This window comes from Hyalella azteca, unplaced genomic scaffold (assembly GCF_000764305.2).
Source record: "Hyalella azteca isolate HAZT.00-mixed unplaced genomic scaffold, Hazt_2.0.2 contig14929, whole genome shotgun sequence".
Taxonomy (NCBI): Eukaryota; Metazoa; Arthropoda; class Malacostraca; order Amphipoda; family Hyalellidae; genus Hyalella; species Hyalella azteca.
The window spans coordinates 9,856-81,944 of NW_025944795.1; the positions used below are offsets into that span (position 1 = coordinate 9,856).

At 37.5% G+C, this 72,089-nt stretch overlaps 4 protein-coding genes and 1 long non-coding RNA gene across 5 annotated transcripts; 1 reads left to right on the top strand and 4 right to left on the bottom strand.

Moving 5' to 3' along the window:
• Positions 1 to 1,956: 1,956 nt before the first annotated feature.
• On the bottom strand, positions 1,957 to 3,950 carry LOC108681100. The gene is made up of 3 exons (XR_001931470.2): positions 3,833 to 3,950; positions 2,920 to 3,013; positions 1,957 to 2,088 (listed from the first exon to the last, which is right to left on the bottom strand). It is a non-coding gene; the product is annotated as an uncharacterized LOC108681100 (long non-coding RNA).
• Positions 3,951 to 6,352: 2,402 nt separating this feature from the next.
• On the top strand, positions 6,353 to 13,062 carry LOC108681098 (low-density lipoprotein receptor-related protein 1B-like). The gene is made up of 8 exons (XM_047884231.1): positions 6,353 to 6,358; positions 7,639 to 7,754; positions 8,113 to 8,222; positions 9,557 to 9,667; positions 10,710 to 10,826; positions 11,728 to 11,943; positions 12,664 to 12,774; positions 13,055 to 13,062. The coding sequence occupies exons 1-8, from the start codon at positions 6,353 to 6,355 to the stop codon at positions 13,060 to 13,062; spliced, it is 795 nt and encodes a 264-aa protein (XP_047740187.1).
• Positions 13,063 to 16,761: 3,699 nt separating this feature from the next.
• On the bottom strand, positions 16,762 to 21,717 carry LOC108681097 (tyrosine-protein phosphatase non-receptor type 2-like). Its single transcript, XM_018170083.2, has 10 exons — positions 21,669 to 21,717; positions 20,795 to 20,917; positions 20,267 to 20,408; positions 19,734 to 20,134; positions 19,239 to 19,412; positions 18,503 to 18,631; positions 17,934 to 18,079; positions 17,648 to 17,771; positions 17,365 to 17,446; positions 16,762 to 16,922 (listed from the first exon to the last, which is right to left on the bottom strand). Exons 1-9 carry the CDS (start codon positions 21,696 to 21,698, stop codon positions 17,378 to 17,380), a joined length of 1,338 nt encoding a protein of 445 aa, XP_018025572.1. The 5' UTR covers positions 21,699 to 21,717; the 3' UTR covers positions 16,762 to 16,922; positions 17,365 to 17,377.
• A 5,168-nt stretch (positions 21,718 to 26,885) lies between these two features.
• LOC108681099 (receptor-type tyrosine-protein phosphatase C-like) lies at positions 26,886 to 31,524 on the bottom strand. The gene is made up of 7 exons (XM_047884229.1): positions 31,130 to 31,524; positions 30,727 to 30,900; positions 29,991 to 30,119; positions 29,418 to 29,563; positions 29,120 to 29,255; positions 28,837 to 28,918; positions 26,886 to 28,415 (listed from the first exon to the last, which is right to left on the bottom strand). Exons 1-6 carry the CDS (start codon positions 31,469 to 31,471, stop codon positions 28,850 to 28,852), a joined length of 996 nt encoding a protein of 331 aa, XP_047740185.1. The 5' UTR covers positions 31,472 to 31,524; the 3' UTR covers positions 26,886 to 28,415; positions 28,837 to 28,849.
• Positions 31,525 to 31,614: 90 nt separating this feature from the next.
• LOC125179082 (receptor-type tyrosine-protein phosphatase delta-like) lies at positions 31,615 to 55,339 on the bottom strand. Its single transcript, XM_047884232.1, has 21 exons — positions 55,288 to 55,339; positions 54,324 to 54,462; positions 53,801 to 53,877; positions 52,632 to 52,766; positions 51,895 to 51,959; positions 51,510 to 51,693; positions 45,578 to 45,675; positions 44,051 to 44,237; positions 43,262 to 43,576; positions 42,547 to 42,773; positions 42,089 to 42,164; positions 40,981 to 41,159; positions 40,492 to 40,691; positions 40,043 to 40,217; positions 39,769 to 39,883; positions 39,283 to 39,418; positions 35,610 to 35,692; positions 34,547 to 34,674; positions 32,872 to 32,959; positions 32,625 to 32,716; positions 31,615 to 31,710 (listed from the first exon to the last, which is right to left on the bottom strand). Exons 3-21 carry the CDS (start codon positions 53,817 to 53,819, stop codon positions 31,615 to 31,617), a joined length of 2,598 nt encoding a protein of 865 aa, XP_047740188.1. The 5' UTR covers positions 53,820 to 53,877; positions 54,324 to 54,462; positions 55,288 to 55,339.
• Between the last annotated feature and the right edge of the window lie 16,750 nt (positions 55,340 to 72,089).

The window sequence follows — 72,089 nt, forward strand, 5'->3', positions numbered from 1 at the left end:
ATATCCGTCTCTGGGGCAGTCTGGAAATTCAGAAAGACTGGATTTATTTGATCTGATGATTTGCATCTGATGATTTGATGATTTTTGTACTTGGTACAGAACATTTTGAGAATCTTTCTAATTGGAATAAGTAAGTCAATTCTCTTTGCTAGAAAATCGTTCATATACTAGAAAAATTCCTATCCGAATTTCATACATCTTTAAACCAGGAAACATCAATTCTTGAGGCGTTATCTTAGGAGAATGACCGGCAACCTCTCAGATATTGCATTTTGGCATTAATAACAAATTAGCAACATTGGTTCAAGATGACGCCATAATAAAATAATATATAATAATGTGCCTGATGGCATCACTCACAGTATTGGCAGCGGTCCCCATATGTGCCGGGAGCGCACACGCATTCCCCAGAGCGGGGATGACATTCCCCAGAGTTGAGGCAGTCCGGGCACCACTGGGCACAGGCGATGCCAAAGCGATGCTTCGGGCAACCTCGGAGAAATTTAACAGAATTATTTAATGACGATGAACATCATCAATGTCAAAATTTAATTGCGCATTCGATGAAAATTTATTTATTATCACAATGATTTAACTGAGTAAAGCGGACATAATTGGATGAATTTTGTTATTAAGACAATTTCACGATAGTTTTAGCGATTTTCAAAGGATACCGCATTACAAAACGTTCTACAAATTTCACAGCCAAATTTTTGTATGATTTTATCAAATAAATGTTTGAATTATTATATGTGGTCATTCCCAAATTACTCAATTGCATCTAATCGAATTGACAATTATCGTTTTACGTGTTAACCGTTCAGGGATTAAACTGTCGAAGAATTGGCTCAAAATAACGTGGAATAGAAAACGTCGCCGACTAAAATTTTTGCGCAGACAGCAAAAGAAGTCGTTTCCGGAAAATAATTAATCCACGTATCAAGACATCGTTCATTTATTGTTTTCCGATTAAGAAGACAAAACTCTTCACTCAGAATTACCAGGCCAAGAAAATTAAAATGAAAATAACGAAGAGAATAAGCGTCAAAAGAAATGTTCTATGACGAATATTTTCAAAAGTTCAGGAACTCGGAAGATTTGCCTTCTTACTCATTCAAATTTATCTAGAGCTGAGCGACAGTAATTGATCTCAAACATTAATTGAAAGTATATAATCAATCAGTAATCCCCAATAAATATCGAGCTAAGTCAACAGATAAAACTATATAATCAATCAGTAATTCCTAATAAATATCGGGCTACGTCAACAGTTAAAATTATATAATCAATCAGTAATTCCTAATAAATATCGGACAAAGTCAACAGTTAAAAGTTTATAGTCAATCAGTAATTCCTAATAAATATCGGGCTAAGTCAACAGTTAAAACTATATAATCAATCAATAATTCTTGATAAATATCGAGTTAAGCCAACAGTTACAACTATATGGTCAATCAATAATTCCTAATATATATCGGGCTAGGTCTTCAGCTAAAACTATATAATCAATCACTAATTACTAATAAATATCGAGCTAGTAAGTCAACGGCTAAAACTGTACCTCTCTATAACGATAAACGGTACCTCTATATTCTGAACGATAATTAAACGGAGTAGGAAAGATGAAGTGCTCGGCTTCAGAATAAATTTATTCACTTTTACAAATGCATCAACTTATTAGTAAACTTGTTAAACAGAGAAGAGGTGAGCCACGGCCGATGTATAAAGGAATATTAATTGTGCTTCCTCAGCAAAATGTTGCGATTATTAAAAGATGAGGCCATGCAAACACAGTGGCTGATGAATGCAACTATTAACGGAAGGCATTGTCGACAATCAGAACTACCAGGAAGAACTGAATCAGGTTACAGGTCAACGTAATAAAAGGTAGAGAGCTGTGTGGCGCAGTGGTGAGAGACTCTGTCTCTCGCACCCAGCTCCCGGGTTATCCTTGTATTTCGACACAACGCGATTACGGATTGTGCCCACGAAGCTGTCGGTGGCCGTCGCAGATGTGAAGGCGACCGCCTTGTCCTCCCCGGCCCGCAAGACGCCGGCGTGGAGGGCGGCCAGACACACCGGGGAGCTCTGCCACGTTCAGCTCGGTCAGAGCAGCAGTTACAAAGTTGAATGTCTTACCGTGGGTTCTAACATGAACGAAATTGTCTTTTGCAACTGCATGACAGGCCGACTAAGAAACATTTTAGAGAAACATAATAGTTGTAAATAATAAGTAAATAATAATAATACTGATGTTACATTTTTATTTAAAACCTTATTCGCAGACGTGGAACGCCAATTTTCCAACGACGCTGCGTTCACTTTGAATTTCTGTGATTGCGCTCAGGGATCGATTTTTGCTTGCAAATTCATGAAACAAATAAAGTGCTATAAGGATAAAAATCATGTTCACTATTGGGATAATTGTTTCGATATCGAAAATCACCATCCCAAATCTAACCCTCTGATTGATCAAATAATGGAATTAAAACCTCAATATCCGACCATAATTTTACATCCGAACATGATTGATATTTTAACTTCAAGTATCCCGTGCCTTAGTGACATAAACTCTTTACTTTTCAGTAAATGGGCCAATAAAATTGTCTCTTTTCCAACCTTGGCAAACGCTTTTGTAAAACGCCATCCATAAATTCATATCCCTACTGAACAAAATGAAAATAATAATTGGAAAACAGTGATAAATAAATCGATAAAAGTAATATATAGTAACCACAGACACGAGAAAATAAAATTTGTGCCTATACGTTCAAGATTTTAGTGACCTTTTGAAATATCAAAACCAGACTTCTCCCGAAATTCCGAAAAGCCTTGTATGTGATTGACTGATTGGCTAGGAATTGCATTTTCTTCAGACTGAAAGCATATCATTGCTGCCATGCTGTTAATTTCTCTCACCCCGTCATAAATTAAAGTCCCTGTAACGTCTGATCCCCCGCCGTATGCCTCGGAGTAGGACTGGTTCCGCCATGTCGTGCACGAGCCCGGGCACCTGATGCAAAGTTGGAGAAAATAATTCGGTCAATATTGTGTTCAGTGAATTATATTTCTGAAATTACTCTATTGCATCATGAAATAGTTCGGTCAATATTGTGTTCAGTGAATTATATTTCTGATATTACTCTATTGCTTCATGAAATAGTTCGGTCAATATTGTGTTCAGTGAATTATTTTTCTGATATTACTCTATTACTTCATGAAATAGTTCAGCCAATATTGTGTTCAGTGAATTATATTTCTGAAATTACTCTATTGCTTCATGAAATAGTTCGGTCAATATTGTGTTCAGTGAATTCTATTTCTAAAATTACACTATTGCTTCCTGAAATACACGAACTGTATTGGTCACGTGACTTGGTCACTATTTCAGAAACATCATTGGTAGTTTTGGATATTTTAATTCGGGCTATAAATAATGTTTTACCCAGTTTTATTTCTTAAAGCAATTCGACTAAATGTGGTTAACGTATGAGACTTCATTGAACTTGTTTCCTCTATTTCATGAGTTGTATATGTGGTTTTGGCAGACTGTCAAGTTAGATTGACATTTGGTACCAACATTAAATATCATTGAGATTTTTTTTCTATCAAATACTATACCACTCACTTATTGGTGCCAGCGGCCTCTAATTCAATGTTATTTCAATAATGACCTATTCTTTATGACATGCGTTACCTTGCATGTCACTGTGCCTCGCTCTAATAACTTCTGCTACCAAACAACCAAAGATATTATAACTCCAGCATTCAAATCCTATCTACCTGTTCTTATCAATGCCATTCATAATAGTTATGACTTCATTCCCCTCACCAGTGACTGGTGCCGGCACTGTTCCCAAACGTTGTCGCGCACGCCTGATCAGCAGCAGGCGACTGCGCCGTTGCGGCCGTGAGGCACAGCAGCGCCAGGCACAGCGCCTTCTCAGGCACTCTCATCCCGTCGCTCTGATGACGTCACGCGTGTAACTTGCGGTCTTCACTGATACTTTTATTGAAGAATGGTTATACTCTTAGGACTATTAACATAATTTCAACTCAATTGAAGTATTGATATTAAAATGAAATTTTATGTGTTTTGTGAATAAGCTAAAACAGTATAATAAAAGTATTGATTGAAGATAATCGCGATGGTTAATAACGAATCAGTTCCGCATTATATGATTGGCATTGCAATATGTGAAAGAATCAATAATTTGCAAAAATTCTGCTTTCCAACATTATAAAACAAAACATGAGGAATATCTTGAAATGTATAAGGCCATGAAAACAATATATAGTTCAAGATTCAGTAGTAGAAGTTCAAGGAAGGGAAATAAATCAGAAAAACGAATGGCCTGTTACAAAATTTTGAAATTTTTCATGCAGTTTATATATATCGAAACAGCACCAAACTCAAATTCATGAGAATATATGATTGAAAAATTCTTGTTCTTGTTCACGTGTCCAAAGACCAGAATTCATTCATTTACGCCAAATCAACTTTACTTAAACAAATGATCAACAGATCTCATGGTCAGAAATTATTTCGATTCATATAAAGAATTTTTAGTAACTCCAGAGTCACACCTTTATTTTATTCTTGAGCTCATGTACACGCGTAGGAAAAAATATAAATTTAAATGCGAATACAAATGTACACAAAATTTTGTGTAATTTTCTAAGTTTTAAGTTTCAAGCGAATTTGCTATTTAAGAAATCAAGCGATATTAATATTTGAAAAAATTATAAGCGTAGAATTTAAATTTTCTTTGCTGCATTCGAAATAAATCCCGGAATGAACGTATTTCTAATGCTGCAAACAGTTGAATCAAATTTAATTCCTGATCACTTTTAAGACCCGCGTTCGTATTAACGAAGAGGCGTCAGAATAAGGCCGCCTCTGACGCTTGCTTGGGACAAGACTGCGGGCAAAGCTAAATTTTATCGCGCGCCACCACAGCGAGAGTTTCCGCCCGAACCGAGACCTGATAACCACAAAATTCTCATAACTTAGAGATAACTTAGAGAAAATAGAGATAAGTTTGAACAAAAGTATCGCTGAAAGGACATCAATAATTGCAACTCAGAAACAAAATAGGTTGCTATAAGACAACATCAGACGCGTTTGCAATCGTACAGGAGCACGTAAATTTTTATTCCGTTTGCGATCTCTGGAGAAGCTGTGACGTACTTGCATCCCGAATCAGTTTTGATAAACGACACCAAGACTGTGAACGGATGCTGCTATCTCTATCTCGCTCCGCATGAGCTGCGACGACAGCGAAGTATTGTATTATGATAGAATTAACGTGATGCATGCGTGAAAATACGAACGCTACAAAAAAGGATGAACTTTCTTGAATGTGTGTTTTATGTGGAAATTTCAGCTAACTATTTCAGTTCATAGAAGGTTCTGATGAGTCAATGCAGCAGAGTTTCAAATTGCATACAAATTTTTTACATAATGTATTATTTTAGTTGTCACTCTATTGGAATCACTCGAGCTCACAAATCTCTTCGATAATTTAAATTAAGTCCCATGATCGTGATTCCTGTCACCAGAGCCCAATCATCCCGAATGAAGTGAACATTTGAAAGTCTCTTATAAAAAACAAATATGGCAAAACCCACATTTATCACGGATTTCCTGTTCAAGTCTTGTTTCATAAAATTTAACGTGATCTCATAATTTCTGAATAAAACTTAGACTTAACAAAACAAAAATCATCTCTGGATTTCAGATCGATCTTTTCCTCTTAGTTCCTAATTTAGCAGAATCCATCATTAATAATATCATTCTCATAAAATACTGACATATTAGTACATATCCGGTAAAAGGTTTAAAGCACGCAAACATAGTACTGCAGAAGCGAGATCTAAGATTATTTTTGAGGTTTATCGAAAATCCACGTTCCAAATAATTTCTATTACATTACGATCAGACCGAAGAATCACATGTATGTTAAAAATTTGTATCAAGTTTTAATAATTAAATGTCCATAAATAAATAAGATATAACATTTATACGATTGTAATAGCGTGAACTATTTCTCTTCCTTTTTGAACTCAATGCATTATAGTCTCAATAAAAAGAATTGATCGAACATTTGTGCAAAATAAGACTTTCGTTTTCCTCAATCCATTCAGTAAGAATAAAAGGCATGCTAACTAAAGAAAAACCTGTAAAAACAGGTTAAATAGATTTACGTCGATAGGCTTCAACCACACAAACAAACTTTGACAAATAAATGCCAGATTATTGATGTTCACTACGTAATTTAGAAAATTTTGCAGGTCGCTTTGGCGAAGATCAGTTCTGATGCGAGGATGGCAAACGCTGCGTCTCCAAAGCATGGATGTGCGGCGGTATCAACGATTGCTTTGACTACAGCGATTCTATTAGCATAACAAAATGCATTATATTTGTTAGAAATATAACAATTACTTACCCCAAAATTGTATCAACTTAGTAATGTTATTTAGGTATCGACTTGGTCCGAACGGGAATTTATCCACTAGGATAAGGCGTAATCGAAATGTAACTCTCGAAACATTATTTAAAGAACACCGGAACGGAATCCGACTAAAGTAACTAGGTGTGAATAGTGAATGAATAATAAAACTTTAAATATGATTTTTATTTGAGTTATCTAGATATTTGAGGCTTCACATTATAATTTAGGCTGTAGCTGCAAACGCAGGACCAATGACAAGCTTCCGGTAACGGAGCCATGTAGCTGCCCCAGACAAGCCAGAAGCTCGACCTGGGAGGGTTGAGGTTATAGTTTAGGTTATAGTTCAGGTTATTGTTTAGGTTATAGTAACCTTGTTCTCGGTTTTAGCTCTGCTAATATTATTTGGTTTTGGTTATATTAATAGTATTAGATTTAAGTGAAGGTAGTCGTGGTTTACGTTACTTAGGTTTAGTCACAGTAACACTATAATAGTAATAGGTTTATAGTCACGAGCAAAGAATCTATTCGTAAAACAGTATTCCTAAAGCAGTATTCATGTGGCAGTTGAATTGGAAAATGTGTTCACCAAACATGTAACATCACCAAAAACATCATGTAACATCACTATTCACCAAATTCTCCTAACGTGTAACATCCTGAACAGTTCAAGGAGTTTGCGGTACAAACGTGGACATGTAAACGTCAATGGAGCCAGGGTGTTATACTGTACCAACGTCAATAGGTTGATTTTGAGGTTTTTGCATGCAGAATATGACGGACGCGACCATTTTAATGGTCATCTCGTAACCCTAATGTCTTGGTACGTTGTGCTGCTCAGAAACTATGTTATTATATTCAGATTCATACTTTTTATTTAGTTTTTCAGATTGTGTTAGAGACCACGATTGCCGCCGGTCACAAATCATTGACAGATGTAAACGAATTATAAAAACGTATAAGAAAAAGTTGTATTATTTTGTTATCTCGAATTTCTCACACAGAACACAATCGGTAGATCTATTCTCTATTTCGGTGGGGCATTTAATTGGCGACAGACATGAATCTTGTCTGAATCAAAGAATGTGAGTTAACGAGATACAAATCAATTGGCAATGTTCAGCTTAAACTCTAACCGACAGTTTTGATATGTAATTTGCATACTATAATACCAATGTTCTGGCAGGTAACTGCACCTCGATCGGAACAGACGAAATGCGACAACGAAGTGTGTGTGGATAATAAGAAGCTGTGTGATGGATTCAATGACTGCGGAGACTACAGTGACGAGCGAGGCTGTCTGTAGTTTTGATCATCTCGAAATTAATAGCCATTTTAAGCTGGTTTTACCATAAGTTATTTTTATAGCGACACATTTTTCTTCGATATACTAAATTCTAGAATTTCAGTGAGCAATTGAATTCAAGGTTTGGCCTATTTGTGATTGGAAATCTTATTGTTATTCCGCGAAGCGATTGTCGTGGCGTATAGTTCAACCAAACTTCGAGGGTACGTTAACACTTAAGTTCAACAGTGATAAGAAAATAAAAGAAAAGAAACGAAAAAGGATAAGAACGGCTAGAAATGACGCCTGGTTCAAGAATATTCGCATATTGTTGCATTAATTCATTAATTAATTTACCAAATAATTCATTTTCAGGACATGCAGCACTGACCAGTTCGTGTGCCAGAACAATGGCATGTGCATTCACGAGCGGAGCGTGTGTAACGGCTACAACAACTGCGGCGACTACAGCGATGAGCAGAACTGTGAGAGATTATGGTTTAAAACATTATATAGACAGGACTAAATTAAGGTTGAGTGCAAATGGCTGCGAGAACTGAAATTAATACATTCATGTGAATGAATATGAATGAATGCTAAACCCACTGTTATTCAGTTGAAAGTTTGATAATTCACTATTGAGATTGTAACGCAAAATATCTAAAAAACTGAGGCCTCTGAATTTGTTAAATAAATCAAAGCGCATTATTTAAATTATAGAATTAATTTTGAACAGAATTCATTCAAATGTCGAAAACATTAAATTTACAATGATTTTATTTGTAATCAGAATGATGATCAATTTTCTGCAGGTACGGTTTCACATATCGCACGGCACATTTCATCTCAATTCACGAATATGTGTGTTCAGTACAAAAACAGATAGAGAAATGCCGGTAATTCTACATCGATACATCGTGTTAACAAGATTGCTGTTAAAGAGCACGAAAAAATTCTGGAGACATTTATTGTTCTTTTTAATCAAAGTACTAATACGTTGATATTTGTAATGTCATTTCCCAGTCAATATTGTTCGTCCTTTTTGAAAGATTTATTCTTTCCATGCCAGTAATATTTTAAATAACTTTCGAATGTTTTTCCAGAATTCGTTTGAAAGAATTTTTTAATCTTTATTTAATTATAATGTTCACAACTAAGATTAAGGGGAGCGCCTACCCTAAAATTGAAAATTTTTACTTTTTCGGTTTTCATACTAATTTTAAAGCTGACATTCTGCCCTATCCAACGGTATGAGCGCATATTGTGGTGCGCGCGGGACTTTGTCGCTCTCTCCTCAACATTCACACTTATTGTCACGGAAAACCTATCTCCTCCTAGAGTTTTGAAGCTACAACAATGAAACATATACCATTCGATTCGCAAAGCATAGATCTACAAAACGACCTAGCCGTTTTTTCAATTTCGTCATAGTTCGGATTTTATTCCTGAAAAAGGGGGGGTGGAAATGGGTAAAATCGAAAAATTTCCGAAAACTTTACAAAAAATGCTCCCACACCCGCAAAAGTTAGAAATTCAAAAAACGGCTAGGTCGTTTTATAGATAACGATTTTACGCATCGAATAATATGTGTCTCGATGTCGTAGCTTGAAAATCCCAGGAGGAGATAGATTTCAAAAGTACCCCTTTTTTGACCGTATTCTATGAATTTCACGTTTTTTTTCATTTTTTTTGAAAAATTCACACGAACAAAATGTGAGTTTTTTTCCATTTTACATATGTGTACCAAGTTTCAGAATGATCCGTTTGTAAATAGCCGAGATAAATTTTGGGGTAGACGCTCCCCTTAATAACCGTGCAGGTACCTGCAGCACTTACGATGTACCGTGCCTCACCTCCGGCATGTGCATCCACGAGTGGAACTTGTGTGACGGCAACAACGACTGTGGCGACTATAGTGATGAACTGAACTGTGAGTCATCAAATTTGTAAATATATCGAAATTAAGATTATACGTTTTACATATATGAAACTTAAGAGAAGAAATTGTATAAATATGAAACCTAAGATTGTAAAATCTCCCAAAATTGTCTGCCCGGTTCCATTTGCGTTGTAAAAATTATGGGTGTGGTTTAAACCTAGCTTTCATAAAGAAAAGGCCATCAAGACGCAGCAGTTAAGCTATTATGAGTTAGACATATCGGTTTTAAGTCAGTATATAAATTGCTATGCAATATATTCTTCAAAAAGAAGCCCCCTGACGCTGTCTGAAAATTTCATATTATTTTGATGAAGTTTTCTTCTGCTATAGCCTGCCCTGAGTTCTTAGAATTAAGACTTAAATGGTATGCATATAGAGTAATAGTTCTTGTACGGAATTATCTTGGGTTTAGATAATAGCTAATCACTCCCAAGCAGCCAAATTGCCAATAATAAATGAATACACATATTTTTCCGTTGTCATTGTTCTTTGGTTATCCATGCCCAAATGTATAACTGCATGCGCCTAGCAAAGATACCCATGCAATAGATGAAAATGAATGAAACTAACCTTATTTAGCACCTAATGTTATTACATACCCTTCTATTTCTATTAAATAAGCCTAATCAATAGTATAGTATAGTATAATATAGTATAGCATCTTCGGCATTAAAGAATAGGCCTGGATAGGCCTGTCGCCGATTCTTGTGCTTTTCTTGACTAGACTGGCCTTTTGATCAGATCTTTTCAACGGACGGTAGATTTAAAATCGATTCTAGATATCAGTTGTTCCGTAGGGTACGAGGCATTTTAAGACTAAACATATGCTCTTGCATGGCCTTGTCTAGTCTGTTCATGAACGCGTTCATACTCGGAGCGTCAACAATATCTTCAGGGAGGCTGTTCCGTAATCAATGGGTTTCGTAGATTACTAATCGTTTCAGATGATTGCAAATAATAAAGGTTTGCCCTATTTATAATATTATCCTCATTTTTGCAACTACTTCTAATGAAGTTGTTGGGTTGTGAGCAGGTAGTTGCACGACAGACCAGTTCGTCTGCAAGGATGGTGGCATGTGTCTCAGTAGTTATGCGCTATGCAACCGCGTCTTCAACTGCCTTGATGGCAGCGACGAGCTTTACTGCTCGGGTTACACTACAATTATCACTGAAAATAACCTAATTTATTCTTTTTCTCTATTTTACTCCTAAAAAAAATTCGTGTGTGGTTTTGGTTAACTGTGGTTAACATTTTGATTAACAACTCACATGATTTAATCGCTCTTCATCCGAAAACGTTTATACTAATATACAATTATTTGACTTTAAACTCACGTCAGTATACTGTAATGTTATTATTCATTGATTTTCCGTGCTCTCAAATTTATTTGGGCGTATATTAAAAATTTAGACATTTCTCTGTTTATTTGTATATGTGCACTCCGTATAAGTTTCAATGTATCCCAGACAGGACAACTCTGTTTAGTTCAAGTCCCATCATTGCGTTTTCTTCACAGTGAGTAGAACATTGAATCAGCGACTACAATGAACGTATGAGATCGAACAACAAAATTTTTCTTCCCCACTTAGGATTAAATACGGTAAATGCGCCAACGAAAAACACCGTTCGACCGTTTGTAGAAACCAAACAATATAATTGCTAATTAATTTCATTCGCTGGTCTTCAATAAAACTTGCATTAAAAAGCAACTTCTGCCCAGCGATAACAGAAGTACGAGTATTTTAAATGTGAAATCGGCCACATATACATATTTACTTCCTGCACTCGAACTTTCTATGAAGAACAACTTTTCCCCAACAATGTAAGCAGATTTTTAAACATAAAATTGGCCCTATTTACATATTTGGTCGCTACCACGATGTCTGTTTCAAGGCTTGCCTCTAAGTGTCGTACTATCTAAACTCGCTTTAGTGCACGTAGCGGCTAAGTACGCGTACCAGCCGATTACTCGTCAGTAATTGGTGGGTTAAGCTTTAAAAGCCGTCAGTGATTGGCTGACGGAGTTACGAACTCATAACTATTTCTAAAGTACGGCCTCAGTTCGCTAAAAAAGCCGTCAGTGATTGGCTGAAGTACGGCCCCAGTTCGCTAAAGAGCCGCTGGTCAACAGGTGAATGCAGCTCGTCACAATTCCGATGCAAGGACGGCGCGGCCTGCATCCCTGCTACCTACGTGTGTGACCTCATGAACGATTGTCAAGATTTCAGTGACGAACAAAATTCTGAGTTTGACCGCTTTTTTCTGGGTTCGACATTAAGGTTAGGTTTTTTTTGCGTAGTTAAATCTATTCTGTTGAACGAAGTAGTTACATGTTAATGCCAATTTGTGAATCGATACAGGTAAATTTTCATGTTAAATTTATAAACATTCAGAGTTTTCTATAACGAAGTTTCTTCTTGTTGCTATGCAGGAGCTTAAATTGATAAACTTTAAGAGTATTTTACTGTCGCGGTCATTTATAATAAGTTTATAATTGGTTAAATTTATTAACTCTATGAATGTTTTGCTCTCGCGGTCACTTATCATTACCTTGCAATAGGTTAAATTTATTAACTTCAAGAAGGTTTTGCTCTCGCCGTCATTTATCATACCTTCGGAATAGGTTAATTTTATAAAATTCATGAATGTTTTGCTCTCGCGGTAATTTATCATAACTTTGCAATAGGTTAAATTTATTGACTCTATGAATGTTTTTCTCTCGCGGTCATTTATCTAAAATTTACAATAGGTTAAATTTATTAACTCTATGACTGTTATGCTCTCGCGGTCATTTATCATAACTTTGCAATAGGTTTAATTTATAAACTTTATGAATGTTTTGCTCTCGCGGTCATTTATCATAACTTTACAATAGGTTAAATTTATCAACTCTATGAATGTTTTACTACCGCTGTCATTTATCATATAGCTTTACAATAGGGTAAATTTAATAACTTAAGAAGGTTTTACTATAACTTTACAATAGATAGCTGCAGCGCTTCACAGTTCCAGTGCAGGGACGACCTCCACTGCATCGACGTGGGGTGGCTCTGTGACGGCATCAAAGACTGCCAAGACCTCAGCGATGAAATAAATTGTGAGTTTGCAATAATTATTTCAAAGATCCAATGCTCCTAATTTATCCAATATCAAATTTGATCTTGGAATATCTTTTTTTTCTTATTCAGGATTATTAGTTGGCACAATTGATCCTGTACCGTCGGTTTTAGAATTCGGAGAAAACGGTAAAATCCAATCCCTTTTTTACAATACTTCTCTTTAACTTCACTTCTTGTTTGTTTGTCTGTCTGATACAAATCTTATAATCGATATTTAACACCCTTCTACCAGTACAATCGATCTGAAATTTTGCACAGTTGCATAAAATCTGAGACAATGCATGAAACAATTGACAATAAATGATTTTGAAAATTTAAAAATGTTATTTTTGATATTAAAAAAGTGAAAAAAAATTTTTGTCCGCTACATATCTTATAATCGATATTTAACACACTTCTACCTGTCCAATTGATCTGAAATTTTGCACACTTGCGTAAATCGGCGACAATGCATGAATCAAGTGACAGAACGAATGATTTTGAAAAATTCGAACAAATTTTCAAATTTTAAAATAAAATTTAAAAATTATTTTTTTTAATATAAGGTAATAAATTAGAAATTCATTGTACATGTGTAACATAGGAGACACTGAATTCTTTAAAACTGTTGTCTTTAAAAAGTAATATTTAATCGCATATCATTATTACAACCGTTTTCTTTAACTTCACTTCTTGCTGTTTGTCTGTCTGTCTTCTACAAATCTTATAATCGATTCTAACACACTTCTACCTTTCCAATCGATCTGAAATTTTGCACACTTGCGTAAAGTTGGAGACAATGCATGAATCAATTTACAGAATAAATAATTTTAAAAATTAAAATTTTTTTATTATTAAAAAAAAGTGGAAAAATAATTTGCCTGCTACAAATCTTATATTCGATATTTAACGTACTTATAGCTGTCCAATCTATCTGAAATTTTGCAGACTTGCGTAAAGTCGGAGACAATGCATGAATCAATTGACAGAATAAATAATTTTGAAAATTTAATTTCTTTTATGTATTAAAATAATTAAAATATTTTTTGTATTCGAAATTAAAATTAGAAATTCATTGTACATGTTTTACATTGGAGACACTGGATTTTTTAGAAGTGTTGTCCTTAAAAAGTAATTTTTAAACGTGTGTTATATATTTTAAAAACAATCTAGCGGTGAATCATCAATTAGAGTCTTTTAATATAAATAAAGTGATTATTGGGCTCAGCTTTTTTATTAAAGTATTTATTATATTTTCCATACCAGGCAACTGCACTTCGGAGCAATTCAAGTGCAGTAACATCGCATGCAAGGAGCAATGGGCGATGTGCAATGGCAACGACGATTGCGGCGACTACAGTGACGAAATAAACTGTGAGCTTCTAAAAAAATCATTTGGCTCAAGATTGCATTGATTTATTTATTTTCATAGTTCTAATTTTTTGTCTACTTCAAGATTGATCCCAATGAGTTTGGGATTGAAATATCTTGTGTAAGAATTGCGTATAGTATTATATGCTCTACTGTAAAATGTTCATTGGGTGCCCCCAGGTAACTGCACTTCAGAGCAATTCAAGTGCAATAATGGCGTCTGCAAAGAGCAATGGTTAGTGTGCGATGGCAACGACGACTGCGGCGACAACGGCAACGACGGCCTCAATTCCTTGCAATATAGAATATTGATTCTTATGTTTTCATCTGTGACTTGTGTTCTAATGTTGAATTGATGCTAGTGAATTGAGATGTAAATGCCGCATATTTTTCTGCATCAAGTCTGATTCGGTCCATCATAGGTGTTTTGTCGCCCATCAACAGGCAGCTGCAGTTCTTGACAATTCGAGTGCAAGGCCGAGGGGCGCTGCCTGCCTTCCGTCGTGGTGTGCGACGGTGAGGCAGACTGCGAGGATCACAGCGATGAACAAAAATGCACTGATGAATCCCTTGAAAACTTTCTTCAGAAGCAAGTCTAGTGACTGTGTGTAATGTTTCCCGGATAACAAGATTTCGCAAACAAACGTGAAGCAGAATATTATTACAAATTAACTTGCAAGCACAGAATAACATTATATGGGATTAACTTTTCATAATTTTTATTATCCTCACAATAGTGAAGAATGCAGAACCAGCTCAGACTATTTCTGAAGAAAATTATCCATTTACTCTCATCAGTGACAACAGACTCACTAAAGATATTTTTTCATTGTCAGCATTTAAATCTGATCAACCTATTCTTATTAATATCATTCATAATCATCATAGCTCCATTCACCTCACCAATGTCTGGTGCCGCCACTGGCCTCAGGCGCTGTCGTGCGCGCCGGATCAGCAGTAGGCATAATTAATGGTTATTATAAAATATTGATTAACAAATTTTCTTCCCGATGAAACACAGTATTAAAAATTTGTAATTTTTTTTGTTTTTATGTGAAAGGGGTTCAATACACGTTTAAAATGTTAAGTGTTTATTAAATTATTGAAATAGTTGTGAACGCCTTAAAACTAAGGTACATGTGAATGACATAGTTAAATACTGGTCTATTATTCCGTAGATTTGAGTTCCCAATGTAGGCACTTGAGCACAACAGGTGCAATAAATTATAAAAATTGCATTTAACAAATGAAATACATTGGAAAATTAAGAAACCGACTGGAAAAACGATTTACATAAATGAGCAAGCTGTTAGAATTATAAAAAAAAATTGATGCTACGCGTAAACGATTTTATAACTGTGATTATGGCAATGTGATTTAAACTGTGATTATGGAAATTAACACACTAAACCAGCAATGTGTTGTGTCTCATGACGATCACGCATTTTAAACATGATTTGTAACTTTGAGTAGTAATAAACATAGAATATAACTAAATTTTCAAAGTTTTTTCAGCGAGTTTCAATTTTTTCAGCGGTTTTTCAACGACTAATGGTCGGTAGCCGGCGTAGCTCAGCAGGTCTCCGTGTTGGCATTGGCCAGCAGTGGTCTGAAAACGTTACAATAAAACGCTAACAAAGTTAACTGCGTCACTAAACTAGACTCAATGATATCAATCGTTATCAGTGAGAAAGAAAGTCAAGAAAATCACTTCTTTATTCGATTTCTTCAATTTCAATGCATAATTTTCTTCCGAAGAACACAGCATATTACGATTCTTTCATTGAATGAATGTTAAAAAGTATAAATTTCTCCCTGTTGTTTGGGCCGCAAATTCGCAAAAAGTTTAATGGCAACGGAAATACCATAAAAAATTCACAATACCTCTATGGCGCTTCAATGTCCAGATACAACGTCATTAGTTTAAAAATTCTAGAATTCAGGGACAATTGAATCCAAAATCGGCAAAACATATGTTAAATCTAAATTAGCAAGCGAATTCCGTAGCAAAAAGCAGACAAACTTATCTATTTACAATTTCAAGAAGTCGACATAAACAAAAGTGGCAGTCAAACTAGGCTTTGATTAAAAATATACAAGAAGCATGAAATTTGCAAAACGAAAGTGGAAATTAACGCATTGCGAGTGTAAATTAAAATTTAATCTATTAATTTAAAATCTAATGCATTCAGTTGCATGCTAGGTACGCATTGATATATATCCAGTTCAGTAACTCCTCACTTCATGGTCCGTCAGTCTAAAATAGAAACTACTTGACTTTATGCCTACATACGGTGGCGCATATCGAGCATAAATGCATTTATAAACCAGTTTAGTTTCTTGAATTTGTCTTGAATTTTAATATGCATCTCAGCATGTAAACAAAACGTGTATATACTTGGATACAATTTACGCCAAACAAATAAAAAATAATTTTACAAATAAAAGCGTCGCACAGACTTGAAACGAATGTTACAGCTGTCAAGTCTCTATAGGGCACAATTTAGTTACAAGCCAGGGGCCATACTTTCAAAACTCGCTAAGTGAACGTAAGTACTTACGCTCAATTTTCTTGTCTCTGATTGGCGGATTTTGCTTGCGTGGCCGTCAGTAATTGGCTGATGGACTTACGATCTCTTAACTTTTTTTGAAAGTATGGGCCCAGGAAAGACGGCACAATTTAGTCCCGTCCAGCAACGAAGACGATGACCGTCGCAAAGCCCAGTTCTTGAAAGTCAAGTTGCCCTCCAGTGACGTCAATCCCTCTCCACCTTGGCTGAAACATATACAGATATTTCGATGATTCCTTCGCACTGTCTTAATTTTATTGTCAAATTTCATTGGCAAATAAAATTTTGAACATCACCACAGGTGACTTTTTGTATGGTTTGTTTGATTTAAAACTCAGATCTCGGGCAGTACGGAGAATGCTATGGCTTATAAGCTTTAAATTTAAATAACTATTTCGTACGTTTGACTACAACTGGATCTTCAAATCTCTCTATCAATCGTTTTTTATTTCACAACATCCCAGCCATGTGAATTCTCAAAAAAAAAAAAAAATTACTAGAAATTAAATTTCTAAATTACTAGAAATTACTAGAAAAATTACTAGAAATTATTTTACTATTCAATATCATTTACGTCTGAATAAATGTTCAAAATTACAACGTATTTTCCATTTCGTTCAAATTCCGAGTGCCACGACGCAAACTTACTGGGTTTTCGCTGTCAGTTTTGGTACACGCGGAAGTCGCTGAGGTAAGTCCTGGCTGCCTGAAGCATGCACTGCAGCTGCGCCTGATAAAGGGGGCAAGATCAGGGGAATTGGGGATGTGATAATAGAAACAGTCACCTTTTTTGTCAGTTCATATCATCGATTTTATATTGGACATAGCTTTTGTATGCCCCAATGCTTTAAATTTGTATGGTTTTTGTAATTATTTGGAGAAAAGTTAGGCAAATAATCAATTTTGATTTGCCGGTAATTATGTTATTCACCTCATTGATGATGAACTGCTGGCGCTTGACGGCGGTCCTGTAGACGTCGACGTCCTGCCGCTCCTTCAGCCTGTCGACGACGCTCAGGACGCCCGCTGCCAGGCCACAGGCAGTCACGCCATCCCTGCAATGAAGACATTTTTCCTTCATTACATTTTGTTTGCGAATCAAAGATAATGGCGGGTGTTTTATCCTCCTGTATGAACCTTAATTCGTTCCCTCCGTCATACAATAATTATTGATATAATAATAATGTGAAGGTAAGAATACTAATGCATGCCCTCACCCGCAGACGAGCACAGTGGGCCCTGCAGACTTGTTGGGTGAGCTGCAGCAAGTGTCGGCAAGGCGGACCAAGGAACTGACGTCAAGAGGACAGGCCATCCCGCGAGGCCAGTCCATCACCTCGTACACTAACACTGCAGCTGATGTCTGAGGCAGAAATTGAGGACCATCTTGATTTGTGATATAGTTTACGCTACATTTTGGCTAAAAGTTTGTTTTTCTATTTCAAGGCGCAGAATTTTTCAGTAAATTCAACAAATAATACATAGATATAAATATATTATTTCATAACTATTAATAAGATTACAAATATATGAGATAAATTTTTCTTGCGTGATAGAATAGGCTAACGGTACAACTTATTTCTAATGCATGCAATCCGAACAAGGTTTAGCGGTACAAGATACCAAGTTATTAGCAATATATACAATACCACATCACGGTACAACAAGTGGTCCATGGTTTACCAACAGAGAAAAAAAATTTGGTTTGCTACCGTGTTTTTTTCTCCAACACTACATTTAGCCAAACTGTTGTATTATTGTTCCATTAGATAAGAATTGATCTCACCGCGCCGACTGCGACAGAAACGCGATGGCAAATGAGGTGAGAAGCCGCGGCCATCTTGGCTACCGTCTTCACCTCCACCGTCGCCGCTCTCAGTGTAGCGCCGACTGGAGGGAGCAGCTCGGGGAAGTTCTGAAATAAGCAAAATGAAAACTACTGCTTCTATCAGAGTATGTTGGAATAATGAACAGGAAGAAAAAAGAGATAAAAACATTAGAGACTTGACTGGAAAAACCGCAATTTAAGGGTCTGAGTCTGAAGGATTAAAAGTCGAACTCAAAATCAACGGACTCAGAATCAATCTCAAAATCAAGTCGAACTCAGAGTCAGTGGACGTTGGAGTATTGTGCCTTTAACATCGGTGACAACAGATAACATTTTTTCGCCAGTAATTCGAATTTTAGTGCGGATACAAGCTAATTGTTTGCATTTCATTTAGATGGTATAACAAAATTTTATTCGATCAGATCGAATTTAAATATATAGGTTATTTTTAATTCTGAAAGTAAACCTTACACCAATAAGGGCGTTATCACGGACACAGCCCAATTTTTTGTTCTGTCCGAGGTGCAATTAAGGTCTTCAATGCTTCTTCAGGCTACGCACACTGAAAGGAACGCATCCAGTCATTGATGTGAATATCCTGCCATCCTGCATACAACAACCTGCTAAAGTACGGCCTGCTGAGTTTCCTTGTAAACTTGGAGAACACAGCACGTTACACAATGACTGCCTTCACCTCATCGTACCGCGCGTTGAGCACCACAACAGCCGGGGTTTTTTGAGTGAGCACCAGGTTCCAGAAATGCTCCAAACGGCCTGGAAGAGGATGTTCCGTGACGATGTAGGCTCGATCTTTCTGGAGTCCATCGAGTAGTATTGCGTTGATGTACTGAGGTTGTCCGATAGCATTCTGTTATTAGGGAATAGTGCTGAATTAATCATTATCGTATCATCATTATTATTGTATGTGTATTATTAGCAATAATATCATTTTACGTTTAGAGCTTATCTCACTTTAGGTGTTGAAAATTTCCGTGAAGAAGTACAGGTGTACTTCTTACCTAAACCTAAAAGCTTGACAATGCATAAGTGAGTTACTCGAGCAAGAGATACCGAGACAGCAACACTGTTCAAGGAAGTTTGAAAATAGGAAAATGAAGCACTGCAGCATATGTACTGAGAAAATTTTTCTCCTGCCTTGGACGATTTAATGTTTGATAGCTACGCTCACCTGCATGGTGATTCGATATCTGTCCGCCGGCAAAACTTCCGGTGAACGGTTGCACGCGGTGTACTGTTTCGAACGCGCTTCTGAAAACGTCAGCGATGATGGCAGAGTATTAACTCCTGCAAGCCATTCGGGGCATTCATGCAGGAGCTGCAGAAACTTTCCATGGAATTCGTTTTCGCTTGTTAAAGTTTTGAAACCAAACAAGAGCTCGTCCAGCAGCTGGAGACAGAGTTGGAAGCGTTGGGGGCTGTCGACAAGACTAGCTCGGTCCTGTAGCACACCTTCTAGTACTGCTATAACGTCCAGTTTTCCGGAAGCCAGTAGGTGGTCGTAGCAGATCATGGTGTAGATCACTGCGCCGGAACGACCAACCCCCGAGTTGCAGTGGACTACGGCGTGCACTGGTGAAAAGTAAAAAGCGTCCGTTAAAGTGTATCTACCACAAACATTACACTCGGTGACAATGAACCGCACGCAGCATGCATTCAAATCTGCATACCCACTGATGAATTGTTCAGTCCACACCAACATACTTTTGGGGTGACTGGAGGCAATGTCCAGAAGCATGCTGGCGAGCGCGAGTGTATCGGATGGATCTCCTTGCTGCGGCCACGCGGCGTAGTGGTAGTGAGTGACGTCACGCAGCACAGACTTGCCTTCCACTTCCATCTTTACCTGGTGCAGGGGAACAGAAATTGCTACACTGTTGTGAATAAATGAGTTGTTACTTTTCAAGTTACAATAGGAGTCTACAAATGTTATCGAAAGGTCAATCTATTACTTGAACTTGAAGTTGCGAACATTGTTGCATCTTAAACATAGAACTGAATTGCAGACGCTTCTTGTTTCGGAGTAAACTCAAGCAATGAAAGGTAACTAATTAAAAATGCCTTGTTTGAAGATTGAATCATTCCCGCAGTGAGTGGAACAGTAGGTCAAAAACCATTAGAATACTGAATGAAATCTGTGTTATCATTAAAATATATTTGTTAACTTGTCTCCCGTCACACGGCGTTACCTCACTGCACAAGGAACAATAATGAGATGCGTCTGAACTTTACCTGGAGGCGAGAGACGTTGTAGCTCGAGGTGGTCTCGGTAGACAACATCGTGACCATCACAGATACCGGCGGATCTTGAAGCATCACCACGCCGTCATAACTGAAGTATTGGCCACAGCTTTCCTGATGAAGACGAAAACCGTTAAAATTTATACTCTGCATTATGATTTGATCATGTAGATTAGTTACGCATCCTTCGAGTCTATGGCAAAATGCCTAATGTTCCAGAACCACATGGAATTAAATGGGATGAAATTAGGTCTACTATCTACTTAGGCTTACTTCGTTTGTATCTTATTAGGTAGTAACAATTACGGCCACAGACTCGCTATTTCATTTACGATTGCCTGGATGGAAATTTGCAGTTAATTCGTGTTGATGGAAATATCGCCAGCGTCGCTTCAGGAAAGACAATGACCAACTGTCATGGTATTCCGATGGCCATCGACCATATTGGGTTTAACACAGCATAGAGATGAAAAATACTCAACTTGGATTGCAGTTAATGTCATAATATTATTGTTGAAAAATTTTTCTGTTTTTTTTTTTTTTTGATGAGTAAATTGGCGATTAAGTCACGAGTTTACTTAACGAAAATCCAAATTTTTCCTAAGTTAAATTTTTTATCTACTTCTGTCCTTCTATCGGTTCTCAAACTTGGAAATTGATTATCTAATGAATAACGTAATGAGTTCATATGTATGGGATTACAAAAAAGAAACATAGACCAAAGGCCATCATTTCTAAGGCACGAAAATATTAGCCTTTAATCGTCATTCATGGCAAGACAGAAAAACTACATTTGTACAAGCAGCAAATCAATTTTAGATGCAAACAGTACCAATACAATCATTGTAGACGCAAGGCAACTCACTGCGTTGTCCTCGATGAAGTCCCCAATCATTATGATGACGTTCACTTGCTGTTCGATGAGCATTTATATGCGCTGGAAATATTGTGACGTCGCCGTCATGATGTCAGCCCGTCTAAAACATGAGCATTTATATGCGCTGGAAATATCGTGAGGCTTTCAGTACATGGAGAAAAATTCAGCGGTTGAGATAGCGTGGTCTGAAACATTGAGAACAGGCATTCATATTTTTAAAATATTGTGATATCTGGCAAAACTGCTTCTTTATGGAGCGATCTGATTCAGTTATTTGTAGATCTTCTGTAATATCCATATATCAGGAATTTATTCTGCCAGAGTTATTTTTTTCTGACAATTCGTGCGTTCTATGGGTGCACAATCTAATTATTTATTCCTATATTGTCACAGAAGAAGAAGAATTCGTCTTAGAAAACTTAGACCATCCAATCATCGCTGGCGGCAGCGGAGGAATGGAAGCTGTCGTTGCCTTCATCTTGTTACTGTTGGTGATCCTGGTGTTCGGGGGTTTTCTGACGTAATTTCAAAAAGGCACAACCAAGAAACAGGTAGCCTTTCGTCCGAAGCTTTCTTTTTAACTTCAAGCACCGAGCATTGTAACCCAATCAGAGAATATAATTATTTCTTTTCATTTTTTGTTTTTTTTTTTTGCTTTCCGAAGATCAAAATATATTTTTTTTTGGTACTCAGTATCCCAGACGCATTTATTTACATTCCTATTATAGTATTAGGGCCATCGGGGCCTAATTTTAGGCCTTTCGATAGTAAATTAATTTCGTTAGAAGATAGCTCATTGTTAGAGAGATTAGTAAGAAATTTAGGGAGCGGAATGTTGGTCGTTTTAGATATGGACATTGTCCTTTGTAAAGGGTTATTAATCCTCTTTTTTGGCCAAGGGGTGTTGGTTTTTCTCCTCATTGTTGGATTGGCGACCTATTCAAAGTCAGATGAGCTGTAGGGAAATATTCCCTACGCAGGAGTTAATCCTCTTCTAGGAATGATCAAAAGCTAAGCGCTGTGCAGGATATAAGTAAGTGATTATCAATAAATTCATTTTGTTAAGGATTTATTCAAAGCTCCGGATTTTCTGGGCTGTTCTTCATATTTGAGGCAGTTGAAATCCATTCAGAAATCTGCGTCCAGGTTTAACTTAATTTGGCAGATGTTGACGATTACTGGAGATACTGGTAAAAACGAGCGCATCATCAAAACAGAATCAGTAAGCAAAAATAATTCAGATATTTCAATAGTTCAGTATTTACGTTAATTAAAGAATAAGGCTCACCTTAATCAATTAAGATTAAGTGCACATGTATAGCGTAGTGCTTTTAGACGTAGAAATTAATTGAAGTAATGATTATTGATTTATTAACGCGCGGCAGTTCCGAATATAAATAGAGGTCACCATAGAGAATGATCACCTTGGCCAGTCAAGTTAATAATGTTAAGGTTTAAGGTTTAGAGGTTAACAGTTAAAGTTTAAAGGCTTTAAGGTTTCAAGGCAAATAGGCAATTTGACGAGCCGGCCAAAGTGTTCAAAAAAATGATAAGTGAAAAACGCATGCACCCCAAAACTGAATATTTAACTAAGTATGAGTTGTACAACAAATAAGCACCTCATATTTAATGAATTAAGGAAAATAAGGCAACATATTAAGTAAGGAGAACTGGACACGACCGCGCTGGTAGAGTTTCTCAATTAAGCCTTACGAGAGCAGCGGCTCAGCCTTATATGGACTGAGCAAGTTCTGCTTCTTCGCAGTAGTATTTCCAGAAGCCCGGATCGTAAATTTTCCGAACAGAGCTTTATTCTGTTTTTCTTTTTCAAAAAAAAAAAACAATAGGAGAAAATGGCTCTGTTTTACCTCAGCAAAGGTGAGAAAAGCATAGGCCAGTCTACAGGAGGGAGTAAAGCGGGATATATAATTTTTTGGTTTTTACACTTAGGCAAGATATCCTAAGGTTTGGGTTTTCAAACCATTAGGTTTTAAAATGATGCCGTTATTTTCTTCGTTAGATAAACTCCTCAATCTCGATCCCCAACCGGACCATCATATTGACAGAAGCAAACAAATGAGATTTTAATAGAAGGGATATTAGGAAAATCTTGGATTCCAGCAGGCTGTGTTATGGCAGGTACAGTCGCGATGGTTACCCAGAACACACTGAAGCTCGCTTCTCACGCCTCAGTGAGACGAATTTTTGTGATTCATTCATGAGAATGAATATGAATGAATGCCAAACTCAATGTTATTCAATTGAATGTTTGATAATTCCACATTGAGATTGCAACGCAAAAAATCTAAAAAAACTGAGGCCTCTGAATTTATTAAATAAAATCAAAGCACATTATTTAAATAATAGAAATGATTTTGAACATAATTCACTCAAATATCGAAAACATTAAATTTAAAATGATTTTATTTGTAATCAGAATAATGATCAATTTTATGCAGGTACGGTTTCACGTATCGCACGGCACATTTCATCTCAATTTACGAATAGGTGTGTTCAGTACAAAAACAGATAGAGAAATGTCGGTAATTTTACATCGATACATGGTGTTAACAAGATTGCTGTGAAAGAGCACGAAAAAATGCTGGAGACATTCATTGTTCTTTTTAATCAAAGTACTAATACGCTGATATTTGTAATGTCATTTCCCAGTCAATATTGTTCGTCCTTTTTGAAGGATTTAGTCTTTACATGCCAGTAATATTTTAAATAACCTTCGAATGTTTTTTCTAGTATTCCTTTAAAATAATTTTTTAATCTTTATTTAATTATAATGTTCACAGTTAAGATTAATAACCGTACAGGCACCTGCAGCACTTACGAGGTGCCGTGCCCCACCTCCAGCACGTGCTGTGAGGCATAAATTTGTAAATCTATTGAAATTAATATTATAAATTGCATATATGTTAATATTACAAGAGGAAATTGTAGAAATATGAAACTTAAGATTGAGGAATATTTCAAAATTTTCTGCTCGGTTCCATTTGAGTTGTACAAATTAAAGGTGTGGTTTAAACCAAGCCTTCCATAAAGAAAATGCCATCAAGACGCAGCAGTTAAGATAAAGAAATATCGATTTTGAGGTCAATATATGAATATCTCCGCAATTTATTCTTCAAACAGAAGACCCCTGTCGCTGTTTGAAAAAATTTTATGCTATTCTGCCGCAACTTTCTCTGTTGCTTTAGCCTGCCATGAGTTCTCAGAATTAAAACTTCAATGCTATGTATAAAGAGTAATAGTTTTTGCACAAATTATTTTGGGTTTAGATAATAGCCAATCACTCCCAAGTAACCAAATTTCCAGTAATATATTAATTAATACGCATATTTTTCCGTTGTCATAGTTCTTTTGTTATCTATGCCCAAATGCATATAACAGCTTGCGTCTAGCAATGAAACCCATGCATTAGATGAAAACGAAAAAAAACCTTATTTAGCATCGGCTGTTATTAGTTTTTTTTTCTTTTAACCCAGCCTACTGAATGGGTTACGTAGATTACCAATCCTTGCAAATTATAATGGTTTGCCCTATTTATAAGATCATCCTTATTTTTGCAACTACTTCTAATGCAATTGTTGGGTTGTGAGCAGGTAGTTGCACGACAGACCAGTTCGTCTGCAAGGATGGTGGCATGTGTCTCAGTAGTTATGCCCTATGCAACCGCGTCTTCAACTGCCTTGATGGAAGCGACGAGCTCTACTGCTCGGGTTACACTGCAATTGTCACTGAAAATAACCTAATTTAATATTTTTCTCTATTTTGCTTTTAAAAGAAATTTATGTTTCGTATTTACATTTTGGTTACCATACTCACATGATATATTAATACACAGAATAAATAAAGTGATTATTGGGTTTAGTAGTAGTAGTAGATTATAGTATTTAATATATTTTCTATACCAGGTAACTGCACTTCGGAGCAATTCTAGTGCAATAACGGTGCATGCAAAGAGCAATGGGCGATATGCAATGGCAACGACGATTGCGGCGACTACAGCGACGAAATAATATGCGAATTTCTAACTAAATCTTTCTGGCTCAAGCCTGATAATCTCAATTTCCTCTAAGATTGAATAGGCATATTCATAGTTCTGACTTTGTTTCTACCTTTAGATTGAAATCAATGAGTTTGGGTTTGAAATATCTTGTGTAGGAATTGCGTATAGTTATATATGCTCTACTGTAAAATGTTCATTGGGTGCCCCCAGGTAACTGCACTTCAGAGCAATTCAAGTGCAATAATGGCGTCTGCAAAGAGCAATGGTTAGTGTGCGATGGCAACGACGACTGCGGCGACAACAGCAACGACGGCCTCAATTCCTTGCAATATAGAATATTGATTCTGATGATTTCATCTGTGACTTGTGTTCTAATGTTGAATTGATGCTAGTGAATTGAGATGTAAATGCCGCATATTTTTCTGCATCAAGTATGATTCGGTCAATTATAGTTGTTATGTCGCCCATCAACAGGCAGCTGCAGTTCTTGGCAGTTCGAGTGCAAGGCCGACGGGCGCTGCCTGCCTTCCGTCGTGGTGTGCGACGGTGAGGCAGACTGCGAGGATCACAGCGATGAACAAAACTGTACTGATGAATCCCTTGAAAACTTTCTGTGTAATGTTTCCCGGATAACAAGATTTCGCAAACAAACGTGAAGCAGAATATAATTATAAATTAACTTGCAAGCCCAGAATAACATTATGTGGGATTAACTTTTCATAATTTTTATTATCCTCACTATAGTGAAGAATGCAACCCCAGCTCAGACTATTTCTGAGGAAAATTATCCATTTACTCTCACCAGGGAAAACAGAGTCAATAAAGATATTTTTGTCAGCATTTGAATCTGGTCTACCTGTTCTTATTAATATCATTCATAATCATCATAGCTCCATTTACCTCACCAACGTCTGGTGCCGCCACTGGCCTCAGACGTTGTCGTGCGCTCCGGATCAGCAGTAGGCACGATTAATGGTTATTATAAAATATTGATTGGCAAAATTTCTCCCCGATGAAGCTTATTTTCTTATTTATTCTTATATTCTTATTTAGAATATAAGAATATTATATTTTTATTCTTATTTATTTTCAAAATTTCTTCCCGAGCTTATTTTGTTTTTATGTGAAAGGGGTTCAATACAAGTTTGAAATGTTAATTGTTTATTGAATTATTGAAACAATCCCGAACGCCTTAAAACTAATGTTCATGTGAATGACATAGTTAAATACTGGTCTCTAATTCCGTAGATTTGAGTTCCCAATGTAGGCTCTTGAGCTCAACTGGCGCAAGAAATTATCAGAATGACATTCAATAAATGAAATACATTGGAAAATTAATAAACCGACTGGGAAAACGACTTACATAAATGAGCAAGCCGCTAGAATTATGAAAAACATTGCTGCTACGTGTTAACGATTTTATAACTGTGATTATGGCAATGTCATTTTAACAGTGATTAAATTACCTCCGCACTGTCATGTTTAGTGTGCAATTAACGCACTCAACCTGCAATGTGTTGTGTCTCATGACAATCACGCATTTAAAACATGAATTGTTACTTTGAGTAATAATAAACATAGAATTACAACTAAATTTTAAAAATTTTTTAAAGCGAGTTTCAATTTTTTCAGCAGTTTTTCAACGACTAATGGCCTGTAGCCGGCGTTGCTCAGTATGCCCCCGTGTTGGCATTGGCCAGTAGTGGTCTGAAAACGTTACAATAAAACGCTAACAAAGTTAACTGCGTCATTAAACTAGACTCGATGAAATCAACCGTTATCAGTGAGATAGAAAGTAAAAAAAACGTTAAAATTCTATTTCTTCAATTTTCATGCATAATTTTCTTCCGAAGAACACAGCATATTACGATTATATCATTGAATGAATGTTAGAAAAGCATAAATGTCTCCCGATTGTTTGAGCCGCAAATTCACAAAAAGTTTAATGGCAACGGAAATACCATAAAAAATTGACAATACCTCTATAGCGCTTCAGTGTCCAGCTACACTGTCATCAGTTTCAAAAATTCTAGAACTCAGGGTCAATTGAATTTAAAATTAACAAAAAATATGTCGAATCTAAATTAGCAAGCGAATTACGTAGCAAAAAGCAGACAAACTTATCTATTTACAATTTCAAGAAGTCGACGTAAACATACGTGGCAGTCAAACTATGCTTCAATTCTAAATATACAAGAAGTGTGAAATTTTTGAAACGAAAGTGGTAATTAACGCACCGAGATTGTAAACTAAAATTTTAAAATCTCTTAATTCATTCAGTTGAATGCTAGAGACGCATTGATATATATCCAGTTCAGTAACTCCTCACTTCATGGTCTGTCAGTCTAAAATAGAAACTACTTGACGTTATGCCTACATACGGTGACGCAAAGTGAGCATAAATGCATTTATAAACTAGTTTAGTTTCTTGAATTTGTCTTGAATTTTAATATGCATCTCAGCATGTAAACAAAACGTGTATATACCTGGATACAATTTATGCCAAACAAATAACAAATAATTTAAAAAATAAAAGCGTCGCACAGACTTGAAACGAATGTTACAGCTTTCAAGTCTCTATAGGGCACAATTTAGTTACAAGTCAGTAAAGACGGCACAATTTAGTCCCGTCCAGCAGCGAAGACGATGACCGTCGCAAAGTCCAGTTCTTGAAAGTCAAGTTGCCCTCCAGTGACGTCAAACTCACTTCACCTTGGCTGAAACATATACAGATATTTCGATGATTCCTTCGCACTGTCTTAATTTTATTGTGAAATTTCATTGGCAAATAAAATTTTGAACATCACCACAGGTGACTTTTTGTATGGTTTGTTTGATTTAAAACTCAGATCTCGGGCAGTACGGAGAATGCTATGGCTTATAAGCTTTAAATTTAAATAACTATTTCGTACGTTTGACTAAAACTGGATCTTCAAATCTCTCTATCAATCGTTTTTTATTTCACAACATCCCAGCCATGTGAATTCTCAAAAAACGATAGGAAAATTCTCAATAATCAGTGAACTTATAGGCTAAATTATTTTACTATTCAATATCATTTACGTCTGAATAAATATTCATAATTGAAACAGTATTAATCATACCGTTTAAATTCCGAGTGCCACGACGCAAACTCACTGGGTTTTTGCTGTCAGTTTTGGTACACGCGGAAGTCGCTGAGGTAAGTCCTGGCTGCCTGAAGCATGCACTGCAGCTGCGCCTGATAAAGGGGGCAGGATCAGGGGAATTGGGGATATGATAATAGAAACAGTCACCTTTTTTGTCAGTTCATATCTTTGATTTTATATTGGACTTAGCTGTTATATGCTCCAATGCTTTAAATTTGTATGGTTTATGTAATTATTTGGAGAAAAGTTAGGCTAATAATCAATCTTGATTTACCGGTAATTATGTTATTCACCTCATTGATGATGAACTGCTGGCGGTAGCGGCGCAGCTTGACGGCGGTCCTGTAGACGTCGATGTCCTGCTGCTCCTTCAGCCTGTCGACGACGCTCAGGACGCCCGCTGCCAGGCCACAGGCAGTCACGCCATCCCTGCAATGAAGACATTTTTCCTTCATTACATTTTGTTTGCGAATCAAAGATAATAGCGGGTGTTTTATCCTCCTGTATGAACCTTAATTCGTTCCCTCCGTCATACAATAATTATTGATATAATAATAATGTGGAGGTAAGAATACTACTGCATGCCCTCACCCGCAGACGAGCACAGTGGGCCCTGCAGACTTGTTGGGTGAGCTGCAGCAAGTGTCGGCAAGGCGGACCAAGGAACTGACGTCAAGAGGACAGGCCATCCCGCGAGGCCAGTCCATCACCTCGTACACTAACACTGCAGCTGATGTCTGAGGCAGAAATTGAGGACCATCTTGATTTGTGATATAGTTTACGCTACATTTTGGCTAAAAGTTTGTTTTTCTATTTCAAGGCGCAGAATTTTTCAGTAAATTCAACAAATAATACATAGATATAAATATATTATTTCATAACTATTAATAAGATTACAAATATATGAGATAAATTTTTCTTGCGTGATAGAATAGGCTAACGGTACAACTTATTTCTAATGCATGCAATCCGAACAAGGTTTAGCGGTACAAGATACCAAGTTATTAGCAATATATACAATACCACATCACGGTACAACAAGTGGTCCATGGTTTACCAACAAAGATACAAGATTAAATTTGGCTTGCTACCGTATATTTTCTCCTCCATTACATTCAGCCGAACAGTGGAGTTATTGTTCCATTACACAAGCATTGATCTCACCGCGCCGACTGCGACAGAAACGCGATGGCAAATGAGGTGAGAAGCCGCGGCCATCTTGGCTACCGTCTTCACCTCCACCGTCGCCGCTCTCAGTGTAGCGCCGACTGGAGGGAGCAGCTCGGGGAAGTTCTGAAATAAGCAAAATGAAAACTACTGCTTCTATCAGAGTATGCTGGAATAATTCATAGGAAGAAGAAAGAGATAAATACATTCGAGACTTGACTGGAAAAAACCGCAATTTAAGGGTCTGAGTCTAAAGGATTAAAAGTCACACTCAAAATCAATGGACTCAGAATCAATCTCAAAATCAAGTTGAACTCAGAGTCAGTGGACGTTGGAGTATTGTGCCTTTAACATCGGTGAAAACAGATAACATTATTTCGCCTGTAATTTGAATTTTAGTGCGGATACAAACTAATTGTTTGCATTTCATTTAGATGTTATAACAAAATTTTATTCGATCAGATCGAATTTAAATATATAGGTTATTTTTAATTCTGAAAGTGAACCTTACACCAATAAGGGCGTTATCACGGACACAACCCAATTTTTTGTTCTGTCCGAGGTGCAAATAAGGTCTTCAATGCTTCTTCAGGCTACGAACACTAAAAGGAACGCATCCAGTCATTGATGTGAATATCCTGCCATCCTACATACAACAACCTGCTAAAGTACGGCCTGCAGAGTCTCCTTGGAAACTTGAGAACACAGCACGTTACACAATGACTGCCTTCACCTCATCGTACCGGGCGTTGAGCACCACAACAGCCGGGGTTTTTTGAGTGAGCACCAGGTTCCAGAAATGCTCCAAACGGCCTGGAAGTGGATGTTCCGTGACGATGTAGGCTCGATCTTTCTGGAGTCCATCGAGTAGTATTGCGTTGATGTACTGAGATTGTCCGATAGCGTTCTGTTATTAGGGAATAGTGCTGAATAAATTCATAATCGTATCATTATTATCGTATATAGTGAACCCAAGTGCATGACAATGCATAAGTAAGTTACACGAGCAAGAGACACCGAGTCAGCAACACTGTTCAAGGAAGTTCGAAAAATGGGAAAATGAAGCACTGCAGCATTTGTACTGAGAAAATCTTTCTCTTGCCTTGGATGATTTATTGTTTGATAATTACGCTCACCTGCATGGAGATTCGATATCTGTCCGCCGGCAAAACTTCGGGTGAACGGTTGCACGCGGTGTACTGTTTCGAACGCGCTTCTGAAAACGTCAGCGATGATGGCAGAGTATTAACTCCTGCAAGCCATTCGGGGCATTCTTGCAGGAGCTGCAGAAATTTTCCATGGAATTCGTTTTCGCTTGTTACAGTTTTGAAACCAAACAAGAGCTCGTCCAGCAGCTGGAGACAGAGTTGGAAGCGTTGGGGGCTGTCGACAAGACTAGCTCGGTCCTGCAGCACACCTTCTAGTACTGCTATAACGTCCAGTTTTCCGGAAGCCAGTAGGTGGTCGTAGCAGATCATGGTGTAGATCACTGCCCCGGAACGACCAACCCCCGAGTTGCAGTGGACTACGGCGTGCACTGGTGAAGAGTAAAAAGCGTCCGTTAGAGTGTATCTACCACAAATATTACACTCGGTGACAATGAACCGCACGCAGCATGCATTCAAATCTGCATACCCACTGATGAATTGTTCAGTCCACACCAACATACTTTTGGGGTACCTTGGGCGGCAATGTAGCGACGGTGGGGGACGGCCCCCTGCGTATCAACATGCAGCCACATACACTACCTTGCCATTGCATCAAAACACAAACAGCACTATAAATACAGCACTAAACTACTGGTTTGTGCACTAAACCTTTAAAACATCATCATGAATTACAACACAACAATGGAAAACCTTGTACTCGTACACTTAGCCAAAAGCAAACAATATTATACTGTACATGAAGCCGGCCACAGCACCCATGGCCACACAGCAATAATTCATGAACTTTCTGTAATGACACTCAAGCGTACAAATGCCAATTATCCGTAACATACAACATTTAACAGCCTACAATGTCCTATTAACCACTTTAGAAGCAGAAAACGGACATTCATCAACACGCACTCATTTTTATCAAGACGTAGCACACAGTAAAATGCAAACATCCACACTCATGACTCACAGCTAAACTAAAAAGCCGCGATTTGCTGAAACGACTTGCCGGGGCAAAAAGGGCCTGCACCGCAAACAGGCCTAAAGGTAACTGGGGTGATGACAGGTGAGAGAAAATTCAAGAAATTTCAAATATTTGCAACTAAGCTTCAAGTTCAACCATGTAAACTCATTAGAATTACAAAACACTTAACTCTCTTGGTAGAAATCAATCAATTTTCTTTTTTAGAATGTACAGAATCGTCGCAAATTTTGAATATTACACATCACATGAACGTGATGCTTTACCTTGCAGTTAACTTCTTTTGGTTTCAAGCCAGCATTGACTTCAATCATGTACCTCATTCAGCACATAAAAGAAGTGACATTTACATTTCGCTATGATTAGTTGATGAAATTAACAATGAAATTATGAGAATATTCATCAAGAACCTTGACTCCTCCGTGGCCATCATTGTTCAGGTAAAGTTACGTAAGAATACAATGGCGTTGAATGCTGTGAGAAACTTACGGTGATGTGGCTGGCGTTGATGTAATCGGAGTGCGGATTGATGTACGCGGCATAATCATCGATCTCCAGCAAGTGCACCCTCGTGTCGTCGTCTGAGAACAAGTTTGTATATTCCAATGAGCAGAATAGACAATCTTGGTGATGATATTCATGAAATGTTCATTCAAAACAAGTCACGTTGATATAATCTGGTATTCCGAATTTAAAACTACTTTCAAAAACATGAACGCCAGAAAGCTATACTCACAAGGTAGGTTGTTGCCGTATCTGTTCTTTTTTAGATTGCCGGCCAATGCTGCCGCTCTTGTGGGTTTGTCGCGGTTCACCGGGATGCTCTGAGGTACATATATTGGCGAAGCATTGCAGAGAAATAAATCGAATGAACTTTTGAAAACACACGTTTTTACTTGGATAGTTGTTCAATAATAACATCCAATAAAATAGTCGATGCCATTAAGTTCAATTGACACAACATTGTACACTGATTTTCCAAGCCGCATACAAGTCAGATTGATGTGCTTAACCAGCCAATGAGTACCTTTTTATGAAATTCTATAATTCGTTACTCGCCGCTACACAACGTAACCCAACCCTGCAATTACGGGTTATTCTAAGCCGATAAGATGCACATGGTATCCAGGAACGAGAGATAGAGATTTGTTGTAAAAATTGTGGTACGACTCTTAAACTCTCAGGAATTCTGCATGAGAAATCAGATGAGACGTTACACTGTTCCTAAAATTAATTATGTTCGCTACTCCGGATGTAAAATCTAATCATGACGTAATACTGACATTGAAAGTTGAGAAATCGTCACAGAGATTGAGTTCTTCATTCTGCAGTATAACAATTGAGAAATTGATAGAAATGTGGTTTCGCCCGAAGACGGGAAAGAAAATTCAATCTCTGCTCCGTCGAAAAGGAATCGTCAAGAAAGTTTCAATGTTAACACCACTCATAACAGTGCACAAAAGTTCTGTAGCACTGGCAAAACTCATTGCTACGTCCAGGAATCGTTCTTTGGAGAAGTAATGATAGAATGGGAGGCAAACTTGGGATATGCGGTTAACTGCATGTTTTCTTGTGTTAATAGGAAGCAGGTTATATTGATTTTAAAATCTTTGCAGTGTGGTGAAATCTGACAGGTAGGTGTTGGTGATGGTTCAGAGTGGACTGTTTTACACTGCTATGATTTTGTATAAAAGTATCAAGCATCATTCGAGTATTATAAACTGTTTTTCTGAATGGTGCTTAAATTTGCAGTTTCTGTATGATGCTCATTTTGTCGGTTCAGGTTACAAACTTCCGCCAATTTTGTGTAAATATTGGTTCTTTTTCTTGGGGTATTTCTGTTTGTAGGGTTTATTTATTTGTTTGGAGTGTTGGTGCTAGGTTTGTAACTAAGTGCGAAAATTGCCTCATGACTGTAAGCTCTGGTCCATGACATAATTCGCATATGTTGTGAAGCTAAAACTTCAGTGCATAATTAAATTAGAAGAGTTTTGTATTGGTGTTTTTGAGAGGGCTTGTAATTTTCAGTTCTACATAGTTTTAAATGCATTGTACTGATGGGTCAGGCAACGGCAGTTTGGGCATTGCGATTTTTTGTTACTATATTCCCTTTTCGTTGGTCCCCTTTTTCAAGAGCGACATCGAAAGACAAGCTCAAAATATAATTAGCAAACAATTGTATAATCGTATATGCACGAAATATTACAAATTTAGAAGTACAAATAGTACTGATAAAAGAATAACCACAATCACCTCACGACTTAATTTTCTTTGATCGAGGCAAGAGTCAGCTTCTATATGGTATATGGGAACAAGAAACGGTCCGTAAGTACAAGAGATCCTAAAAATCATGGGCAGCATGAACCTGTTTTGCATTAATGATTCTAAAAAGTATTGACATTTATTCTCACCGAGAACTTGTGCTTCATGTACAGCGACCCGATGCTCTTGTTGAGGAAAGTTTCGATGTTCGCCATAGAAACAGGCAAGTCGTCTGCTGGAACCCACCCGTCTCGGAAATCGTAGAAGTCATCATAAACTGAAAGACATAGTTGCCTATTAGGCGTATTATATAATATTTATTATATTATATTATATTATATTATATTATATTCCATATCTGATAATTTATTATCACATAATATAAGTTTTAAATATATTCAGTTTGATGTGCGTAGTGATCAGCTACAATGTCGGCCATTGTCCAGTGGTTGCGATGTTTTACGATGTTGCGATACTTTTCTCAGACAAGGCAAGGTGGATCAAGTTATCGGAGCATAAAAACAAACTCCCTTCGATTATCTAATATCCTACAACTAAAAATACTCAACAAGTAATTAGGTTATTTGCAAGAAGTTATATCGCACTGTACAGCGAGATCATTAAATTTGTGATGCTGTCAATCGAACTTGAACAGTTAACGATCGTAAGTAAGGCGCGCGCTGAGAGGTCAAAGTAATTCTACCATCAGATTATAATCCTAGTTGACATATTCCATTTCGATGAAAATGCGAACGTAATATTGAAACTCTAACGTGATACAAACTTAGAAGGCAGCATTCGTCTCGTAAAGATGTGCATGGTACAATGTAATGGTACGCAAGGTACCGTGTCTTAAATTTCGTATGTAAAAGGTTGCTAATTAAAACAATTTCTGGCACTTCCGTGCAGATGTTGGGAGATTAAAACGCTCGAAGCACGTTTAGAAGAGTAAAATAACACGTTTAAAGAAGGTGTAGCAGCATATTTAATTGTGTCATTGGATTCATTGAAGAGAATATTGTTCAAGGTTGGGTTTAACTGGTTGAAGAAAAGTTGATTAGAGGACCCAAAAAAACATGGTCCGCAGCATTGCAACCGGTAGTATTGCGACGTGTGTCTTAACGAACTCATCTAGCAAACTCTTCTAGACTTGTATAGGTCTGCATAGTAAGATTTTTGCTGCATCGCATGAGGCGAGTCTTGCGCACGTACGATGTAACGGAAGGGTGTCGGGAACCGGAGGCCGCACAGGGACTTGGAGTCTACGCAGTTTTTTGCGCCTCTGGAAGCTTGACCTGAAACTGGAAGGAGAGAACATTACCCACCACGTGGCATCCTTGAAACACGCACAGTTGATTTGGAGCGTGAGGTATGTGTGCACGCAGCAGGTAAAGGTATACTACGGGTAGAGCAGGGTTGGCGATTTTTTTGATTAAAAAAAAACAAAAAATAAAAAATCAATGAATTTTTTCATGATTTTTTGATTTATTTGATTTTTTTTATTTTTTCAGCTTTTTTGTCTTTTTGATGTGTTATTTTTTATGTTGCAATTAGCCTACTAACAATAACAGTATATGGATCATAATGGATGGCTAAAAAGGGCACTTATTGCCTTCAATAATGGCCAACAGGCCAGGTGGTGTTTACCACTTAGGGATTTTTGGGTAAATGATTATTGAAAAGTCTATTCATTAGCTTTGTAAAGTTTGTATGGAGCAAGGTAATGAGCTAAATATTGACCATTTAACTGGTTTCAATATACAAAAACACTTCAGGAATGCAGATCTTCTAACCACTGAAGAGTCACATAACAGATAGGTAGCTGATAGCACAGTGCACAGCACTATCAATAGATCTACCAGTTTTATGTCCTATAAATCTACCAGACTCTACCCTCTATATACACTGACTAGTAGTGACTGAGTGACTGACTGCACTGTTCCCATTTAATTCAGACCAATAAACCAATACTAAACATAAATTGAACGATAACCAAACAAACCTCATACAACTTCAAATGAGACTTAAGTTATGAGAAAAGCTAACACTGTTTGAAATAAACATGTGCCCAATTCAAATATTTTATATCCATTCACTGCATTTAATTATTTTATAAATAGTCTTATAATTGTAATTGTTTTGTTTCTAGTTTTAAATTCACATATTTAAAGATTGAAATTAAATATTTTAATTAGAATTCTCTTATTAGGGTGGAAAATCTTTTCAATTGCCTAAAAGGTCAATACAATCTCAACCTCTCAATATACAGGGTGGGGCAGAGCCAATTGAGCAGTTTTGAGGTAAAATAAAAGAGTAATGGAGGTACATAAAGAAGAAAGTTTGTTATCCTAGAGGCTAGCATAACATACCATTTAGAATTCCGCACTTATGTTTTGAAAACAATATCTGGAAGATGCGGGCCGTTAGCTGCAACACACTGTTGGAGTCGTTCTCAGAGGAGGGAGTAACCCTAACAGTGAATTCCATTTGCTCTGCTGCAATGTTGCAAAATTTCTTGCAGCCCATGATGGAAAACATTGTTGAAAATGAAGCATTGGGAGACATGTGCATGGTTTCAGCAGGATGGGGCTACAGCTCACACAGCCCGAATGTCACTCAATGTTTTGAAGTGCATGTTCCCAGACTCTGAGGGGCGATTTACAGTGGCCTGCGAGGTCACCCGATCTGAGCATTTGCGATTTCTTTCTTTGGGGACATCTAAATGAAAGGGTGTTCAAATGTCGCCATCACACCCTACCACAGCTAAGGGAATTGATTATTGCAGCAGAGGCTATGGCCATACCTCGCCATATGTGTGAACGTGCTGTAGAAAACTTCCGAGAACAACTCCAACAGTGTGATGCAGCTAACAAACCCCATCTTCCTGATATTGTTTTCAAAACATAAGTATTTTAAGTGGTATGTTATGCTAATGTTGTTTTACCCATGAATCTTTTTCTTTGGTGTGTTTTAACATTAGGAGTATTCGCAAAAATTTTGATCATTTTATGGTTTTTCTTAGCTCAGTGAATTTTAAATTTACCATCATTTTAGTAACAGAAACATGGCTGAGTCCAAATTCTGATCAATTGTTTAATATTCCTGGTTACTCTATGTATAGTATTTTTCGCAACAGCCATGGAGGAGGCATAACTGCCTACGTAGACGACAAGCTCAGCGCGAGGGTTAATAGCGATTTCACTTGGGTGAAAAATGAGTATGAACTCCTGAGTCTTAGTGTCAGCCTACCTGTATTTGAGCTTTCTATATTTTGCGTTTATAGACCGCCCTCTAACAGCGTACGAACTTTCAATGAACTATTCACAGCCGAGGTTCTCTCAAAAATAAAGGAAACTAGTAAGGCATTTCTTTGTGGGGACTTTAATATAAATCTATACAACCCTCTAAATTTATGCTCAACCAACAATTTTATCAGTGACATCCTGTGTAGTAATTTTTATCCAGTCATAACCAAACCAACTAGGATCTCTCCCCAGAATCCTATTACCCCATACTCGTTACTCGACCACATTTGGTGCAACTTTTCATTTGGATCCAATCCCGAATCAGCTGTTATTGATTGTGACTTGTCTGATCACTTGGTGACGTTCTTTTATTTTGAAATGGCGCTTCCGTTTGTTTCGCCTGTGAAAAAAGTTCGCGTNCCCAGCATTCTCACAACACCAGGGGCGTTCGATTTAACCTACCACCGGTTCGTTTAGACATAGAAAAAAGCGGTACCGTTTTTAATTGTGTCAAATATTTTAACGAATTGCCCGATGAGTTCAAACTAGATTGCTCTAAAATGTTTTTAAAAATAAAATACCGTGATTTTATCCTTAAACAGTATTAATTTGACTTCGATTATTATGCAAGTTTTTAGGTATTTTGACTAGATGTTTATAGTTGTACTCTGTTTTACTAAGTGTGATGTTGACATTGCCTCTTTTTTGCTGATTTTTCTGCTATGACATACGGTTATCAGTTTTTAAGGCTTTTGTCAATGGTTTTGCTAATTTTATAAATTTGTTACTTATTTGTTCAAATCGTCGTCTTGTTATCATTGAAATTGAGTCTTGTACGTATTGTTTTGCCTGCGAAGCTTTTTTAGCTTATGGGCATTCACCTGGAAGCCTTGCTATTCTATTTCACGTCTCCTTTTGTTTTTTCATTGTAACGTGTGCTCCTGTGTGAATAAATAAATAAATCAAAAATAAAAAAAAATCTTGAGGAAAATAAATTTTTTCCTTTATGTACCTCCATTACTCTTTTATTTCGCCTCAAAACTGTTCAATCAGTTCTGCCCACCCTGTATAAGCTAGCTAACACATTTAAATTTTATATTGTAATCAATATATAACAAATAGGTAGTCAAATAGGTAAAGACTACTTATTGCCTTATAAGAATTAGCTAAGCTGCTAGCTACGTACAATGTATTGCACAATTGATGCCTCTGTACCAAAAACATTCAATTTATTGGAACCTAATACACACTAAAGGCAACAAGTTTATATACCAATTTGTCATTCATAGTACATTTATACTAAACCATGAATAACAATACCTCAATATAAATTAAAGACTGCCACTCAATATATTTAATTATATGAAAAAATAAAAAAAAATAAAAATCATGATTTTTCTATAAAAATCAAGCGATTTAATCACATGATTTAATCATTTTGATTTAATCATTGCCAACCCTGGGGTAGAGTTTAACAAATAACCCAGTATTCATTAATTTATGCATTGATTCATCGGATTACTAGGTATTCTTTAACTAACGATCTCAGTCAGGAATGAGGAAAATACTGAGCTGTAATACCATGCATTCTTACCGTGTATGATCTGTAGCAGTTACCATGCCAAAATAAAAGAACTTACACCAGAAGACCGATCACCAGCGCGAGGATCACCAACACGCCTATGGCGATGCCAACGGTAGCGCCTGCTGCCATCCCGCCGCTGCCGCCAGCGATGATTGGGCGGTCTAACTTTTCTAAGACGAATTCTTCTTCGTCTGTGACAATATATGAATAAACCATTAGATTATACACTCATGCAACACACGAATTGTCAGAGAAAAGATCTCAGGCAGAATAAATTCCTGAGATAAGAACAATACATAAGCTCTCCAAATGACTGAATTAGACTGCTTCCATAAAGATGCAGCTTTGCCAAATATCACAATATTTTAAAAATATGAATGCTTGTTCTTAGTGTTTCAGACCACGCTATCTCAAACGCTTATTCATTCTCCATGTGCTGCGCGTCTCACAATATTTCCAGCGCATATAAATGCTCACGTTTTAGACGGGCTGACATCATGACGGCGACGTCACAATATTTCCAGCGCATATAAATGCTCACGTTTTAGACGGGCTGACATCATGACGGCGACGCCGTACGCGTTGCCCTTAATCAGGGGGCAGTTGCTGGTGCCTGGGGCAGACTCCCCCGAGCCCAAGACGAACTCTGAGGTGCCCTGACACGCGCCAAATATTTAATGTATATTACCTTTATTGTAAGTAAGTCATACACTAGTTGTTGAAGTTCATGCATTCACTTCACCATTAATTCAAATGCTGTCATGCTCATTTATCCATAATTACCAATTGTACCAAGAAATCGGGGATATGCTTACTTTAGCCACGTGTCCAGCGATGAATACAGGAGCGTTCTCAGCACAGCCAGGCCGTGAACTGCGGCGGCGACGGTTGATTTGCATATGATTCGCTCTCCGCCATTTGTGAAATTCAGCAGTAAAATTTACTCCTTCCAAGCCAGCACTGATATTATGAACCATAATCGTGAAATTCCTGTGGAAAAAACAAAATTATACGACCCGTTATATTCAAAATTTTTAGCTAGACTTGTACAAATGTTACGTCAATACGTTACTAAGTGGTTACAGAAATTACCTGCAAGGAACTTTTCGTTTCTGAATAGAATTTAAAATAAAATAATTATGTAAATTTGATTTTTGTATTCAAACTACAAAAAGTGAAAAGTGGGACCCGAAACGAATGAAAATTCATTGAAAGATCGCGTAAGATACAAAAAAATATCAAATACCCCTTGTTCCTTGCTTACGTCTGAGCGTCTCCAGCTTCGACGGTGGGAAGTCGTAAGGTTGCGTTGGTGTCGTAAATGCTCACGACTTGCAGCCTGTCTCTCACCACCGGAGCCTCGAACTCGGTTGCTTCTGAGGCGTTGGTTCGCAGTGAACAGCCGACGTGGTTGCAGCACCACGACGAGAAGTCGTACACAGAACTAGGAAGAAGATCGTCCATCTGCGCAATGGAAGAAGAAATCAGAGTTTAACTCATACCGCGCAAGGGAAGTTATTTGATCAATGTTCCAGCGTCCGAAACGTTACTCTAGTTCACTATATAAATTTGACGAAGCTTCTTTGTCCGCTGCTGATTCAAAACATGACGTAGCCTATTTATGTTGACAAAAGCTGAATCATTATCCTTATTTAATCACTATCCGTAAATTGTGAACACCAATTTTTTATTTATCAGTAGAACATATATTTTTGTACTGCAAATGGCACGGTAAAACGCGATGTATTCTCACCGATACGTTGATGTGCTGCCAGTTGTTGATGATGTCGTAAGTATTGTTAGATATGAGGTCGACGCCGTGAAAAGTTTCGATAAAACATTGTTTTGTTATCGCCCAAGACGACGTAAACGAAATGCTTAAACCCTTCGGCCATCTCTTCAGAGTCATCGTTGGTGGTTCAGGAGCTGCAACTAGCGAAGGTAATTAATTGCAATTAGTGTAAAGTAGCATAAACTTAATCATGTCGGCAGATGATTTTAAACCAGTCACCATTCGTGTTACTGTTGACAGATAAAATTTTAATTAACTGTTGTACAAGAAAACTATTTTGTGGGAGAATATAAACCTAATATGTTAATTATAGAAAAAGTCAACGGCAAAACTTATCCTCAAAAACCTATAAATGATCGTCATATATGACGATCATTAATGATGACCAGAACTAGCTCACTGATGACCAGAAAGTTTTTCAGGGGATACTCATCATAATTTCACCTTCATCATCACAATATTTTAGTTGAATTCATGTATATCAGATAATACATGACTAGACAATTAACGGAATTACGCATTCAATGATTTATTCATCCATTATTTATGTAGATTTAAATAAATTAAAAATAAATTAGAAACCATAATAAGAAAGCGTAAAACTGTCCTAGAACTATTGCTCATTTAAATGTAGAAGAAATTAACTGCAACTAAGCAACTATGACAATCTACGTCTATTATCTGCAACTATGACAATATCGATACATTCTGCATAATGATTCGGCTTTATCATTAAACAATGTTGTTGTTCATTACATTTTATTCAATCATTCACAACGATTTTATAATGAATAATCGGCTGAACTAACGTTGTAATATAGTTTCAATCAATTTAATCAATATCAATTAATTAACTGAATTTCAAACCATGTTCAATCAACCATTAAACCAAGTTTAATTGTGTTAAATTAATTATTGAACTATAAGTTATTGTGCTAATGTAACCAATTACAATATTTATTTTAACATTGTATGTAATTATTGGTATTGAAGAAAATCCTCGATAATGTCTAGCAACGAAAAAGTCCGTGGGTAGGATGCCCGAGATCCTGTGCCCACAGCGCCTGACCTGTTTCTTGTGTCCTGACGCTTATCGTCTCCGCTGCAGAACAATCCTTATAATAGGAGCGTCTGCAGCTCTGTACCTGCAGGACAACATAGACTGCATAGCATTATCAACAACATACTTTTTGAATTATGCAATAATCCTGCGCGAATGAAGTTCAGATACGCAATATCTGAACTAGGCAATTCAAGGCATCATGCAAGCCCCATTGACAAACAATTGAAGTAAATTGAGGCTTCAACATAATTTTGAAATTAATTTAATTTCGAAGAGTTTCCTTAAACATGAAACTCGCTAACGTTTTCCAGAGTATCTGATACAATGCCCCGCCTAGACCAAGTTATCGAGCTACTACGAAGCCTAATTTTCCTGGAATTTTCATTGTTAATCTCTAGTTATTTAGGATTTATTTAAAACGTTATCACAGATATTTTAATTTAATTTACCCTACTCTATCTTACTTCAAATTTGTACGTCTGATCAGCTTTCAACCCTGTGAAGGTGCGGCAGAAGTGAGCTGCGTTACCGAGACACTTCGACTTAGAGTAGTACTGACGAATAAGCTCGACACCGTCAGCAGTGACGCGGTAACTGAGGATGGGGGCCTTTGGGGGACAAGGTCTTCTCCAGCGCAGGCTGACGGAAGTGGACGTTGCAGTCGAGGTCAACTCTTCCACCGGCCCGGGAACTGATGATGAGGACAAAGGAAACATTTTTTTTTCGTTTGCCAAATAATATCATTTAGCCTCATAGGGGCCTACTTCAAGTAACAATAATAAATGCAGTCTAACCGTTTAAGTGCTTCTTTGACATACGCATTAAAAAAGTTTACAATAATTGCTTGAATTGATCTACAAAGCGCGTAGTATTCGCAAGCAAGATTTATGTAGAACTCTGAACACGATCACGTCTTACCTAGCCCGTGGCTCGTAACATATTCCGTGAATTCGCTGTAATATCGGTTATACGAGTGTATGAGTCCTGGTTAAATGAAGTAAAATTTAAAATATGTAATATAAGATAGTTAAAGTTGGAGTTAGTTGAAATACATAACAAAGTTAAGGTAGAGTGAGTTAAAATATATAAGATAGGAAAAGAAAGATGAAAAGAAAAAATAAGTTCTTTCCTAGCAGACAAATTAATTTTGAGAATTCAACCGATGTGTGGCACACGCACCGGTGTCATTCGGGCTGGCGTATGTGGTGTGCACTGGCTGGCCCTCCCCATAGTCGTTCTTGACAGACACGCTCAAGGTATAAGTTATTCCGGGCAGAAGATTTAGATTGTCGGCGTCGAAACTTTTTGTACCAAAGTTATATAATTTATCTTCAAAACGCAGCGAATGTCGGGCAGAAGTGTTGCAGGCCGGGGCTGCAGAAAACGTCCACACGAGTGTCAGGTTGGGTCCGTTGTATTGTGAACAGCCGTCACCGACGTGAACGGAACATTCGTTATACAGGCATTCCAGTTCAGTAACTGGCAAGGTGGGAGCTGTAAAAATAAATCACATATCGATATAAATCTAGAATTGACCTTTCTTGGCTTACAGTGATACAAATTATGATTTTATTGTAAGCCCGGAAAATGTTTCAGGTATTTTTTTGTGGTAAAAATTAAATATTAGGCACATTGATAACGTGACAATTCGAAGCAAATGAGAGAATGAAAATATTTTTTAATAAGGACCGCAAGAGAGTAATGATGAACCCCATCCAACTCCCCTTCATTAATTGAAGCGGCACTCCAAAATTAAGAATCCAACTATAGAAGCAAGACTGAAGGCCCCAGATTTGTCCGCTTCCCCTTATTTTCTAGAAAAATTGAACTAGATCCAATGGAAGGATTAAATAATATGTTTAAATCTCCAAATAGCATGAAATTATTTTCTTCTAGTGATTATACGTGTCCAACACACTGCTTATTTATACGTGGTTATTCCGTGAATGTGAAGGCGGCACCCCTCACCGCTGTTAGGCAGGGTGAGCAGCGCCCCGCACGTCTCACTGCTCCCGCCTCTGTTGAAGGCGAGCACGCAAACCTCGTACTCCGTGTACGCCTCCAGCTGCGTCAGCTGCACGCGGGGCTCGTACAGACTTAGAAACTGTCGAACATTTTCGTGTTGTTTGTCTCTGCAGCCACCTCTTCTCGTCCTCTGCGTAAAACATGCATAAATAGGTAGTCTTTTGAAAGCGAAAATGACGGTTGTCTCTATGCACTCAAGTCTATTTGTGCAACCACATTTCCTGAAGTCCTAAAGTACGAGGTGGCTTACATTGGCTTAGGCTTATAGGGCCAGGCTTACATTGGAGTAGGCTCGTCCAAAGTACCAGGCTTTCCATCAGAAAGGATCTCGTCCGCAATGTCGACAAGAGCTACACCAGTTTGCTCAATTTTGTTGGTAGCCCACATGAAGAGGATCACACGCATAGCGTCCTTGTTTACCGAGCCGAAAGCTTTAACCAGGCCAATGAAGACAAAATAGACGCTTAAGTTCTGTTCGATGGGTTTTTCCTGAATTTGCTTGACCATGTGGACCATGTCGACTTTGCTGCGGTTTATTCAGAAGTTACACTGTGATTCAGGCAGGTTCTGAGGCAGCTACAATGATGGCATGTCTGAGCTTTGGTGGCCTGGCCTCCTTCTCTCATATGCTGGTCAAGACCGCCTGGAATGACTGAAGTGACTTCAGCTGAGATCCGTCTTTGCCGGATGCCTTGCCCGCGCTTACTTGATTGCTTTCTTGACTTCTTCAATTGTAGGAGGTACAACAAGTTGATCAATGATGCGATTTTAGGGATCTGGTCAAAGGCCGCCTGATCTACTGAGTAAGAACGGTTGATGAAGTGGCTGAAGTGTTATATTCACCTGTTGTTTCTGCCTTTTTGCCTTTGAGGAGGCTGACACCATCTGAGGACAGCAATGGGTTGGTACCAGATTTCAATGGCCCGTAGACAGCTTTGAGGGCGTTAAAGAATTGTTTGGCGTTGTTCTTGTTGGCAAAGAATTGGATTTCTCCAGCCCAAATTTTCCACCATTGAATTTGCATACTTCTGATCTCACGCTGCACCGCGGCCTTGCTCTGAATTTGTTTTTACTATGGAAGAGTTTAAGCTCTTTCGGTCACTCCAGAGAGGCTAATTTATTCTTTTTGTTCTGGAAGACAACGATAGAACTGTTATTCTTGTCGAACCAGCGAAACATGCGCATACACATACATTATAAATAGTCTATATACTTGAACAGAGAAATCGGTCAAACATTGATCCAGCATGTGTGGAATCTTCATCTCCATCCTATATGGAATTAGATAATCTGATGTCATTGTAACATCAGAGAGTAGATGCCAGTGTTATGGCTAGAATTTAGAACAAACAAAACTCCACACACATGATGATTTTTTACGGCATTTCACAAGCTAAGTATACTATTGTCTTGGAAGACAAATGACTGCAGTCAACTCGGCTGAACACAACACAACCTCCTGACTCTCACCACCCAAGACACGTTGAAGCGCTCTGCTCGCTGCGACGTCCAAGTGACGTCAGCGGTGGTGGCGGACGGCCTCAAGCTCAATTGGGGGGCCGTAGGGGCTGGCGTGAGGTAATAATTTGTTTGTGACATAATTGGGAATAATTGTGGCGTGGGAATAATTTATGATTTTGTTATAAACACGAGAACAATGATTGTGTTACATAAGTGCATATTCGGGGACAATTGATTCTACGACATTATAAAAAATAAAATCAACATTATTTTGAGAATTTCTCCTATTGATTGATGCAAGAACAGTTACGCGCATATTTATTGGCAACACGCTTTGGGATATATTTAATTCGAGAAATGATATAATTTGAAGCATTAATTGAAATTTCTGCATTTATTTTCAGTTAAATTGATCAAAGAACATCTAATTACTGTGCATAACGGATAGTAAAACGTTAGATCTTTGTTGTATTTATATTTATTAGAAAAACACCAAAAGCAAAAGTAATGGCAACATTTTGAAAAACAACATATAAATTGTTGGCAACTCTAAATTAATACTTTGTGTGACCTCCCTTGGCAGCAATGATAGCAGACAGACTCTTCTTGCATGCTTCTACGTGGTGTTGGCATGTTTTAGTAGGAATCTTGCGCCCTCTTCTATGGCAAAAGTCTTCAATTCATCGATGTTGCTGAGTTTTCTTTTATGAACACGCCTATTGAGTTCCCTCCATAAATTTTCAATTGGATTTAAATCTGGGCTTTGGGAAGGCCATTCCAACACTCTCAATTTCTGTGTAGCAAAATATTTTTGTGTTGATTTGCTTGTGTGCTTAGGGTCGTTATCCTGTTGAAAGACAAATGCCCGTACAAGATGAAGTTTTCTTGCCGATTGCTTAACATTATCAGTTAAAATGTGTTGATATCCTTCAAAATTCATGATGCCCTCTATCACAGAAATATTCCCAGTACCAGCAGCAGCAAAGCATCCCCACAACATGATGGACCCACCACCATGCTTCACAGTAGGTAGAGTGTTCTTTTCCAGCAGAGCTTCACCAGATTTCCTCCATACAAAGCGGTTGTCATTCACACCAAAAAGTTCAAGCTTTGTCTACCACAGTATATTATTGAGCTCTGCTTGAGTAGCATCGATGTGCTTCCTGGCGAACTCCAAACGCTTCTCCTTGTGAATTGGCTTCAACAGTGGTTTCATCCTTGGTACAAGCCCGTGAAGGCCCTCACGGTGTTGGGGATTGAATTGATAACGAATTTGTGATTTTGCGTTAGAAAAAGTTAGACGTGACCTTGTCCAAACTAAGAAAGCGGATTCAGTATCGTGTGTGCCGTGGATGTGTAAGGTACGTCTCGTGTTGATAGGATTTGATGAATAAAGTGAATGTTAGGTATAGAGTTAGCTGTGATTTTCATCTGTGTATAATTTTTTGTAAATATTTTAGTAGCATTTATTAATGATTTTAACTACACCAATACCTACACAAGATAGATCCAGCCACACATCCGTCCCCTCTTTGTCCACTCTGTCTCAGACATGATCACAACACCTGCCACCTGTTCGGCTGCTCGGAACTGGTCACGCCCTTGTCGCCCCTGGTTTTGTGGGACTCTCCCATCGAGGCGGCGGGGCTGTTAGCGCGCTGGGGAGAGAGGTTGGGCTGGCCACAGGAATGGGTGTAGGCCCCGTCCCGCACTTGTCGCGGGACGGGGAGGGCGAACAACAACAACAACAATAATTGAAGCCTCTATCAACAACCTGTATTATTTGTCATTAGAAATGAAATTACTAGAATGATTGGTATACAAACATTTATAAAACATGGGTGGTTGCGAATTTGTGCAAACATACAAACGGATATTATTGGTGGTTAGACGTAATAAGCACATTTATTACTAGGAATTTAAAAACGAAGAAAACTCTACAAAAATTCAATATATCTTTATTGAAAACTTTTCGGAGTCCAGCTCCATCATCAGTTAAAAAAACTAGAAAACAAAAACAATAAGTTAATAAAGTTGGGATTAAAAAAATCAGAAGTTAAAAAACTAAATTTACAGGCAAAAGACAGAGTAATGAAGTAAATACCTATCTATTCACAATTCCAAGTGGATAAGATCTAAGGGCTCCTTTTAAACTAGGTCTCTCTTAAAAATGTTCATGGATTACAAAATGCCCAGATCGGATGCAACAAAAATAGAATCTAAAACCTTAAAGTCAGTGTCGGACACTGTAACGTTGCACTGTTCGGCGTGAGTGCGCACAGCCGAATGAGGAGGGTGCGATAGTAACTGCCCAGTCCTATTACTACTCCCTTTATGCTCAGCGACCCTACAGTAGAAATTGCATGACGTCATTCCAACGTAGGAAGATGCGCATCGTGCACAACTAAATTTATAAACTAGGGACGATCGCATATGAAAAAGGAGTATATCTTTGTACCTAAAAACGAACTTATTTCAAAATTATTCACCAGTAAAATATGAAGATTAATTTTCGGAAAGTATTTCATAAACAAATCTTTCAATTCTCTTTATAGCTTCGTACGCATGGCCGAAGTATGGAAGAGAAGAGTTGTAACAACGTTTCCATAATCAGGCTCTGGAATAACTTCACTGTATTGTTTAGACATGAATTTCTTAATTTGGGTAAACACCAAGCCAGAAAGAAATCCATTTAGCGAGAAGATATCGCGCAAAAATTCGAATTCAGAGTGCATGGCATGGAAAGTCGAGCAAATACGAAAGCCGCGGTGTGATAGTCTTTGAAGCCCGTTCAACTTCAACCGAAAAAAAACAGAAGCTAAAATAGCTGCTGCTTAGGCCGATTTTACTCGACTTTCCATGCCATGCACTCTGAATTTAATTTTTGCGCAATATCTTATCGCTTAGTGGAGAAACAAAGAAACCATAATTCTAGGAATTAGGTTTAACCAACAAAGTTTTGAAGGACATTAAGTTTGTTCAGATGATGAGTTATCTTGAGATGAAGATTCCAGAGCCTCTCAAAGTGAGAAATGATCCGTTTGGGCTGCCGGATCCTCCAGCTGAATTTAATGCAAATTGTTTCAGCATTCGAGGGCCTGTAGCAGGTGATCCGTTGGAAAACAAGGTGACATGAATAAATAGTAAAGATGAGCAGGCCAATCGCTGGATCGGGACAATTGGATACTGTTGAAGAAATGGATTCATATTAAGAATAGACACTTGGCAAAATATCCCAATATTGACAACTGATAACCGAGATAAATTCTTCAATGATCCACCAACCTGAGGTTTTATTGCCCATTGTGTTTGGACACTTTTTGTAGGAAGAATTTATTGCGGAAATTAGTGGAAATCAGTTGAAGGGGTGGGAAGTTGGACGAGAAAAATAGACAGATTTGTAAAAGGTTTAACTGCGTGTGAAATTTCGAAATAGACTTTATCTTAAGGTTTTATAGTATACATATAGCGAACTTCGCGGGTACAGTATAAATATACCGCACCATCAGAGCAAAAAACACTTGGTAACTAATTGATTGATTGAACTAGTATTTAAATCTAAGCGTTAAATTTAAATTAAAATAATTAAGTAAAGTCCAACTTCCCAACAGAATAAGCAAATGAATTTAGAAGGGCAAAGGAAATGATACAAAACGAAACTTAAACGACTTTTACACAAACTAAGGAACAGAGGAACAGGTTCCAAGCAAATGTAAAATATACTTCAACATTTGGTTTCAGAAAAGTTTGCAGAGCTATTTATGATGATAGTGGAGGACACGTTTAAACTATTTATGATTGAACTCCACTTTAACTAGAAATTGCGTGAAGAATTTGAATTCAGTTTTCACTTTCAGTGAATGCTTGAACCACGTGATACTGACTCTCGATGACTTCTAAAGCCTGCTACAGAATCGCAGACTTTGAATACTTACTTATTCTACAAATGAAATCAGAAAGACGGAAAAACGAAGGCAACCTAGAATCTGTGTACAAATTTACGGTGAGAAATGAGGAATTTCTCACATACCCGAATTAAGAAATTCATGTCTAAGCGATACAGCGAAGTTGTTCCAGAGCCTGATAATAGAAACGTTGTTTGCTGTTCTCTCCCATACTTCGGCCATGCGTCCGAAGTAATGTCAAAAGAATCAAAAGATCTGTTCATGAAATACTTTCCGAACAGTAATCTTCGTATTTTACTGGTGAATAATTCTAAAATAGGTTCGTTTTTAGGTACAAAGATATCCTTCCTTCTCATATGCGAACGTCCCTAATTTGTAAATCTAGTTGTGCACTATGTACATCTGCGTACGTTGGCATGACGTTACGCAATCTTTACTCTAGGGTAGCTGAGCATAGAGGGAGAAGTTTTAGGACTGGCCAGTTACTATAACGCCCTCCTCATTAGGCTGTGCGCACTCACGCCGAACAGGGCAACATTCCAGTGTCTGACACTGCCTTCAAGGTTTTAGCTTCTATATTTCTCTTGCATCCGATCTGCGTATTTTGGAATCCTTGTATATTTTTAAAAAGAGGTCTAGTTCAAATGCAGCCATTAGTTCTTATACACTAGAAATTGTGAATAGATAGGTATTTTCGTATTTACTTTATTACTCTGCCTGTTGCCTGTAATTTATAGTTTTTAATTTCTGGATTTTTCTTTGAATCCCAAATTTTTAAACTTCTCATTCTATTTGTGTTCAGGATTTTTTGAACTGATGATGGAGCTGGACTCCGAAACATTTTCAATAGAGATATGTTAAATTTTTGTGAAGTTTTCTTCGCTTTTATATTCCTTGTAAATTTGCGATTCAAGCAATCTAGAGACATTAGCACATTACTTATATTGATGCAAGTACCTTGCATGCCCAAAAAGAAGTAGATGCCCATACTTAATAGCCTGAACATAAGCTATGCTACGGCGTAATCAAAATAATACCGAGGGCAAACAGGAAAAATTTGGGCACAAGGTCTAGGTCGCCTGAATATGCGAGTGCTTAGCTTAGTAGAATAATAAAACTGTTCAATTCTAATTATCATTTCATGATACGTCATTGTTGATGAACAACAACTTTAATGTGATCAAAATACATTGAAAATTAATATGCAGGACTAGTCATTGGTCATGACTGGTCTATATAGAACAACTGGGACACGTGGGAGGCGTGAAATTGTTTCGAAGCAAGCGCCGTTCGAAATTTGGGGATCAATTTGGTGAAGTTATACCGAAATATTCGGATATTGCGAAAAGTAACTTCAGAAATGAATGAGTTTCCAAGGTTGCTTTAAATACCATATTTTAATCAGATGAAACCAAGATTTAGCAGCTTATATTTTGATAGTCAGAAGCAATCTATTAATCTAGCTTGACTAGACAAGATATCATTGAACTTCCGAATCCTTGGTTCTCTCTCTTTGTGAGATAACGATGACGCCCTCTGACGTGTTTCTTGAGAAGTCTTTGTAAGGTTTGGGTAAGGCTCCCGAGGAGTCTCTATTAGCCGTCACTAGTAGGAAGAGTGGGAAGTTAGTGCTATTGCTCCACCAAATTTGGAAGTTAGTGCTATTGCTCCACCTAAGCTACGATCGACGTGGCCGTTGAGCTACGTCTCGGTGGCGCTGCTCCAGTTCGTGTCGTCGTGTCATTACAGCATTTAAAATCCCGGGATGTGATCTTTACTGCATAAAATATTGTCATTGATTATCATAGTGTGTCTCATTCCCCCCCGGCACTTTAATAGGACCATAGGATAGAACTCTGACCATCTGAGTGATTCTTTATTGCGGTTAATATAAGTGCGGATAAAGTGGAAATAATTGCAGGTGAAGCAGCACCTGACGCGATGATTATCTGTCAATTCAATGGCCTTGTTGTAGTTAATTGGTTATCATATTGAGGATTTGAATCATGGACCAATCCCAGAGGCATGTTTCTCACGGCGAGGCAGAGTCGTGACGATCAGTGAGGCGGAGTTAACAGAGAAGACGTAGGTGGTGTTGGGCGTGAGGCCGTCAGCCCAAAGCTGGTGTCCATGGCTGCCCTGCTGCATGACAGGCGTCTGTGTTACGGCTTCTTTGACGGAGAAATTAATAGAAGGTCCTTTACATGTGGCCGAATTAACCTGGAAAGAAATATTAGTGGAGGTCATTACTGTGGAACGAAGCAGGATGTACAGAGATTTGAATAATAAATACAACATCATATCCAGGTTCTTGGAGCGTAGAACTTGACAAATAATCTATAGTCAACGATTTTGTGAAATTCTGCATCAACTGTGAAACTCACTCATTTAAGATTTTCGAAACTGATAGAGAGTACTCACCCCACCAACAGTGATGCGATTCATTGTCACGTCTTCCTCGAAAAGGTTGAGTTTTCCGTAGGTTGCTGCTCAGGAAGACAAAACTGTTTAGAGATATTCGTCTCCCAGTGCCCATGATATTCGACGAGATCGCGAATACTGATACTACGATTGACTTGCTCTATTACAATAAGTTAAAGGCAAATGCACGTTGTTTCTTGGTTCAAACATCGAACATAATTAACTTTGTGGTTAAAGCAAAGTGCCGTCGAGAAAATATACAACCTAAGTCCCTCCTCCCCTCTAAAATATCCAGCCGTCCTTGAGCTTCGACTCAGTTTGGTTGCATTGGTTGGTGCTGGCGTCCCTTCATGCCTTGAACCCGTTGGAGTGGACAGAGGGGATGGTAAGAGACCGGATGGCTTAACGGTTTTCCCGTTTTCTAATGGGAGGTGTCTGTGCTGGGATGCAACCTGCGTCGACACTTTTGCTGAGTCGCACGTCAATAATTCGGCTTTTTCTGCTGGGTTCGCGGCTCGTGCGGCCGAGGATAGCAAGAGACGTAAATACGCGGCGTTGGCAGCTCGGTATCGTTTCGAGCCAGTCGCATTAGAAACGACGGGCACATTTGGTGAAACGACTGGTCCTTTAATATCAGAGATTGGCCGTCGCATTACGGAATTGTCTGGCGAAGTACTCACCTTCAGTGAGGCAGGCAATCTGCACCTCAGCTCCCTCAATGTCATCCACGTACTCACCTTCAGTGAGGCAGGCAATCTGCACCTCAGTTTGCCGGATGTCGAGGTTGTAGTCGGTGTCTGCCGAGCCTCTCGAGGTGTCGACCAAAACCCTCACCGCGTACCGCCAGCCGGGGACGAAGTTGAACTTAAATTCTACGGGATTTACACACAATGTTGGTAATGTTATAGAAGTTTTACTGAAATCACTAGCACTCAAGTATTATTAGTTGGAATATTCATGTCAAACTGGCAGAACTAACAAATATTCTCTAAGTTGATGCCATATCAGCTATATGCTAGACACCACTATCCAGACTTTCATCAATTCAGAAATTATTATCCAGAAAGTAATTATTAATGGAAATTGCTCGGTGGAGTAAAGGATAGCTACCGCCGTAGCTGCTTGACGATAAAAGGGAAATCCTGTTAGGTTCTAATTTTGCATTAAATTCGCGTCTAACATGTTTGGTTCGTGTATTTATGTTCGTAAAATTTTTTACTATGCGGATATAAAATGCGTTGCGCAAAGAGCGGTCTAGATATCCACTTCATATTCAAACAGATCCTGAAAACTACTTTTGGGTGGATTTGGTCTTCTCGAAGCAAAGACAATCTTCCCTTTAGTTACAATGATAATTCTCAGGCGTAAGTTATGTGAGTCCTAGGGAGACTCGTTTGAAATATTATTAAACTATGAGCACTCTTCTAACCAATGTTTTTGGAATTGTATGGAAATTCGAAATTTAGCAAATAAATTCCACCTAAATTAATTGAAATGAAAACCACTCCAAATTTAATTCATGTTTACGATGCCCTATGAAGAATTTTCTATCACTGTAACGGATGAGCTTCGAATGAATTTCTGTGACATCTGCTTCCCTTAAGACGAGATAAAATATGGACGACGTTAGCAATATTACAAATGGCTACTTAAAATAAACCAACATTTCTACAAACAGTGAATTAATTGAATCATTTATGCAACTACAATATTCATATCGTTAGTCGTATACCTTACGTAATACTTGTTATCTCCACATTTGGTGAACAAATATCGAAATAAGGGTTATAATACGTTAAATGAAAACCCGGCAGATCAAGCACATTCTATTTTTTTTTTAAACGACTTGTAGTCAGCATTGTTAATTTTAATACATTATAGAAACCAAATTTCTTGAAGACCCTACCTGTAGAGTGAATAGACATTGCAGGAGTTTTCCACTCGGCATCTGAACTGCTTAAACTCTTGACCTGAAGGCGATACCTGATGAAAGAAGAAGTGAGGAATTTTTGCTCCATCACATAAGACTACCTATCATTTCTTTTGATTGTAATTCATTGCAGTCAATTGAAAATCAATCATGCCTTACAACTGCTTAAACAATATTTTCTGCCAATGTTGATGAGTGTTAATCTTCAATCAGCATGTGCCACTCAACACTGGTATTGATGAATCACTGGATAATTTCGATATTGTTTCAGTAAGAATGAGGCAGTAAAAAGCGTCCTTTGTTTATACAAGGAAAAGAGATTTCCAGATATATGGAAGTTATTTTCAATTAACTCTTGCACATTACAATTAAATCAAACACATGGAAAAAATCTCAGAACATCCTACATTGACTACAGGTAATTTTTGTAACTTTTTTATTCGCGGGGTAATATGAAAGTTCTTTTATAAATGGCCTTTGGTCTACACATCAGCCTCACCCCGTAACATGGTTGCCAGGCTCCAGCGTCCCTTCGTCGTCGCGGGGCGACCAGGCCCGCAGCGCCACGGCGCAGGCGGTGTTGCTGCAGCTGAGCTCGGCTGGGGCCCTGAACCGCGGCAAGTTCAGAGGGCGGCTACCTAGCGGCGCAAAGCATGTGGAACATTTTTTATTAAATGTGCAAAAATAACGAGAAATTTAAAATACTAGATTAGTTTGACATGATGTCTTGTATGTCAGGGCCGAGGGCCGAGTAATTACAATAAATCCTATAAATGATTTAATTTTATTAACTTATGAAATTTTCTGGCGTTTTAAATCGAAAATAATTTCTACGATTAGCATTTAGAAATGTGTTATCTGAAACGAGTCGCTCAAAGTATATTGATTACAAGAATATTTTTGTAAGGCTTCATATTTTTTATATTCTTTCATCTATCTCACTCTATGTTCTGTCTGGATATTTATGTATGAATGTTAAATATAATAGCAATAGGTTTCGTAGAGCAATATTAGAATTTCTTTCTCAAGGACGAGAGGCAAAAGACGCAAGATAGGTACAGCTTCCACGGACGTTGGAACGCACCCTATGAGTACAGGGATTTGCGGGCTACTGGGGGCATGTCCAGACTCGGAAGTGACGCTCGAGGTAAAATCTCAGTGGTTATTTTAATTATTATTTCCTCATTCTTTATATGTGCTCATTCGGAGTATTTCACAATTATTTATTACCAACGCTCACATGGCTAGACATCAGGGGCTGGATAATTTACAACTGATATTGTTGGCAATTTTCTGCAGACGATAACATTCTCTCCTGCATATACGTATAAAATCTTTCTTCAATGTGTAAAATAAGGCACTGGTAGAACTTGAGAACCGACAACTCCATTATTTCTAATCAGGAGGACAAATTACTCTTTACAAACGAATAAATTACTTGAACTTGTACTATAGACACGAACTTGCATCGCAGAGCGCAGGGTCCAGGCAGCCGTGCGTGCATCTGCCGTCGCCGGCATCGCAGACCCCGTCCTTGCAGTAGCGGCAGGACAGCGCGCAGTCGGGGCCGTAGCGCCCAGGGGGACACTCTGTGTTGGGGTTCATACATCATCCTACCACTTTAGGATCTTGAATTGAAAATAGTTACATCTATCCCAAGAAGGGAAAAATGAGTGTGTCGTAGAATGTTAGAAAAATGTAGGGGGAAATGAATTAAAAATTCTGCGTTCGTTTCATTGGGAAAAACAAAATTGTAGCATATTTGCGTTACGTAAAAGTCTCGTATTAATGTTAAGTTGTATGTTTGTATTTATGACAAGCTGAATGTGGCTGCGTCAGAAGTAAGTGGTTTGTATTGGTTGCTGAAAGGCAACCAATTTACAATTCGTTGATTTTTAACAATTTTCGGAGCGATTTTTTATCGATGAGGCACCATCGTATTTTGTCCGCAAACATAATACAATATGTCTTGTAAATTTTTACTCGCTAGGCATCATATTATGTACGATTTAATAAAACAGTTAAGGGATTCTGAACATGAAAATAGGTTGTTAATATTCAATCAGGTTGAAAATTGGTTGATATATATTCATGCTAAATCAGGCGTCTCAATTTTAATGATTAGAATGAGACGTAATATTGACACCGGACACTTAAGTACGCCAAATGACCAAATTTGACCTAACGATTCCCGAGATCTAAACGTGTTGGTGGTAAATTGAATACAAATAATCGGGATGAAGAAATTCAAAACATATATTTAAACTTGTTTCTGAACCAAATCTATCGTTTTCAGGCGTGATTGGCATAACTGCGAAAAAATTTTAAGCACTTATTAGTATTTCTTGTGAATTATACTCTAGTGACATATATTCGGGGAGAAACTTTGAGCTTTTATCGATTCCCCTTCAGCTTTGGTTCCAAATTATTTCGACTTGGTGTAATTGCTAAACCTGCAGTTAGGCAACAAACATTACTTCAACATCACATTATTTTCATGCCTTTGAAGGAAAACAAATTAGATTCAGTTATTCAAGAGGATGCTCTTCAGCCCAATGATGCAGTTGAGCATCAAATATTTGTCCTCAGTCCAAATTTCTTTAAAAGACAGAATGCAAATCAAAATTAAATGCATCTGCTCTCTCCGTATCACCCTGACCAGAGTCGCAGTTGGGCGCCTGGTATCCAGGCAGGCAGGAGCAGCCCTTCGGGTCGTGGATGCAGAAGGTGAGCCCCGCGCAAGACGGCGTGGATGACCAGCGCAGGTGCAGCATTCCCCAGAGCGGGGATGACATTCCCCAGAGTTGAGGCAGTCCGGGCACCACTGGGCACAGTCCATGCCAAAGCGATGCTTCGGGCAACCTCCGAGAAATTAAACAGAATTATTTAATGATGATGAACATCATCAATGTCAAATTTAATTTCGCATTCGATGAAAATTGATTTATTTACACCATCATTTCATTGGAATTTTAACTGAGTAAATGGGACATAATACAAAGACTCCTGTTAGAAAAGACAATTTCACCACAGTTTTAACGATTTTCGAAGAGTACCGCATTACAAAACGTTCCACAAATTTCAGAGTCAAAAGTGTGTGTGATTTTATCAAAGAAAAATATGCAAGAGATGTGTGAATTATTTTACGCGTTCATTCTCAAATTACTCAATTGCATCTGATCGGGTTTAACAATTATTATTTCACCGTTAACCGTGCAGGAATTAAATTGTCGAAGAATTGGCTCTAGATGACATATTGAATAACCCAAGAAAACTGAAATGAAGATACGAAGAGAAATGTTCTACGATGAATATTTTCAAAAGCTCAGGAACTCGGAAGATTTGCCTTCTTACTCGTGCAAATTTATCTAGAGCTGAGTGACAGTAATTGATCTCGAACATCAAGTTAAACCACATAAATAATCAGTAATTTCTAATAAATGCAGTTAAAACTATATAATAAATGAGTAATTCCGAATAAATATCGAGCTGGTAATTCAACAGCTAAAACTATATAGTCAATCAGCAATTACTAATAATTATCGAGTAACTAAGTCAACAGTTGAGACTGTACCTCTCTATAAATTCGCTGTTTCTGAATTATAAACTAACGTACAACGGAAGATGAAGCACTGGGTTTCGAAAGAAATTCATTCATTTTTTAATGCACCAAATTATGTTAAACTTGATGAACAGAGAAGAGGTGAGCCACAGCCTTTGTTGAGAATTGAGAGGGGAACCCAGCCAAGACCTACACCTCGAGAGGGGCTAGCTGGGCTAAACTTTCATCATCGAAGAACAGACTGGGAGGCCATGGGGAACGAACTCCTCGAAATTGACTGGAGATCTGAGTTCCTGGAATTAAACGCCGAAACAATGTACAACAAACTATGCGAAGTATTACTGCAGGTATGCGTGCGTCACACACCGGAAGATGTGTATAAGAGACAGATTAAGGACCAGTTTTTNTAGTGATAGTGATGGTTAGTGATAGTGATGGTTAGTGATAGTGATGGTTAGTGATAGTGATGGTTAGTGATAGTGATGGTTAGTGATAGTGATGGTTAGTGATAGTGATGGTTAGTGATAGTGATGGTTAGTGATAGTGATGGTTAGTGATAGTGATGGTTAGTGATAGTGATGGTTAGTGATAGTGATGGTTAGTGATAGTGATGGTTAGTGATAGTGATGGTTAGTGATAGTGATGGTTAGTGATAGTGATGGTTAGTGATAGTGATGGTTAGTGATAGTGATGGTTAGTGATAGTGATGGTTAGTGATAGTGATGGTTAGTGATAGTGATGGTTAGTGATAGTGATGGTTAGTGATAGTGATGGTTAGTGATAGTGATGGTTAGTGATAGTGATGGTTAGTGATAGTGATGGTTAGTGATAGTGATGGTTAGTGATAGTGATGGTTAGTGATAGTGATGGTTAGTGATAGTGATGGTTAGTGATAGTGATGGTTAGTGATAGTGATGGTTAGTGATAGTGATGGTTAGTGATAGTGATGGTTAGTGATAGTGATGGTTAGTGATAGTGATGGTTAGTGATAGTGATGGTTAGTGATAGTGATGGTTAGTGATAATGATCGTTAGTGGTAGCGATGGTTAATGAGTGATGATTTTTTGAGGTAACGATGGTTAATGAGTGATGATAGTATCAGTGAAAGTTAGTGATATTTATGGTTAGTGAAAATGATCGTTAGTGATCGTGATAGTTAATGAGTGATGATTTTTAGAGGTAGCGATGGTTAATGAGTGATGATAGTATCAGTGAAGGTTAGTAATAGTGATGGTTATAGTGATAGTGATCGTTAATGATCGTTAGTGATCATGATAGTTAATGAGTGATGATTTTTGGAGGTAGCGATGGTTAATGAGTGATGATAATATCAGTGAAGGTTAGTGATAATGAGTAAATTCTCCACAAAGCAGTATAGGTTGTCCGGCTAAATTATACCTCCCTCAATTGGCATTGCATATCAAACGCGTCACAAGCCAGATATCATGCAGTGCTAGCCGACTGAAGGCGCCTGTATTTCCCTGCTTTTCAGTTTTTCAAGTCACTGTTGCATTTCTGGACTGTAAGATGCACATATATTTTGCTTGTGAACTGGGTATCGTGTCATTGTTTATAGATATTTGAGCTATGCCTGTATTTAACAGTTTATTCAAAACGTTAATAAGTTTTGATGGGAATCAAAATTGTGATTGTGAAGAAGAAGTAAGTTAGCTTGCTTACCCTAGTTATGCAGTAAATTTTGATATTTTTGGCTTACTTTTCTGCTTTTCAAATCGTATTTCTTTAGTCATACCATAATGCCTTTAACCTGACGAATAAAAATTAGCGATGCCTGTAACCTGATGCTATGCTCCTGTCAACTTATATTAAAATACGATAATGGGCCCACATACTGACGCTGACCACGTCTCCTCTGCTTTTTTTTATCAGTCGTCTGTACTAGCTAGTGGTAAATAACATGTGTCGTGTGTCTACAGCATTAACTGTGGCTGCGACGCCACGACGTTACTTCAACAGCCGATTTAACACTCAATCTATAAGGGGCATGTACTGAACACTAAGACAATTATAGCCAATAGTAATATTGTTTACAAGTTAATAGTGTTACCCGCAAGTAAGTTCATATACTTGGCAACAACTTCTACTATTCTCTCGTCTGTTGCCACTAGTGTGCATTTCGATGCCACAAAAAGACTAGTTAGGTGTTAATATCTTTTTCAGATATTATTATGCTTCAAGCTCCTTTAATTTCTCTAGTTATTCATTATGATCACCGTTAAATCAGTAGTAGATTAAAAAATTGAATGGGAGAAGTTTGGTTGTGGTGGGAATGGCTGATGGCAGTTCTGTCCAATTCTAAATGACGAAAGCTTCTACGAAATAATGAGATCTGTTGTGAACATGGCAAGTATAGCAGAGTCCTGTTATGACAGATGCTAGTAACGACAACTGTTTGGAGGCTTATCAATGTTATTTCACTCATTTCAGATAAAAGATGTAAACTGCTTTTTGAATATTTCCTCACTTCTCACGATGAGTCGCACATAAGACTCGTCGGCCGCCTTGGTGCCGCGAAAGCCATAGATGCCCGCGTGTTCATCAGAAAGAGGTCCTAGGGACAAGTTCAGCATTTCCGGAACGCGGGGAAGTCGATTCACAGTCACTGTCTGAGGTATGCCCTCCCAGGTCAAGTCATCACCCACACTCTTGGTCACTGTCGATGACGGGGGCGTGTAGGTGTCTGCAACATGAGCAAATTCTGATGGACCGAGTTTTTTTTAAATATTTTTCTACACCATTAGTTGATATGAGTAACGAAGTTTCGTATATTTTTGTGGGAAACTAAGCACGGTGTGAATGTAATAATTATACATTAACGATATCTATTCTACCGCTCTTAGAGAAGATGGGTTATGGGATTAAAAAAAATTATTAAAAAAACTCAAATTGAATTTAAAAAATTATTGTTATTATAATTATTAATAGTAATTACTAAGAAATTAAAATTAATATTATGAATCAACAAATTGTGCAGTAAAAATTACCAAAGTGTGCAGTTCTCGGGTAACTTGTACTGAGAGTTTGAGAGGTTGTATGCTCCGGCAAGAAAATGTCAAGCAATAACTCTTATCAACAACTGATTGGAATGCATGAACAGAAGCACAAATGAACTTTTTCGAGGTTTTGTCGGTGAACCTGTACGATTCCGGAAAATGGATTTCCGTTAACTAGCCATAGATTTTTTGCAATACCTACCATAATAAATTTAAATGTTTACAGAAGTCATTATTAAAACATTGGCGATGTTTCTAGTTGCCATATTTACGAACAAATGAAGAGAAATCATTTTCTCTTCTCACGGACTAGACGAAGTTTTTGAAAATTAATACGCTCCTACTTCTCTATATTATAATGTTTCGACGAATATAATGTTATAATGTTTCTGACCTACGAATTTTAGAATCTTTATATATTTTCAAACAGAAACCCAGTTTAAATGCAGCATTCAGTTCCTATCCTATAGAAATTGTAAATAGATAGTACCCTCTCTACATGTTACCTCATTTTTATTTCTGTTATCTTCGATTTTAGTTCTAATGTCCTCAAGTTTAGGTGAATTGTTTGAATATGAATTTTAGGCTACTAATTGTTTGTACCTGTGTTTAAGGTTTTGAACTGACGATGGAGCTGGACTCCGAAACGTTTTCGCTTATAAGAAATGGTGAACTTTTTGGCTATTTTCTTTACTTTTAAATTCCTGATAATGTTTCGATGGTTGGCTGCACCGGTAAAAGTTATGCAAGGTTTTTTTACTTTATTATATTTTATATGAATACGATACACACTACCATTACATTAGAAAATAATGAACTGAAATACATGCATTTTATTCGTTGACAACTACTGACCGTCCACTTTGCCGAAGATGCCAGTGACGTCGTGCTCAGGCTGGTCGCTGAGACACCTCAGCACTCGAGTGTTGTGAATGGCATTGCTGGTTGCGGTCAGGTAGTCAGAGGCTGTCGTGATTTCCAGGGATATGAGAATTGCCGTGAAGATCTTGTAGTCCCAGCGAGTGAAATACGGAAATGGCAACTGCGTGCCACTCGAGGCCGGAATGCAAGCCACGGTTATGGATACCGACGTACGAGTGCAGTATTTTCCTGTTACGTAAGTGCATGACTGGTGGTTGTTGTTGTGTACCATGATGACGGCGGTGCCTGTTAGCTTTGTTTCTGTTGGAATTATCAAGCACGAGACAAATTATGAAATTTTTATCATGCATTAGCTTAAATTTCACCACTTTGCCGTAATGAACCTTATATTATGCTTTTTTTGGTTAGATCTAAGTAGGAAAATTTCACGTAAAATATTAGCACATCTCTATGGCATTTTTTTGCGCAAACTACTCGTTTTTTTTGCTTGACTGAAAATACAAACAAATTTATATATATATTTTGCGTAATATCTATTATGCAAGCATTTATATCTTATAAACTATAAATTGCCAATGCCATTAAATGAATTTGCCATTCATGAAATATCATGTGTACCTTCAGCTACAATCTTTGGTATTTACCTAGAAAATTTAAAAGTACCTAATTATTCAAGGTCAGCTATGTTTCTTTTCTACACTTTCTTGAAATGCAAACTGGCACCATTTAAGATAAAATAAGTAAAAATAATAATTGAAATAAGATATTATAAGAAAATGAGATAACAATGCCTATAAAGGATATTATCACCGAGCGGTGGCCTCACCTGAGGTTGTTGGGTAGGATATTTCACTGAAACTGAACGATTGTTGATTTGGTCTGTAAAAATTGTGGCGTTTATTAGGATAAATCTGCACGCGCTATCTAAAAATTTAAATATTTATCCATTTATATTGAAGATTCCATTATCGACTTCTTTTCTTACAAGACACGTTTTTTTTGGGTGGAGCTCTGTCATTTAAAGTGCAACAACAGCAATTGTAAAAAATCTGTTTTACTGTCTTATTGCGTAGACTAGCCATTGATAAATAGAAGCAAGTATATACAAGCAATAGCAATATTGTTCTACAGTTTCTTAACATGAAACATAACTCCAATAAACTAACGTAAATATCTTTCACTGAAAATATAATATTCAGATATAACCACCTGTAATGAAAGGTATCATTTATTTTATCCATGACTGCACGATTAATGTCTTGCAAGCATCACTCACTTATATATCTCAAGATGGTCAATATCTTCCGAAATGAGCAGTTTGCCAGAGAAGAAAATGATCCCAGTAGTGATGTAATGTCAAAAGTTTCTAAAACAAACACGATTTTAGACACTACGTGAATAAATTCTTGATTAACAGTCTTTGCTTTTATTAAATAACAAGTCTTTACTCACGATAAGTCCTTGTATTTCGACACAACGCGATTACGGATTGTGCCCACGAAGCTGTCGGTGGCCGTCGCAGATGTGAAGGCGACCGCCTTGTCCTCCCCGGCCCGCAAGACGCCGGCGTGGAGGGCGGCCAGACACACCGGGGAGCTCTGCCACGTTCAGCTCGGTCAGAGCAGCAGTTACAAAGTTGAATGTCTTACCGTGGGTTCTAACATGAACGAAATTGTCTTTTGCAACTGCATGACAGGCCGACTAAGAAACATTTTAGAGAAACATAATAGTTGTAAATAATAAGTAAATAATAATAATACTGATGTTACATTTTTATTTAAAACCTTATTCGCAGACGTGGAACGCCAATTTTCCAACGACGCTGCGTTCACTTTGAATTTCTGTGATTGCGCTCAGGGATCGATTTTTGCTTGCAAATTCATGAAACAAATAAAGTGCTATAAGGATAAAAATCATGTTCACTATTGGGATAATTGTTTCGATATCGAAAATCACCATCCCAAATCTAACCCTCTGATTGATCAAATAATGGAATTAAAACCTCAATATCCGACCATAATTTTACATCCGAACATGATTGATATTTTAACTTCAAGTATCCCGTGCCTTAGTGACATAAACTCTTTACTTTTCAGTAAATGGGCCAATAAAATTGTCTCTTTTCCAACCTTGGCAAACGCTTTTGTAAAACGCCATCCATAAATTCATATCCCTACTGAACAAAATGAAAATAATAATTGGAAAACAGTGATAAATAAATCGATAAAAGTAATATATAGTAACCACAGACGCGAGAAAACAAAATTAGTGCCTATGCGTTCAAGATTTTAGTGACCTTTTGAAATATCAAAACCAGACTTCTCCCGAAATTCCGAAAAGCCTTGTATGTGATTGACTGATTGGCTAGGAATTGCATTTTCTTCAGACTGAAAGCATATCATTGCTGCCATGCTGTTAATTTCTCTCACCCCGTCATAAATTAAAGTGCCTGTAACGTCTGATCCCCCGCCGTATGCCTCGGAGTAGGACTGGTTCCGCCATGTCGTGCACGAGCCCGGGCACCTGATGCAAAGTTGGAGAAAATAGTTCAGCCAATATTGTGTTCAGTGAATTATATTTCTGAAATTACTCTATTGCATCATGAAATAGTTCGGTCAATATTGTGTTCAGTGAATTATATTTCTGATATTACTCTATTGCTTCATGAAATAGTTCGGTCAATATTGTGTTCAGTGAATTATTTTTCTGATATTACTCTATTACTTCATGAAATAGTTCAGCCAATATTGTGTTCAGTGAATTATATTTCTGAAATTACTCTATTGCTTCATGAAATAGTTCGGTCAATATTGTGTTCAGTGAATTCTATTTCTAAAATTACACTATTGCTTCCTGAAATACACGAACTGTATTGGTCACGTGACTTGGTCACTATTTCAGAAACATCATTGGTAGTTTTGGATATTTTAATTCGGGCTATAAATAATGTTTTACCCAGTTTTATTTCTTAAAGCAATTCGACTAAATGTGGTTAACGTATGAGACTTCATTGAACTTGTTTCCTCTATTTCATGAGTTGTATATGTGGTTTTGGCAGACTGTCAAGTTAGATTGACATTTGGTACCAACATTAAATATCATTGAGATTTTTTTTCTATCAAATACTATACCACTCACTTATTGGTGCCAGCGGCCTCTAATTCAATGTTATTTCAATAATGACCTATTCTTTATGACATGCGTTACCTTGCATGTCACTGTGCCTCGCTCTAATAACTTCTGCTACCAAACAACCAAAGATATTATAACTCCAGCATTCAAATCCTATCTACCTGTTCTTATCAATGCCATTCATAATAGTTATGACTTCATTCCCCTCACCAGTGACTGGTGCCGGCACTGTTCCCAAACGTTGTCGCGCACGCCTGATCAGCAGCAGGCGACTGCGCCGTTGCGGCCGTGAGGCACAGCAGCGCCAGGCACAGCGCCTTCTCAGGCACCCTCATCCCGTCGCTCTGATGACGTCACGCGTGTAACTTGCGGTCTTCACTGATACTTTTATTGAAGAATGGTTATACTGATAGAGACTATCAACATAATTCAACTTAATTGAAGTATTGATTTTAAAATGAAATTTGATGTGTCATGTGAATAAACTAAAACAATGTAATAAAACTATTGATTGAAGATAATCGCGATGGTTAATAACGAATCAGTTCCGCATTATACGATTGGCATTGCAATACGTGAAAAGAACCAATAATTTGCAAAAATTCTGATTTCCAACATTATAAAACAAAACATGAGGAATATCTTGAAACATATAAGGCCATGAAAACAATATATAGCTCAAGATTCAGTTGTAGAAGTTCAAGGAAGGGAAATAAATCAGAAAAACGAATGGCCTGTTACAGAATTTCGAAATTTTTCATGCATGTTATATATATCGAAACAGCACCAAACTCAAATTCATGAGAATATATGATTGAAAAATTCTTGTTCTTGTTCACGTGTCCAAAGACCAGAATTCATTCATTTACGCCAAATCAACTTTACTTAAACAAATGATCAACAGATCTCATGGTCAGAAATTATTTCGATTNAATTGGTTAAATTTATTAACTCTATGAATGTTTTGCTCTCGCGGTCACTTATCATTACCTTGCAATAGGTTAAATTTATTAACTTCAAGAAGGTTTTGCTCTCGCCGTCATTTATCATACCTTCGGAATAGGTTAATTTTATAAAATTCATGAATGTTTTGCTCTCGCGGTAATTTATCATAACTTTGCAATAGGTTAAATTTATTGACTCTATGAATGTTTTTCTCTCGCGGTCATTTATCTAAAATTTACAATAGGTTAAATTTATTAACTCTATGACTGTTATGCTCTCGCGGTCATTTATCATAACTTTGCAATAGGTTTAATTTATAAACTTTATGAATGTTTTGCTCTCGCGGTCATTTATCATAACTTTACAATAGGTTAAATTTATCAACTCTATGAATGTTTTACTACCGCTGTCATTTATCATATAGCTTTACAATCTGTCTCTTATACACATCTGTGCAAAATAAGACTTTCGTTTTCCTCAATCCATTCAGTAAGAATAAAAGGCATGCTAACTAAAGAAAAACCTGTAAAAACAGGTTAAATAGATTTACGTCGATAGGCTTCAACCACACAAACAAACTTTGACAAATAAATGCCAGATTATTGATGTTCACTACGTAATTTAGAAAATTTTGCAGGTCGCTTTGGCGAAGATCAGTTCTGACGCGAGGATGGCAAACGCTGCGTCTCCAAAGCATGCATGGATGTGCGGCGGTATCATCGATTGCTTGGACTACAGCGATGAGAGATTCTATTAGCATAACAAAATGCATTATATTTGTGAGAAATATAACTATTACTTACACCAAAATTGTATCAACTTAGTAATGTTATTTAGGTATCGACTTGGTCCGAACGGGAATTTATCCACTAGGATAAAGAGTAATCGAAATGTAACTCTCGAAACATTATTTAAAGAACACCGGAACGGAATCCGACTAAAGTAACTAGGTGTGAATAGTGAATGAATAATAAAACTTTAAATATGATCTTTATTTGAGTTATCTAGATATTTGAGGCTTCACATTATAATTTAGGCTGTAGCTGCAAACGCACGACCAATGACAAGCTTCCGGTAACGGAGCCATGTAGCTGCCCCAGACAAGCCAGAAGCTCGACCTGGGAGGGTTGAGGTTATAGTTTAGGTTATAGTTCAGGTTATTGTTTAGGTTACAGTAACCTTGTTCTCGGTTTTAGCTTTGCTAATATTATTTGGTTTTGGTTATATTAATAGTATTAGATTTTAGTTAAGGTAGTCGTGGTTTACGTTACTTAGGTTTAGTCACAGTAACACTATAATAGTAATAGGTTTATAGTCACGAGCAAAGAATCTATTCGTAAAACAGTATTCCTAAAGCAGTATTCATGTGGCAGTTGAATTGGAAAATGTGTTCACCAAACATGTAACATCACCAAAAACATCATGTAACATCACTATTCACCAAATTCTCCTAACGTGTAACATCCTGAACAGTTCAAGGAGTTTGCGGTACAAACGTGGACATGTAAACGTCAATGGAGCCAGGGTGTTATACTGTACCAACGTCAATAGGTTGATTTTGAGGTTTTTGCATGCAGAATATGACGGACGCGACCATTTTAATGGTCATCTCGTAACCCTAATGTCTTGGTACGTTGTGCTGCTCAGAAACTATGTTATTATATTCAGATTCATACTTTTTATTTAGTTTTTCAGATTGTGTTAGAGACCACGATTGCCGCCGGTCACAAATCATTGACAGATGTAAACGAATTATAAAAACGTATAAGAAAAAGTTATATTATTTTGTTATCTCGAATTTCTCACACAGAACACAATCGGTAGATCTATTCTCTATTTCGGTGGGACATTTAATTGGCGACAGACATGAATCTTGTCTGAATCAAAGAATGTGAGTTAACGACATACAAATCAATTGGCAATGTTCAGCTTAAACTCTAACCGACAGTTTTGATATGTAATTTGCATACTATAATACCAATGTTCTGGCAGGTAACTGCACCTCGGAGCAGATGAAATGCGACAACGGCGTGTGTGTGGATAATAAGAAGCTGTGTGATGGATTCAACGACTGCGGAGACTACAGTGACGAGCGAGGCTGTCTGTAGTTGTGATCATCTCGAAATTAATAGCCATTTTAAGCTGGTTTTACCATTAGTTATTTTTATAGCGACACATTTTTCTTCGCTATACCAAATTCTAGAATTTCAGTGAGCAATTGAATTCGAGATTCGGCCTATTTGTGATTGGAAATATTATTGTTATTCCGCGAAGCGATTGCCGTGGCGTATGGCTCAACCAAACTTCGAGGGTACGTTACACTTAAGTTCAATAGTGATAAGGAAATAAAAGAAAAGGAACGAGAAAGGATAAGAACGGCTAAAAATGACGCCTGGTTCAAGAATATTCGCATATTGTTGCATTAATTCATTAATTAATTTACCCAATAACTCATTTTCAGGCAACTGCAGCACTGACCAGTTCTTATGCCAGAACAATGGCATGTGCATTCACGAGCGGAGCGTGTGTAACGGCTACAACAACTGCGGTGACTACAGCGATGAGCAGAACTGTGAGAGATTATGGTTTAAAACATTATATAGACTGTAATAAATTAAGGTTGAGTGCAAATGGCTGCGAGAACTAAAATTAATACATTCATGTGAATGAATATGAATGAATGCTAAACCCAATGTTATTCAGTTGAATGTTTGATAATTCCATATTGAGATTGTAACGCAAAAAATAAAAAAACTGAGGCCTTTGAATTTGTTAAATAAAATCAAAGCACATTATTTAAATAATAGAATTCATTTTGAACAGAATTCACTCAAGTATCGACAACATTAAATTTGAAATGATTCTAATTGTAATCAGAATAATGATTAATTTTCTGCAGGTACGTTTTCACGTAACGCACGGCACATTTCATCTCAATTCACGAATAGGTGTGTTCAGTAAAAAAACAGATAGAGAAATAATTCAATGATTTAGATTCAAACGGCATGTAAAGTTTTTATCTGTACGAGCAGGAACCGTGTTCAGAAGGAATAACCAATCGCATGTGACCGTTGTGCCATTTATGATCATGGTAGACATTATATTCAAGATCCATAATCAAGTAGCTCATGCAGGTTGGCATCCGGCGGTTAATTCAATTGTCAATTGTCCGTGATGTATGCGTCAGCTGACCGCATTGCCAGCGGTATAAATCTTCTAGTCAACTGATAACTCCGCCTGTACTTAAAGTGCAACCAACCCATCCGATCGACTTAGTAGCATTAGATTTACTTTAATTTCATCGCTCATCTAGGGGTAACATTGTATTGCTAGTAGCCATTGACCTTAGTCCTAAGTTTATGATAGCTGTGCCATCAAGAAATAAAACTCCTCACACCGTATCCGAAGCATTCAAAAGTATTGTATTACCTAGCATGATTAGGATACCTAACGGAATTTTAAAAGCTAATGGACCGGAATTTAGGGCTGCGGAATTCAACGAAATTGTAGAATCGCACATTTATTCGCACATTACACATTTATTCAACTCGCTATATAGAGCTGCGTCTGATGGTTATGTATATAGAGCGCAGTAACCAGACAATCATCCAGCTTTTAATCAATAATAAGATCAATAGGGTATTATAATAAGATCAATAGGGTATTAGTGATGTATAACAACACGTACCATTCGCAGATAGGATGTAGTCCGGCTCAATTTATACTCATGAAGAGCCATGATAGCACTAGCGCAGTACCTGTGAACGTAGAAACTGGTAATTCGTGGAAAGAAGGGCATGCAAAGTTTTGTTCATTCACGATAGGGCAGAATGTAGCGCATAAAATTAATAGAGTTGGGAATCTTAGCAGGGATAAATTAGCACCCAAATTTGAGGGTCCTTTTTTAGTGACGAAAGTGTAATCTAATGGGGTTAAGCACGAAGTTAAGGATAATAGAGGTAATATTCAAAAGGTTTATCATAGACAGCTGAAGGAATGGAACGATTTTCCGAGTAAATGAGAATGTAAATTACTACGAGTATAAGGACGTCAGACGATAGACTTATGTTGATTTATCATAGAAAAAAATACACTGTTCATAATATGTATCCCAATCAATTTCCAATGCTTAATAGGTGTGTAAAGTTTCAGTGGTAATAGTAGAATGTCAAATATGCTTATGGATGTAAATGTTGTTAAACGATAGACGCCATTTTGTATATAATTTCGAGGTAAACATACGGATCACAGGTGAATAGGACCGTTACTTGTAATATATGGCGAATAATAATAGTGTATGCAATGCGAACAGATATAAATATGTTTATAATGGCTCGTCTCGTTTTTGTTGGCGTGGATAAGTGTATCCACTGGTGGGGGGAAATGTTGTGACCGCCACAACATGATAGAATCGCTTTTCTGTTTTCATTACTTACTTTGCGTTTCATTCTGTACATATATTTACCATAACTGTATTAAATAATTAGTTCAGAGTGAACTGAACAGATGGTTCTTGTTGTAACAGTTGAAATTAGGGTTCTGGGTACGAGTTAGTAAGAGACAGGCTGTCACATGTGAAAGTTCTCAAGTTTATGCTCCTCGAAAAATATCAAGGTATTCATTATCCTTCGCGTACTACCAAAACTATCGATTAAATTGGCATTGTGGAGTGGTAGCAGCGCAGAAAATTGAAGTAGTGTGTGCGCCACAACATCAGAATACCTTGGGTTAATTCAGCCATCTAAATTGTGAATTAGCTTGGAGGTTAGAAAATAACGTTAGAATTCTGTGTTGAATCTCGGATGCCTTTTATTAAGATGACGCCTTGGTAAAATACTTTGCTGATGCTTAAATAGGCCTTTGATTAATTTAGTTACTTTGTCCACAGGTCTCGCCTGTATATCATACACGAAAAAAATATTACCTCACGCCTGTTTACTCCGCATTGCATTGTCTGGCTGAATCTGACCACAATAAACAAGATAAGTTGGACGCTCTTTATACCCACCGTATCACCCGAATTTCTCCGGGTTTACCTCAACCACGTTATTGGCTCATATTATTATTACCACGTCATTGATTGCACCCCCTTACCGCAGTTGCAACACACTGTTGGAGTCGTTCTCGGATGATGGAGTAACTGTGGCAGTGAATTCCGAACGCTATGCTGCAATGTTGCAAAATTTCTTGCAGCCCAGGATGGAAAACATTGTTGAAAATGAAGCATTGGAAGACGTGTGGTTCCAGCAGGATGGGGGCTACAGCTCACACAGCCCGAATGTCACGCATGTTTCCCGGACGTCTGGTGTCTCTGAGGGATGATTTACAGTGGCCTGCGAGGTCACCTGATTTGAGCATTTGCGATTTCTTTCTTTGGGGACTTATAAAAGAGAGGGTGTTCAGAAGTCGCCCTCACACCCTACCACAGTTAAAGGAACGGATTGTTGCAGCAGAGGTTATGGCCATACCTCGCCATATATGTGAACGTGCTGTAGGAAACCTCCGAGAATAACTCCAACAGTGTGATGCAGCTAATGGACAACATCTTCCTGATATGGTTTTCAAAAGTATTTTAAATGGTATGTTATGCTAACCTCGAGGAAAATAATTTTTATTCTTTATGTACCTCCATTTATCTTTTATTTCGCCTCAAAACTGCTCAATCGGTTCTGCCTCACCATCTATTAGCTAGCTAACACATTTAAATTGTATATTGTAATTAATATATAACAAATAGTCCAATAGTTAGTTAGAGATTTCTTATAGCCTTATACGAATTATAGCTAAGCTGCTAGCTATGTACAATGTATTGCAACACTTGATGTCTCTGTACAAAAAAAAATGCAATTCATTGGAACCTAATACACATTAAAGGCAACAAGTTTATATTCCAATTTGTCATAGTACATTTATACTAAACCATGAATAACAATACCTCAAAATAAATTAAAGACTGCCACTCAATATATTTAAATATATGAAAAATAAAAACAAAATAAAAAAATAAAAAATCATGATTTTTTATAAAAAATCAAATGATTTAATCACATGATTTAAGAAGTTTGATTTAATCAATGCCAACCCTGCCACGAATAATAGAAAGAAATAGGCTAGCAGATGCTATTTTTACCTAAACATTTTAATAATTTTCTATGAACTGCAATGGCGAAAATCGCCCTCAGCCATCAATTGTAAAAATGTTACAAATGGTTGAAAGCAGAAGCACATAAATTTTGATAATGGTAATCTGGTCGGTTTGTATCACAGATACTTTTTTTGCGAGATGTAACCAGAGAAACTCTTCCTTTTTGCCGATCCTCGTTGAAAAGAAGATCCGTGGACGATTTCTGACTTGAGTGGAACAGCGGGGAAAAAAACATCAAGAATTTACCATGCTTATGGAAGCCAAGACTTGGAAAGCCTCATTGGCTCTGGCGTTCGCGACCATTCTCCTTGTGGATTTTAGTCTGGCAAGTCAACGGCACCGCAGGAACACCGAAAGGAAGTTGAATAAAGATCAACAATTTACATCACTCAACTCGATGTCTAATGAAGACGATGCTAAAAACTAAACTATTCACTGGACTGCTCAGGAAATCAATCAAAATTCATCAACAGTGAACTCGACAAACTTCAAAGATTTATTCGCAAATAAACGTCAAGACTGTTCTTCGAGCTTTTTTATGAAAGGCAACAAGCAAATGAGTACAGGAATTGTCACTCCTCCGCT

Excerpts from the sequence above, each read along its gene's own strand:
- LOC108681099 (XM_047884229.1), bottom strand. The coding sequence starts at position 31,471 with ATGATCTGCTACGACCACCTACTGGCTTCCGGAAAACTGGACGTTATA. Across the intron at positions 29,564-29,990 it reads TTTCTGTCGCAGTCGGCGCG|ACATCAGCTGCAGTGTTAGT; the intron begins GTGAGATCAATG and ends TTTCTGCCTCAG. Across the intron at positions 29,256-29,417 it reads CCCACTGTGCTCGTCTGCGG|GGATGGCGTGACTGCCTGTG; the intron begins GTGAGGGCATGC and ends TCTTCATTGCAG.
- LOC108681097 (XM_018170083.2), bottom strand. The coding sequence starts at position 21,698 with ATGATTGGGGACTTCATCGAGGACAACGCA. Across the intron at positions 20,918-21,668 it reads ACTTCATCGAGGACAACGCA|GAAAGCTGTGGCCAATACTT; the intron begins GTGAGTTGCCTT and ends CGTCTTCATCAG. Across the intron at positions 20,409-20,794 it reads ACAACGTCTCTCGCCTCCAG|GTAAAGATGGAAGTGGAAGG; the intron begins GTAAAGTTCAGA and ends CCCCTGCACCAG.
- LOC125179082 (XM_047884232.1), bottom strand. Across the intron at positions 51,694-51,894 it reads ATCGCATCACTGTTGGTGGG|GTTAATTCGGCCACATGTAA; the intron begins GTGAGTACTCTC and ends ATTTCTTTCCAG. Across the intron at positions 42,165-42,546 it reads ATCAGACGTACAAATTTGAA|GTACAGAGCTGCAGACGCTC; the intron begins GTAAGATAGAGT and ends GTTGTCCTGCAG.
- LOC108681098 (XM_047884231.1), top strand. Across the intron at positions 8,223-9,556 it reads CTACAGCGATGAGCAGAACT|GTACCTGCAGCACTTACGAT; the intron begins GTGAGAGATTAT and ends ATAACCGTGCAG. Across the intron at positions 11,944-12,663 it reads GTTTGACCGCTTTTTTCTGG|ATAGCTGCAGCGCTTCACAG; the intron begins GTTCGACATTAA and ends ACTTTACAATAG.